Below are 72,089 nucleotides of genomic sequence, written 5' to 3' on the forward strand. Positions count from 1 at the left end.
GGGTCTAAGTATTATTATTTTCATTGGATTTTTGATTAAGAAAATAAAAGGAAAATTCAATGGGGTTTTGACCCCAAGGTTTATTATGAAAAATGTTTGAGTGAAGTTTGTTCAAGTTTTTTGGGAAAATGATTTTTCTAAGTATAAGGCCTAAACATACATCTAAACATACAATCCTAAACATACATCTAAACATGCATATTCTAACTATATAGTGATGTGTGTGCATGTGTCGGTGCTTGTGTCGGTGTACATTATTAGAGTCCATTGTCCTTATTACATCATGCCCTAATTACATTCTATGGCCTCTTTGCCAAGAAATTAAAAGTGGCATAAAAGTAAAATATTACAAGAACTCCTAATTATTACATTCTAATTTTTGCATGAAATTGAAACTTAAAGTGCAAGAAATAAAAGTGGAGAAAGAGATGAGATATGGAATGAAATGGGAATGCTTATGGAGAATATGAGACATGAAATGAAATGGTTAGTAACACATGACAATATCAAAGGAAATAAAGCAAGAGAAATACTAGGACATAAAGGATAGAAAATAAACCAAAATAAAGGCAAAACATACCCAAAACTTGGCCACAAAAGCAAAGCCAATTCATCACTCCTAACCCTCATATTTCAATCAATTTTTAAAGGTTCCATTTCAATTTTAACCATGAGGATTAGAGCGAAGTATTAAACTATGCAATTATGAAGCACTTTTAGGCCTATTTTCCACTTTAATTCCACATAGAGTTATTCCCATGACTTATAACACAAGGAACTAACAAATCACACTCCAAAACAGTAAGGAACAATTCTAAATCAGGGGTATACACATTGCAAACTCTCACACTAAGGATCAATATACCATTGCAAGATTTTGGGATCAAGAACATGCGAAATTTTCACAAGAAATTATCAAAAAGTAACATAAAATCACAAGAAAACTCCACATATATTTTTATCAATTTTAACATGCAACAATTATCACAAAAATACCACAAAACTATCAAGAAATATGTATGAATTTTTTTGGAATTTTTTAGAGAATTTTTTAGACACAAACACATGTAAAATTTCACAATTTTTAACAAAAAAATGGTAAACTTTTAACAAGAAAATACTACATACCTTTTAACTAAGATTCAACATATGACAATATCACACAAATATCAAGAAAATGATTAAGAACACATAGGAATTTTTTAAGAATTTTTAAAGGATTTTTTTTTAGGCTAAAAAGTGCAAGAAAATTGCTTATTCTAACAAAAAAAATAGTAGACAAATAGAAAGGAAAAAAATGCTACACATATATTTTTTATCAAGATTCACCACATAACAATATCACAAAAAGTCAAGAAAAAAAAGATCAAGAACACATAAATTTTTTGGATTTTAATAAAGTTCTTGAAGCAAACAGGGGTGTATTTAGCAATTTTACAGCAAACAAACGCAGGAAACAGGGGTGTGTATAGCAACAGGGTGTTCAGGCATAGGAAATGGGCCTAAAACGATGTAGATCATGCAAAGCTGGACCGGTTCAGGAACGGGTCGGTTCAACCGAACCGGTCCAGCAACACTAACCAAAACCAGTCCTGTGAATCTTCTTCTTCTTAAACAAAAACACGGTGCCTCTCTTTCTAACTATGAAACACAACTTCATGCTAATGAAAAACAATTCCAAACGCAAACACAGTTCCTTCTTTCTATTTTGCGAACGAATTTTCAAAGCAAACACAATTTCAAGCAAAATCACGCGAGAAGAACGAATTCAAGAGCAACAAGAATGGATAAGAACCTTACCTTTCCTCTGAGATCCAATTCGGTGCCATTTTCAGAGAAATACAACACAGGCGCTAGACTCATAATTTGAAAACGGAAATTGCTTCAAGGAAGAAGAAACTGCGAACGTTACCTCTTTTTCCTACTGGTTTGCGATCTGCTTCCTCCGTTCAGGTTTGGCTTCACGCGTCCTTTCGCCGGCTTCGATCCTGGAGAATCTCAACTCTGCTTCCGTTCATTCTTCTGAGTTGAATCAGCTTCGATTCATTCTTCCTATTCCACGAATTGTCTCTGCTTCGATTCCGTTGATATTCCCAATTCACCGTAAGGTTGACGCTTCACCGTCGTGTGCTTTCCGCTTCCGATCCTTTGCAATTTCGACTCAAAGCTACTCTGGTATGGTTGCTGTTACCGTGCTTCAGTTCTGTTTCGAATTCGGTTGAGAATTTGGAGGTTTGTGTTGTGGAATTTGGTAGTGAATTTGAATGATGAGGATGATGGAAGAATTGTGATGGATTGGTGATTGTTGAAGGAATGATGATCGATGATGATTTGTTTTGTGATGAATATTGGTGGTTATGGTGGTTTAGGAAGTTAGTTATGGAGGTTTTGGTGGTGATGGAAGGTTGTTAGAGTTAGTTAGGGTGGTTAGTTAGGGTGGAGAGAGTTGGTTATGGTGGAGGAAGTGGTGGTTAGAGGTGGTGGAAGTTGGTTAGAGGTGAGAAAAATGGTGGAGGAAAAGTTGTTACGTGAGAGAAGAAAAGAGGGAAAAGAAAGAAATTTTTGTGGCTTTTTTGTGGAATTGTTTGGAAAAAATGATTGAATCTGAAAAATTGACCAAGACTTTGACTTATATAGGTGATGTGGTAAGCCTTGGACCAATGAGGAAATGCCACATGGACTAAGTAGTAACAAACTCTTAAGGACCAATAGCATTTGGACACATGGCACTTGGACTCTAACAAACTAAAAAAGGGATTAAAATGCAAATAATAAAAGTGCGAGGACTAAAATGAAAATTAAAACTAAAATTGAATTGAAAAAGTAAACTGAAAATTAACGTAAAACGAGACGATTAAAAACAACAAAGCAGATTAAAACGAATCAGAAATATTATGTGAAATGACCAAAACGCCCCTAGGGACTTAAAACGACTAAAAACGACTCAAATGCAATTTTAAAATGATTTTTTTTAACAAGGGATTAAAGCAAGAGCTTATTCAAACAAATTAAAAGACTCAGAGACAATTTTTAGAATTTAAACAGGGTTTTAACACATGAAAAGACTAAAATGCCCCTAGGGGCAAAACTGACTCAAAATGACTTCAAATGCAATTTTTGGCAAGGGTTTTGACATAGAATGAAACAAAGACTTATTCAAACTACTTGAAAAGACTCAAACAAATTTTAAAAGACTGAAAGAACTTTTGACATAGGAAATGACTAAAATGCCCTTTTTCATGAATTTTGCAAATAACATTGAAATAAAATGCAGAGAAAGATGCAATTAATCAGAGACATATCAAATGACTTATAATGCAAGAAAAGAAGAATTGAACAAGTATTTTTAGGTCCAAAATTAGGGTATAACAGCTGCCCCTATTTAAGTTTCCTTGTCCGGAGGGTCAAGAGACGAAGTCTTTGAGTTGACGGGACGAAGATACTTAAATATTAACATTTGCACTGCTTTTGGACATAAAAATACGTTTTCAGATTTTCAAAAAAAACATGAATGCCATGCAACATTTCATTTATGAATGCAAGACAATCGAACCGGAATCTACGGGCTGTGTCACACCACCAAGGGATTTATAGACATCAAGGTAGAAAGAACGGGCAACAAATAGACAGGTACAAGCTGTTCTTTGGATCGAACTTGCCACTTGACCGAGAATATACAAACAAGAAACGGGTACAAGCTGTTCTTTGGATCGAACTTGCCACTTGACCGAGGAAATACAAACAAGAAACGGGTACAAGCTGTTCTTTGGATCGAACTTGCCACTTGACCGGGAATATAGACAAAAGGTAGATACAAGCTGTTCTTTGGATCGAACTTGCCACTTGATCAATACCACAACATGTAAGTTGGTGCAAACTGTTCTTTGGATCGAACTTGCCGTTTGACCGATAACAAAACATAAGCAAAGGGTACAAACTGTTCTTTGGATCGAACTTGCCGTCTTTAATTTCTACGCGCGCGCTCTATTTTTAAATGCTATTTTGAAAGTGTTTATTTTAACCTAAGAGTTTCTAAGTGAAGAATTGGAGGGAGAAGAATGTTTTTGGATTTTTATTTTAGTTGAATTGAAGGAATTTTGTTCCTTGCCTACGTACCCGTTTAAGGGATCAAATCCACCGTAGTTCTCTCTCAAAAAATGTTTTTTTGTTTTTGTTGGTTGATTTTAAGTTTGAAAATGGAATTTGAAGAATAGAAAGAGGCCTCAAGGGCATGAGATTTAGAAAAGGTGAGGTGGGATTAATCATTTGCAAAATGGGGTCTAAGTATTATTATTTTCATTGGATTTTTGATTAAGAAAATAAAAGGAAAATTCAATGGGGTTTTGACCCCAAGGTTTATTATGAAAAATGTTTGAGTGAAGTTTGTTCAAGTTTTTTGGGAAAATGATTTTTCTAAGTATAAGGCCTAAACATACATCTAAACATACAATCCTAAACATACATCTAAACATGCATATTCTAACTATATAGTGATGTGTGTGCATGTGTCGGTGCTTGTGTCGGTGTACATTATTAGAGTCCATTGTCCTTATTACATCATGCCCTAATTACATTCTATGGCCTCTTTGCCAAGAAATTAAAAGTGGCATAAAAGTAAAATATTACAAGAACTCCTAATTATTACATTCTAATTTTTGCATGAAATTGAAACTTAAAGTGCAAGAAATAAAAGTGGAGAAAGAGATGAGATATGGAATGAAATGGGAATGCTTATGGAGAATATGAGACATGAAATGAAATGGTTAGTAACACATGACAATATCAAAGGAAATAAAGCAAGAGAAATACTAGGACATAAAGGATAGAAAATAAACCAAAATAAAGGCAAAACATACCCAAAACTTGGCCACAAAAGCAAAGCCAATTCATCACTCCTAACCCTCATATTTCAATCAATTTTTAAAGGTTCCATTTCAATTTTAACCATGAGGATTAGAGCGAAGTATTAAACTATGCAATTATGAAGCACTTTTAGGCCTATTTTCCACTTTAATTCCACATAGAGTTATTCCCATGACTTATAACACAAGGAACTAACAAATCACACTCCAAAACAGTAAGGAACAATTCTAAATCAGGGGTATACACATTGCAAACTCTCACACTAAGGATCAATATACCATTGCAAGATTTTGGGATCAAGAACATGCGAAATTTTCACAAGAAATTATCAAAAAGTAACATAAAATCACAAGAAAACTCCACATATATTTTTATCAATTTTAACATGCAACAATTATCACAAAAATACCACAAAACTATCAAGAAATATGTATGAATTTTTTTGGAATTTTTTAGAGAATTTTTTAGACACAAACACATGTAAAATTTCACAATTTTTAACAAAAAAATGGTAAACTTTTAACAAGAAAATACTACATACCTTTTAACTAAGATTCAACATATGACAATATCACACAAATATCAAGAAAATGATTAAGAACACATAGGAATTTTTTAAGAATTTTTAAAGGATTTTTTTTTTAGGCTAAAAAGTGCAAGAAAATTGCTTATTCTAACAAAAAAAATAGTAGACAAATAGAAAGGAAAAAAATGCTACACATATATTTTTTATCAAGATTCACCACATAACAATATCACAAAAAGTCAAGAAAAAAAAGATCAAGAACACATAAATTTTTTGGATTTTAATAAAGTTCTTGAAGCAAACAGGGGTGTATTTAGCAATTTTACAGCAAACAAACGCAGGAAACAGGGGTGTGTATAGCAACAGGGTGTTCAGGCATAGGAAATGGGCCTAAAACGATGTAGATCATGCAAAGCTGGACCGGTTCAGGAACGGGTCGGTTCAACCGAACCGGTCCAGCAACACTAACCAAAACCAGTCCTGTGAATCTTCTTCTTCTTAAACAAAAACACGGTGCCTCTCTTTCTAACTATGAAACACAACTTCATGCTAATGAAAAACAATTCCAAACGCAAACACAGTTCCTTCTTTCTATTTTGCGAACGAATTTTCAAAGCAAACACAATTTCAAGCAAAATCACGCGAGAAGAACGAATTCAAGAGCAACAAGAATGGATAAGAACCTTACCTTTCCTCTGAGATCCAATTCGGTGCCATTTTCAGAGAAATACAACACAGGCGCTAGACTCATAATTTGAAAACGGAAATTGCTTCAAGGAAGAAGAAACTGCGAACGTTACCTCTTTTTCCTACTGGTTTGCGATCTGCTTCCTCCGTTCAGGTTTGGCTTCACGCGTCCTTTCGCCGGCTTCGATCCTGGAGAATCTCAACTCTGCTTCCGTTCATTCTTCTGAGTTGAATCAGCTTCGATTCATTCTTCCTATTCCACGAATTGTCTCTGCTTCGATTCCGTTGATATTCCCAATTCACCGTAAGGTTGACGCTTCACCGTCGTGTGCTTTCCGCTTCCGATCCTTTGCAATTTCGACTCAAAGCTACTCTGGTATGGTTGCTGTTACCGTGCTTCAGTTCTGTTTCGAATTCGGTTGAGAATTTGGAGGTTTGTGTTGTGGAATTTGGTAGTGAATTTGAATGATGAGGATGATGGAAGAATTGTGATGGATTGGTGATTGTTGAAGGAATGATGATCGATGATGATTTGTTTTGTGATGAATATTGGTGGTTATGGTGGTTTAGGAAGTTAGTTATGGAGGTTTTGGTGGTGATGGAAGGTTGTTAGAGTTAGTTAGGGTGGTTAGTTAGGGTGGAGAGAGTTGGTTATGGTGGAGGAAGTGGTGGTTAGAGGTGGTGGAAGTTGGTTAGAGGTGAGAAAAATGGTGGAGGAAAAGTTGTTACGTGAGAGAAGAAAAGAGGGAAAAGAAAGAAATTTTTGTGGCTTTTTTGTGGAATTGTTTGGAAAAAATGATTGAATCTGAAAAATTGACCAAGACTTTGACTTATATAGGTGATGTGGTAAGCCTTGGACCAATGAGGAAATGCCACATGGACTAAGTAGTAACAAACTCTTAAGGACCAATAGCATTTGGACACATGGCACTTGGACTCTAACAAACTAAAAAAGGGATTAAAATGCAAATAATAAAAGTGCGAGGACTAAAATGAAAATTAAAACTAAAATTGAATTGAAAAAGTAAACTGAAAATTAACGTAAAACGAGACGATTAAAAACAACAAAGCAGATTAAAACGAATCAGAAATATTATGTGAAATGACCAAAACGCCCCTAGGGACTTAAAACGACTAAAAACGACTCAAATGCAATTTTAAAATGATTTTTTTTAACAAGGGATTAAAGCAAGAGCTTATTCAAACAAATTAAAAGACTCAGAGACAATTTTTAGAATTTAAACAGGGTTTTAACACATGAAAAGACTAAAATGCCCCTAGGGGCAAAACTGACTCAAAATGACTTCAAATGCAATTTTTGGCAAGGGTTTTGACATAGAATGAAACAAAGACTTATTCAAACTACTTGAAAAGACTCAAACAAATTTTAAAAGACTGAAAGAACTTTTGACATAGGAAATGACTAAAATGCCCTTTTTCATGAATTTTGCAAATAACATTGAAATAAAATGCAGAGAAAGATGCAATTAATCAGAGACATATCAAATGACTTATAATGCAAGAAAAGAAGAATTGAACAAGTATTTTTAGGTCCAAAATTAGGGTATAACAGCTGCCCCTATTTAAGTTTCCTTGTCCGGAGGGTCAAGAGACGAAGTCTTTGAGTTGACGGGACGAAGATACTTAAATATTAACATTTGCACTGCTTTTGGACATAAAAATACGTTTTCAGATTTTCAAAAAAAACATGAATGCCATGCAACATTTCATTTATGAATGCAAGACAATCGAACCGGAATCTACGGGCTGTGTCACACCACCAAGGGATTTATAGACATCAAGGTAGAAAGAACGGGCAACAAATAGACAGGTACAAGCTGTTCTTTGGATCGAACTTGCCACTTGACCGAGAATATACAAACAAGAAACGGGTACAAGCTGTTCTTTGGATCGAACTTGCCACTTGACCGAGGAAATACAAACAAGAAACGGGTACAAGCTGTTCTTTGGATCGAACTTGCCACTTGACCGGGAATATAGACAAAAGGTAGATACAAGCTGTTCTTTGGATCGAACTTGCCACTTGATCAATACCACAACATGTAAGTTGGTGCAAACTGTTCTTTGGATCGAACTTGCCGTTTGACCGATAACAAAACATAAGCAAAGGGTACAAACTGTTCTTTGGATCGAACTTGCCGTCTTTAATTTCTACGCGCGCGCTCTATTTTTAAATGCTATTTTGAAAGTGTTTATTTTAACCTAAGAGTTTCTAAGTGAAGAATTGGAGGGAGAAGAATGTTTTTGGATTTTTATTTTAGTTGAATTGAAGGAATTTTGTTCCTTGCCTACGTACCCGTTTAAGGGATCAAATCCACCGTAGTTCTCTCTCAAAAAATGTTTTTTTGTTTTTGTTGGTTGATTTTAAGTTTGAAAATGGAATTTGAAGAATAGAAAGAGGCCTCAAGGGCATGAGATTTAGAAAAGGTGAGGTGGGATTAATCATTTGCAAAATGGGGTCTAAGTATTATTATTTTCATTGGATTTTTGATTAAGAAAATAAAAGGAAAATTCAATGGGGTTTTGACCCCAAGGTTTATTATGAAAAATGTTTGAGTGAAGTTTGTTCAAGTTATTTGGGAAAATGATTTTTCTAAGTATAAGGCCTAAACATACATCTAAACATACAATCCTAAACATACATCTAAACATGCATATTCTAACTATATAGTGATGTGTGTGCATGTGTCGGTGCTTGTGTCGGTGTACATTATTAGAGTCCATTGTCCTTATTACATCATGCCCTAATTACATTCTATGGCCTCTTTGCCAAGAAATTAAAAGTGGCATAAAAGTAAAATATTACAAGAACTCCTAATTATTACATTCTAATTTTTGCATGAAATTGAAACTTAAAGTGCAAGAAATAAAAGTGGAGAAAGAGATGAGATATGGAATGAAATGGGAATGCTTATGGAGAATATGAGACATGAAATGAAATGGTTAGTAACACATGACAATATCAAAGGAAATAAAGCAAGAGAAATACTAGGACATAAAGGATAGAAAATAAACCAAAATAAAGGCAAAACATACCCAAAACTTGGCCACAAAAGCAAAGCCAATTCATCACTCCTAACCCTCATATTTCAATCAATTTTTAAAGGTTCCATTTCAATTTTAACCATGAGGATTAGAGCGAAGTATTAAACTATGCAATTATGAAGCACTTTTAGGCCTATTTTCCACTTTAATTCCACATAGAGTTATTCCCATGACTTATAACACAAGGAACTAACAAATCACACTCCAAAACAGTAAGGAACAATTCTAAATCAGGGGTATACACATTGCAAACTCTCACACTAAGGATCAATATACCATTGCAAGATTTTGGGATCAAGAACATGCGAAATTTTCACAAGAAATTATCAAAAAGTAACATAAAATCACAAGAAAACTCCACATATATTTTTATCAATTTTAACATGCAACAATTATCACAAAAATACCACAAAACTATCAAGAAATATGTATGAATTTTTTTGGAATTTTTTAGAGAATTTTTTAGACACAAACACATGTAAAATTTCACAATTTTTAACAAAAAAATGGTAAACTTTTAACAAGAAAATACTACATACCTTTTAACTAAGATTCAACATATGACAATATCACACAAATATCAAGAAAATGATTAAGAACACATAGGAATTTTTTAGGAATTTTTAAAGGATTTTTTTTTTAGGCTAAAAAGTGCAAGAAAATTGCTTATTCTAACAAAAAAAATAGTAGACAAATAGAAAGGAAAAAAATGCTACACATATATTTTTTATCAAGATTCACCACATAACAATATCACAAAAAGTCAAGAAAAAAAAGATCAAGAACACATAAATTTTTTGGATTTTAATAAAGTTCTTGAAGCAAACAGGGGTGTATTTAGCAATTTTACAGCAAACAAACGCAGGAAACAGGGGTGTGTATAGCAACAGGGTGTTCAGGCATAGGAAATGGGCCTAAAACGATGTAGATCATGCAAAGCTGGACCGGTTCAGGAACGGGTCGGTTCAACCGAACCGGTCCAGCAACACTAACCAAAACCAGTCCTGTGAATCTTCTTCTTCTTAAACAAAAACACGGTGCCTCTCTTTCTAACTATGAAACACAACTTCATGCTAATGAAAAACAATTCCAAACGCAAACACAGTTCCTTCTTTCTATTTTGCGAACGAATTTTCAAAGCAAACACAATTTCAAGCAAAATCACGCGAGAAGAACGAATTCAAGAGCAACAAGAATGGATAAGAACCTTACCTTTCCTCTGAGATCCAATTCGGTGCCATTTTCAGAGAAATACAACACAGGCGCTAGACTCATAATTTGAAAACGGAAATTGCTTCAAGGAAGAAGAAACTGCGAACGTTACCTCTTTTTCCTACTGGTTTGCGATCTGCTTCCTCCGTTCAGGTTTGGCTTCACGCGTCCTTTCGCCGGCTTCGATCCTGGAGAATCTCAACTCTGCTTCCGTTCATTCTTCTGAGTTGAATCAGCTTCGATTCATTCTTCCTATTCCACGAATTGTCTCTGCTTCGATTCCGTTGATATTCCCAATTCACCGTAAGGTTGACGCTTCACCGTCGTGTGCTTTCCGCTTCCGATCCTTTGCAATTTTGACTCAAAGCTACTCTGGTATGGTTGCTGTTACCGTGCTTCAGTTCTGTTTCGAATTCGGTTGAGAATTTGGAGGTTTGTGTTGTGGAATTTGGTAGTGAATTTGAATGATGAGGATGATGGAAGAATTGTGATGGATTGGTGATTGTTGAAGGAATGATGATCGATGATGATTTGTTTTGTGATGAATATTGGTGGTTATGGTGGTTTAGGAAGTTAGTTATGGAGGTTTTGGTGGTGATGGAAGGTTGTTAGAGTTAGTTAGGGTGGTTAGTTAGGGTGGAGAGAGTTGGTTATGGTGGAGGAAGTGGTGGTTAGAGGTGGTGGAAGTTGGTTAGAGGTGAGAAAAATGGTGGAGGAAAAGTTGTTACGTGAGAGAAGAAAAGAGGGAAAAGAAAGAAATTTTTGTGGCTTTTTTGTGGAATTGTTTGGAAAAAATGATTGAATCTGAAAAATTGACCAAGACTTTGACTTATATAGGTGATGTGGTAAGCCTTGGACCAATGAGGAAATGCCACATGGACTAAGTAGTAACAAACTCTTAAGGACCAATAGCATTTGGACACATGGCACTTGGACTCTAACAAACTAAAAAAGGGATTAAAATGCAAATAATAAAAGTGCGAGGACTAAAATGAAAATTAAAACTAAAATTGAATTGAAAAAGTAAACTGAAAATTAACGTAAAACGAGACGATTAAAAACAACAAAGCAGATTAAAACGAATCAGAAATATTATGTGAAATGACCAAAACGCCCCTAGGGACTTAAAACGACTAAAAACGACTCAAATGCAATTTTAAAATGATTTTTTTTAACAAGGGATTAAAGCAAGAGCTTATTCAAACAAATTAAAAGACTCAGAGACAATTTTTAGAATTTAAACAGGGTTTTAACACATGAAAAGACTAAAATGCCCCTAGGGGCAAAACTGACTCAAAATGACTTCAAATGCAATTTTTGGCAAGGGTTTTGACATAGAATGAAACAAAGACTTATTCAAACTACTTGAAAAGACTCAAACAAATTTTAAAAGACTGAAAGAACTTTTGACATAGGAAATGACTAAAATGCCCTTTTTCATGAATTTTGCAAATAACATTGAAATAAAATGCAGAGAAAGATGCAATTAATCAGAGACATATCAAATGACTTATAATGCAAGAAAAGAAGAATTGAACAAGTATTTTTAGGTCCAAAATTAGGGTATAACAGCTGCCCCTATTTAAGTTTCCTTGTCCGGAGGGTCAAGAGACGAAGTCTTTGAGTTGACGGGACGAAGATACTTAAATATTAACATTTGCACTGCTTTTGGACATAAAAATACGTTTTCAGATTTTCAAAAAAAACATGAATGCCATGCAACATTTCATTTATGAATGCAAGACAATCGAACCGGAATCTACGGGCTGTGTCACACCACCAAGGGATTTATAGACATCAAGGTAGAAAGAACGGGCAACAAATAGACAGGTACAAGCTGTTCTTTGGATCGAAATTGCCACTTGACCGAGAATATACAAACAAGAAACGGGTACAAGCTGTTCTTTGGATCGAACTTGCCACTTGACCGAGGAAATACAAACAAGAAACGGGTACAAGCTGTTCTTTGGATCGAACTTGCCACTTGACCGGGAATATAGACAAAAGGTAGATACAAGCTGTTCTTTGGATCGAACTTGCCACTTGATCAATACCACAACATGTAAGTTGGTGCAAACTGTTCTTTGGATCGAACTTGCCGTTTGACCGATAACAAAACATAAGCAAAGGGTACAAACTGTTCTTTGGATCGAACTTGCCGTTTGACCGGAGACATAGACATATAAGCAGGTACAAGTGGTTCTTTTTGAATTGAACCTGGCACTTGACCAGTAACAAGATACAAATTGAAAGTCTGGTTTAACAAGATACCGATTGAGGGTAAATTGTCATTGACTTGATTTGAAAATAGACATGACCATTTTTGTTGGCCCAAAAGTAAATTGACATTGATTTGAACTGAATTGACAGTTGAAATTGACATTAGCATTGACATTGACATTGACATTGGCATTGACATTGACATTGACATTGACATTGGCATTGACATTGGCATTGGATATTGACATTGACATTGACATTGACATTGGCATTTGACATTAACATTGACATTGGCATTTGACATTAACATTGACATTGACATTGACATTGACATTGACATTGGCATTGACATTGACATTGGCATTTGACATTGACATTGACATTGGCATTTGACATTAACATTGACATTGACATCGGCATTTGACATTAACATTGACATTGACATTGACATTGGCATTTGACGTTAACATTGACATTGACATTGACATTGACATTGGCATTTGACATTAACATTGACATTGACATTGACATTGGCATTTGTCATTAACATTGACATTGGCATTTGACATTAACATTGACATTTGATATTAACATTTGACATTGACATTGACATTTGACATTTGACATTGACATTTGATATTGACATTTGGCATTGACATTGACATTTGATATTGACATTTGATATTTTGACTTTGACATTTGATATTGGCATTTGACATTTGACATTGACATTGACAGTTGGATATGCAACATGTATGTATGGTATAGCAAGATTATTGGATGTATGAGCACATAAAATGCATGATTATGCATGTATGAATGCTTGAAATGCATGATTGGTTGACAATTTGGCAGAGAAATTTCACAAAGGCAGACAAGACATTGGAAGATTGGGCACGTAGCGGCTCGTGCTGCGACATATTCACAGGGGAAAAAACCTCTTTGGAGAGACCGTCGTTGAGAGACGTATCAAAACCATGGCTGAGGGCAATAAAACTTGTAAAGGAGGACCCTTGGAAGGTTCTTGGATACAGGTCGCCGTTGCTAGGCGTGTCAGTGCTGGGTAATCATTGGATGTTCGCATCTGTGGTCATTGCTTTTCAATATTCCATTCTTTCCTTTTTCATTTTCAAACCCCACTTTTGCCTGAACCGCCCTTTCGGGTTTTCGATTCGCCGGGGAGTAAAGATTCTTTTCATTGCCCCATTTTTGCCTGAATTGCCTTCATAGGTTGTCAATCAGCGGGGTGCTCATTTTTGCCTAAGCCGCCCTTTCGGGTTTTCAACTTAGCGAGCTTTTTATTTTCATTTTTTCATTTTTTTTTTTTCACTTTCATTCTGTTTTTTCATTCTTGCCATTGACCACAGATCATCCTGGGGAGTAACCTGCTTGTAACATGTATTGAAATAGACATTGACATTCATTCATTCATGCATGTTTCACTGAAATGTACCCTGTTGCTCAGGTTTGCTTTCAAAATAGACAGGAAAAGATTTTTCAATTTTCAAAGATGTTTGTTTCAGCCATTGATATCATCAAATAGAAAGAAAATATTTTGTATAAGGCATTGAAAGTAGAAAGAAAATAGAATTTCAAACAATAGAAAGGCTCAAATTGATGTAGAAGAGTGAGGGTCAGCCAAAGGCATGACTTCACGGATTTACAAAGCTTGGAAAATGGTAATTTTATTGGTTGGTGGTGCATTGAACACGATGACCGCTACATTTCATAGAAATTTTGAATCCACAAGTACAGAAGCCTCTGATGAAGAAGATCATTGACAGTTGCAGATGCCCCAAGGGGTGATGGTGATTTGCCAGATATAGTTACTTGTCTTTTATTGTTAACCTCATTTTTGCATGAACCGCCCTTTCGGGTTTTCGGCTCATCGAGGCGCTCATTCTTGCCTGAGTTGCGTACAATCTCAGCGAGCTTTTTCATATTCATTTTTTTGTCCCTAACTTTTGCCTGGATCGCCCTTTCGGGTTTTCGATCCACCAGGAAGCGCATTTTTGCCTAGGCCGCCCTTTCGGGTTTTCGACCTACCACGCTGTTCTTTTCTTTTTAGACAAAGTATTTCTTGATTATATCGGCATTAACAGGATTTGGAAGCTCAACACCATCCATGTGTGTAAGAATCAAAGCACCACCAGAGAAGGCCTTCTTGACAACATAAGGACCTTCATAGTTAGGTGTCCACTTGCCCCTTGGGTCGGGTTGCTGACTTATCCTTCTTTTCAATACAAGTTCGCCTTCCTTGAATTCTCGAGGTCGGACTTTCTTGTCAAAGGCATTCTTCATTCGCACTTGATACAACTGTCCATGAGTCATAGCATTCATACGTTTCTCGTCAATCAGATTCAATTGGTCATACCGACTTTGACACCATTCAGCCTCAGTTAATTTCGCTTCCATGATCACTCGAAGAGATGGAATCTCCACTTCCAGAGGGAGAACTGCTTCCATGCCATATACCAGAGAGAAAGGGGTTGCCCCGGTTGAACTGCGCACTGTAGTACGGTAACCATGCAAGGCAAAAGGTAGCATTTCATGCCAGTCTTTGTAAGTAGTGACCATCTTCTGAACAATTTTCTTGATGTTCTTGTTAGCGGCCTCAACTGCACCATTCATCTGAGGTCTATAAGGAGAAGAGTTGTGATGTTCAATTTTGAATTCTTCACATAAAGCTTGCATCATGCTATTGTTCAGATTGGAACCGTTGTCAGTGATGATCTTGTTGGGAACACCATATCGACAGATGATGTTATTCTTGATAAACTTGACAACCACTTGCTTGGTCACATTGGCATAGGAGGCAGCTTCGACCCACTTGGTGAAATAATCGATTGCCACTAGAATGAAACGATGTCCATTGGAAGCCTTCGGTTCAATTCTTCCGATCATGTCAATGCCCCACATAGAGAAAGGCCATGGGGAAGATATAACATTGAGAGCGTGTGGAGGCACATGGACTTTGTCAGCATAAATTTGACATTTGTGGCATCTCTTAGCATGTTTGTGGCAGTCACGCTCCATAGTTATCCAGTAATAGCCGGCTCTTAACAGTTTTCTTGACATGGTGTGACCCGAAGCATGGGTCCCAAAAGTACCGTCATGTACATCATGCATCAACTTCTCAGCTTCTTGCTTGTCAACACATCTTAACAAAACCAGGTCATAGTTCCTCTTGTATAGGATTTCTCCGTCCAGAAAGAATCTACTAGCCCATCGTCTCAAAGTCTTTTTATCCCTGTTGGAAGCACCAGGTGGATATTCACGATTCTGCAAGAATTGTTTGATGTTGTAATACCAAGGCTTTTTATCATTCACATCTCTATCAGCTTGATCTGGCATATTTTCAATAGTAAACACATGGGCGGGTCTATCAAGACGCTGCACCTTGATCACAGGCACATCATTCCAGTGATTCACACGAAACATGGAAGACAAAGTAGCGAGAGCATCAGCCATCTGGTTTTCATCCCGAGGGATGTGGTGCAGCTCAACCTTTGCAAAGTATGTCAACAGGCGTCTTGCATAGTCACGGTATGGGATTAGCTTCTCATGATGAGTCTCCCATTCACCCTTTATCTGATTAATAACAAGTGCAGAATCTCCATAGATGTCAAGGTGTTTGATTCTCAGGTCAAGGGCTTCTTCAATGCCCAAGATGCATGCTTCGTATTCAGCTATATTGTTCGTGCATTCAAAAGTTATTCGAGCGGTGAAAGGAATGTGGTGCCCCTGCGGAGTTACAATGATGGCTCCAATTCCTTTACCATAAACATTAACAGCTCCATCAAACACCAATCCCCATTTGCTATTGGGATCTGGCCCTTCATTGATCAGTGGCTCTTCACAGTCTTTTGCCTTCAGATACATAACTTCTTCATCAGGGAAATCAAATTTAATTGGCTGGTAATCATCAAGAGGTTGACAAGCAAGATGCTCAGCAAGGACACTTCCTTTGATTGCTTTCTGAGCTTTGTACACAATATCATATTCAGACAACAACATTTGCCAACGCGCAATCTTTCCAGTAACAGCAGGCTTTTCAAAGATGTACTTGATTGGATCCATTCGGGATATTAACCAAGTTGTATGATTCACCATGTAATGACGCAGGCGTTTGGCAGCCCAAGCTAAAGCACAACAAGTCTTTTCAAGCATTGTATACCGAGTCTCACAGTCGGTGAACTTCTTGCTCAGATAGTAGATAGCATGCTCTTTCTTACCAGTCTCATCTTGTTGACCGAGAACACAACCCACTGAATCATCCAACACTGACAGATACATAATCAAAGGCCTTCCTTCCACTGGTGGGACAAGGATAGGTGGCTCTAACAGGTATTCTTTAATGCTATCAAAAGCTTCCTGGCATTCATCATTCCATACAACAGGCTGATTCTTTCTGAGCAATTTGAAAATGGGACCACAAGTAGTAGTCATGTGAGATATGAATCTTGAAATATAATTCAGACGTCCGAGGAAACCTCTGACTTGCTTCTCAGTTTGAGGGGCCGGCATCTCTCTGATGGCTCGGACTTTGTCAGGATCAACTTCAATGCCTCTCTGGCTGACAATGAAGCCTAGCAACTTTCCGGATCTTACACCAAATGTGCACTTGTTAGGATTCAGCCGCAGCTTGTACTTTCTCAATCTTTCAAACATCTTTTTCAAATACACAACATGCTGCTCTTCATCACTTGACTTCACAATCATATCATCGACATATACCTCAATCTCTTTATGAATCATATCATGAAACAGAGTTGTCATACCTCTTTGATAGGTAGCACCAGCATTTATCAAGCCGAACGGCATCACTTTATAACAGAACGTTCCCCATGGAGTGATGAAGGACGTCTTTTCTCTATCTTCCGGAGACATTCGTATCTGATTATACCCAGAGAAACCATCCATAAAGGAGAACACTTTGGATTGAGCAGTACTGTCAACAAGCACATCAATATGAGGCAATGGGAAGTTATCTTTTGGACTGGCTTTGTTCAGATCTCTGTAATCAACACACATTCGAACTTTCCCATCTTTCTTTGGTACTGGTACGACGTTGGCAATCCACTCAGGGTATTCAGCTGTCATGAGGAAACCCGCATCAATTTGCTTTTGCACCTCAGCTTTGATCTTAAGAGCCATGTCTGGACGAGACCTTCTCAATTTCTGTTTGACAGGAGGACATTCAGGTCTTGTCGGTATCCGATGTTCCACAATCTTGGGATCTAGTCCCGGCATATCTTCATAGGACCATGCAAAGACATCTGGATAATCATGTAGGAGCTGAATGATCTTTTTTTTCACTTCTGGCTCAAGTGCAGCACCAATCTTGATCTCTCGCTTGTTTTCTTCAGTACCCAGGTTGATGAGTTCAATCTCTTCCTGGTGAGGCTGAATGGTTCTTCTTTCTTGCTCAAGTAGCCGAGTGATCTCATATGGTATCTCTTCATCATTATCATCATCTTCAGCTTCATATACAGGGAATTCAAAATTTGGAGGAACCATAGGGTCACGGTGTTCAACGGGTTTATTATGGTTCAATCTGCATAATATGATTGGGATGATTTTAGAAAAAGTTTTTCATGCAGATTTTTGAAATTAATAAGAAAAATACAGATGCTTTGGTTTTTTCTGGCATTACCATTATTTCCAAGAAAAAGGCACTAAAAAGTAAAAAACAAAGAGTCGTGAGAAAGACGACAACTTTTTATTGATTAACGGCAATGCCGAAACAAACACGCCCTTACAATGATGTCACTTTTGCCTTGGGCAGAGCGAAAGGATTGTTATTTTGAAAACAAAGAAAACATGAGCAACAAAGCACATTACATGGAAGCATGCATGACTAAGGGAACATCAATGGCTTCCCAATTTCTCACAGTGCCTCCTGGTATAACAAATGTAGGCACGTGACTTCCTTCAGCAGCATCTTCAGTAATAGCGTTGATGAACCCAGCACTGTAGAAAGTTCCCTTTGAAACAGCAGATGTTGGAGAGAATCCAAGGCCCTCTTTACGCTTGTTTTCCAAGATCTGAATCACTTTGCCCCAGCCAGCAGCTTGCCCTGCTTGGACAGCCTTCTGGGCGTCTTTCAGTGAAGCCATGCTAGCACCAGCCCTCCGGGGCTCTGCACCCTCGATAGTCAAGCCTTGAAACGACGTCCCTTCAGCGGACCCTGCTTCAACACAAGAGAACGATGATACCTGGCTAACTAGATATGCTTCTTCACCATGCACAGTGACAATCTTACCATTCCTCATGAACTTGAGCTTCTGATGCAAAGTGGAAGTTACTGCTCCAGCGTCATGGATCCATGGTCTTCCGAGGAGACAACTGTAGGAAGCATTGATGTCCATAACTTGGAAAGTAATCTGAAACGTCTCAGGACCAATGGTAATTGGCAAGTCCACTTCCCCGAGAACATCTTTGCGGGATCCATCGAAAGCCTTAACCAGATAGCTGCTACCCCTCAGGGAGATCCCATGACGACTTAATTGCCTTAGTGTGGACTCAGGCATTACATTCAATGATGATCCAGTGTCTACCAACACATTGGATATCATGTCAGATCCACAATGTACTGAGATATGTAGAGCCAAGTTGTGGTGCTTCCCTGCTTCGGGGAGTTCATCATCACCGAATCCCAAGTTGTTGCAGGCAGTAATATTACTCACTATCCCATCGAACTGATCCACAGAGACCTCGTGGTCAACATAAGCTTGCTCTAGTATCTTCATTAACACTTTCCTATGGGCCTCTGAGCTCATGAGCAGAGACAGGATGGATATCTTTGAAGGAGTTTGTAGCAGCTGGTCAACGATCTTGTAGTCACTTTTCTTGATAAGCCTCAGAATTTCGTCCAGATTGGACTCTTCAATAGATTGGCCTGCTGGGCCGGTGTTCTTGTCAACAGGAGGAACAACTGGTGGAGTTACCGTGGCAATGGGTGTAACTACCTTCTTTTGAAACAAGGGTGGACGGACCTTTCCGCTTCTCAGAGTTGTAATTTCACCGGCAACATTGTCAACTGCAGCTGGGGATACCAGAGGTACTTCTACTCCATTCTCAATCATGGTTGCACTGTACTTGTAAGGAATTGCTTTGGTAGAGGTATAAGATACCGGACCAGGTAACCTGATCACCAAAGGCTCAACATTTCTCATCTGAGATACACTTTCAACAGGGGAGTCGTGGAACACTGGCACAATCACACATACATCACTGGCAATCAAGTGCTTGTCATCCATCAGGCTCTGGATATCACCTTGCACCACACAACAGCCCATGGGATTTTGCAGACATTCTGAACAAGAATCATGATCATGTTTGAACAAAGAGGCATGGCAGAGCTTGACATGTAATGGCACCAAGGGAGTAACGACATTGCGGACATCCAACATGGGATCCTCTTGAGGAGCGGGAATCCTTTCAAAAGCCTCAATCATATTGACAGCAGCATGGTTTGGAAGTGGATTGCCGAGGACCTGAGGAGCATTATTCTCAAAAGTCAACCGTCCCTTCTCTATTAGGTCTTTCACAATATACTTCAGAGCAAGGCAACCCTCAACATCATGGCCTTGAGCACCCTGATGAAATTCACACGTTAGATCCTGTCGGAACCTGGGAGGCAATGGATTAGGCGGAGGCCTGCCTGGTCTAGTGACACAGTGTCCTTTGGCCAGTAGAGTTGGGAGCAGCTCACCATACCGCATTGGTATTGGTGGAAAGGAAGGTTTGGGTCGGGGACCCTGTTGTTGCTGCTGTTGAGCAGGAGGCTGTTGTTGCACTTGCTGAGCGATGGCATTGACCTGGTGGTTGGCCCGGTGGCAGAGGATATTGCTGGTAGAATGGCGGGAAGAAAGGATGCTGAGAGTACTGCATGTAATGATAAGGCATAGGTAATTGTGTGGCAGCTGCAGATGGGTTACCAGACACCATCCCCACATCAGATTCTTTCTTCTTATGATGACCATTACCATACTTCTTTGATGTACTGTTTGAAGATTCCCCTTTCTCTAGGACAATAATACCATCTCGGACGGCCTCCTCTAGACGCGTTCCCATCGTAACCATATCAGAGAAGTTGTTTGGGGCAGAGACTATCATTCTCTCCTTATATTCCTTCTTCAGAGTCTTCAGGAATGTCTGTGTTAACTCTTCCTCATCAAGTCGAGGAGAAACACGGGCAGCTGCCCCTCTCCATCTCTGAGCATATTCTCGGAAGGTTTCATCTGATTTCTGAGACAAGGCTTTAAGAGAGTCCCTATTTGGCTTCAGACGAGTGTTGAATTCATATTGACCTTCAAAAGCAGCAGCCAGATCCTCAAAAGTATGGATGTTGTCTTTGCTCAAACTAGTGTACCAATCTGCTGCATCATCTGTCAAGCTACTCTGGAAGCAATGGATCATTAGTGCATCATTGTCTGCGTAGTCAGCCGTCTTTCGGACATACCGGATAACATGGTTGTGCGGACAAGAAGTTCCATTGTATTTGTCAAATTCTGGCTCTTTGAATTTCTTAGGAACCTCAAATCGGGACACCAAGCATAGATCACGAGCTTTAGCAGGAGCACCATTGTTTCCTCGGCTAGCCTTGACCTCACGGAGTTCTCCAGCCAACTCCATCAACTGTCTTCTCATAGCTTCCATTGCGGGATCTTGTCCACGCGGAGTATCGACATCAATTACCTGTTGCACAGTGTGTACAACAGGGTCGGTAACAACAGTAGTCACCTGAGGCATAGCAGTGGACACAGGAATCTGTCCTTGACCAGCGAAACCAGAGACACCAGCAGCAGTATTAGGAGAATAGTAAGCTGAGAGACCATAAGGACGCCCATTGGGCATAACAAAACGAGCATCAGTAGCCACAGTAGATAGTGGGATAGACGGAATTGCTTCAGTAGAAACTGGGACAGATGTGGCTGGTTGTTCTTGTGCAGCCAGCAAAGTAGACATAGTGTCATGAGCCTTAGCCAAGTCTTCTTTCATAGCAGCCAATTCGGCATGGAGCCGAGCATTTTCTTCTTCAAAGTTAGCCATGATCCTTCTCTTGTGAAATCTTGTTTGGTGAATTCTATCTGGTTGATACACTTTGCGAGCACGAGCCACTTTTCGGACTGCGGTGGACAAAACCAGGAGGCAGTAAGCACGAGAGAAGCTTTTTGTGACCAATGAATGCATATGATGCATGAAATGTGTAAATGCATATGCAAAAAGATTCTTTTTATGTGTTATCGAAGGGTTTTTAGACAAATTAGAAACTTGTAAACATTACTAAACAACGATTAACATGAACGGGAAACAAATAACCAACATATAGTTTTTACAAGACGATTCCCTTTGAAATGCTAAGCCAAGGGATAGACTTTAAAATGTAAATCAACACAAAATGGAAATAACAACAGGAAATGGAGATCCTCAAGCATAGGAAGTGGAAGCATCATCCTCAGACTCAGACTCATAGCTGCAGTATCGTGCATAGAAGTCACGGGCACCCCTAGCCCTCTTGGAGTCTCTCATAAGCAACCTGTCTTTCTCTTCAATCTCCCTCTTAGCCTTGGCTAACTCTTTCTTCAGTGTCAAGACCTCATGAGTCTTCTGCTCATCCTTTCCATCCAAAGTCATGATCAAGTTCTCAGCCTCATAATATCTAGCTCTCCACTGATGTTTCTCCCGACTCTCCATAGCTAGATGCTCCTGATACATCTCCTGGGTAGGTGGGAGTAGAGGCAAAGGCATGGTAGGAACTGATGCAGACACATATCTCATAGGGGGGTAAGGCATACCAATCTCCACAGCTTGGTTTATCACCCACTGTGTATAGGCTTCATGAGCAACACCGGACCTTACACCCATGTGCTTCACCTCTTTCTTCCGAAGCTTAGTCCAAGCTTCCATGAAATCCTCTTTTATGCCGGTGGGAGCATTGGAGTAGTGAAAGAAGTAAGGAGCTGTAGCAAGATTGATGGGCTTATCTTTCATCGGAAAACCAAATTGTCGCAAAGCAAGCTCCGGGTTGTAGTTGATTCCACCCCGGGTACCAAGAAGAGGTACATTAAGAAACTTCCCACCACCAAAGATAATTTCCTTGACTCTAGAAGCTGGAGTGAGCCAAACCACTTCATTAGGAGTGAGAGCCATAATCCTCTGTGAAATAGACCAATTCTCCGGATTGGCGTGGAAAGACTCCGGAAGGTGCGAAATAAACCACCTATAGAGGAGAGGTACACAACAAAGAATGTAGCCACGACCCTTGCCAGTACGATCATGAATAACATGGTATGTGTCAGCTAGCAAAGTAGGAACCGGATTCTTGGAGTGGAGGATCATAATAGCATTCATGTCCACGAAGCCATCAAGATTCGGAAAGAGAATAAGCCCATAGATGAGAAGTGCAAGAATAGCCTCGAGAGTGTCCTGACAAGTAGTATTGAGGTTGGCTTTCCCAAGAAGATACTCTGAAGTGAAACCTCGGATGCGTGCCTTAGTGACAAGATTCTTGGAGACATCGGTGGTCTTGAGATAGAGATCCTTAGCAATAACCAATGGAGTAGGAGAATCTTCAGGTCCTGAGAAAGGTATACCCTTAGCAATAGATAAACCCATCAAGGAAGAATAAGCCTCTAGAGTAGGCACCAACTGAAAATCTGGAAAAGTAAAGCACCGATACTTCGGATCATAGAATTGCACTAGAGTGTGCACAAGCTTCTCATCCACATTAGTATGGAGAATAGGAAGTAAAGCCCCGTAACGACGTCGGAAACCAGTCGGATCCTTAACCTTGAGTGCCAAATCTCTCAAACTAGCCAAATCCACTTCCTTGAACTTGTAGGAATTAGTCCTCTTCATTCCTACAATGTTTACAAATTCAACTTGTCTAAGCCCTTCGATAACAATGCATGGAAAAAGTTTATGCATGTATGCATGTATGCATGAATGCATGATTATGTTCAAGTTCGGAGAAAACATAGTGGGTTGAGATTCAAAGTCGAGGAGTCATGGGTGGACACGGCGTCCGGTGAAACTAGGGCTTTAGGATATAGTAACCGGGTTCTAAAAAGGTTCCCAAGTTGCAACCTCTCCGACGCATATCACGGTGTCACGAGACAACACTCGCTCCATGATTATCCGCGGAAGGTCTAACTTGAGTGTAGTATCGCGTGACGACTAAAACTCGAGACAACACTCGGTTTAGCCTCCGCACTACATCCTAAAAAAAAGGCCATGGATGGGTTTGGTTATCTACGGTTCATAGCGTCATAGAACAATTGGAAGTAAAGTGCCTAAACGCGACAACACGCACCGACAACATCACCCCCAAAATGCCTCAGCTATGTGGGATTGATCGCATAATCCAAAACACGAGGAAACCCCCGGAATGGATTGTCGATTATATCCCTCCTAAATCCTAAGTTCACTCAGCCCGGGTGCAGGACTTTTGATATTCTCACCCCACACGTTTGCAAGAAATTAAACATTTATTCACATGGGAAAGCAAGTAAAAGAAACAAGTAAAAATACAAGCGCAAGCGTGGAAATAAAGACTAGGCGTAACTCTCGAATCTCCCCAGTGAAGTCGCCAGCTGTTTTATCTTGGTTTTCGGGTGTCAAACATTGATTACGTTTGAACCTTTTTAACCGGTGATATCTTATTTTTTCTTGGGAAGGGAAAAAGTAAGCAAAACCCTTGAGAATCGAGGTCCGGGAGTTGTTTTCGCTACGGGAAGGTGTTAGGCACCCATAACGACTATAGTATCCTATAGGAACCGTCTTTAATTTCTACGCGCGCGCTCTATTTTTAAATGCTATTTTGAAAGTGTTTATTTTAACCTAAGAGTTTCTAAGTGAAGAATTGGAGGGAGAAGAATGTTTTTGGATTTTTATTTTAGTTGAATTGAAGGAATTTTGTTCCTTGCCTACGTACCCGTTTAAGGGATCAAATCCACCGTAGTTCTCTCTCAAAAAATGTTTTTTTGTTTTTGTTGGTTGATTTTAAGTTTGAAAATGGAATTTGAAGAATAGAAAGAGGCCTCAAGGGCATGAGATTTAGAAAAGGTGAGGTGGGATTAATCATTTGCAAAATGGGGTCTAAGTATTATTATTTTCATTGGATTTTTGATTAAGAAAATAAAAGGAAAATTCAATGGGGTTTTGACCCCAAGGTTTATTATGAAAAATGTTTGAGTGAAGTTTGTTCAAGTTTTTTGGGAAAATGATTTTTCTAAGTATAAGGCCTAAACATACATCTAAACATACAATCCTAAACATACATCTAAACATGCATATTCTAACTATATAGTGATGTGTGTGCATGTGTCGGTGCTTGTGTCGGTGTACATTATTAGAGTCCATTGTCCTTATTACATCATGCCCTAATTACATTCTATGGCCTCTTTGCCAAGAAATTAAAAGTGGCATAAAAGTAAAATATTACAAGAACTCCTAATTATTACATTCTAATTTTTGCATGAAATTGAAACTTAAAGTGCAAGAAATAAAAGTGGAGAAAGAGATGAGATATGGAATGAAATGGGAATGCTTATGGAGAATATGAGACATGAAATGAAATGGTTAGTAACACATGACAATATCAAAGGAAATAAAGCAAGAGAAATACTAGGACATAAAGGATAGAAAATAAACCAAAATAAAGGCAAAACATACCCAAAACTTGGCCACAAAAGCAAAGCCAATTCATCACTCCTAACCCTCATATTTCAATCAATTTTTAAAGGTTCCATTTCAATTTTAACCATGAGGATTAGAGCGAAGTATTAAACTATGCAATTATGAAGCACTTTTAGGCCTATTTTCCACTTTAATTCCACATAGAGTTATTCCCATGACTTATAACACAAGGAACTAACAAATCACACTCCAAAACAGTAAGGAACAATTCTAAATCAGGGGTATACACATTGCAAACTCTCACACTAAGGATCAATATACCATTGCAAGATTTTGGGATCAAGAACATGCGAAATTTTCACAAGAAATTATCAAAAAGTAACATAAAATCACAAGAAAACTCCACATATATTTTTATCAATTTTAACATGCAACAATTATCACAAAAATACCACAAAACTATCAAGAAATATGTATGAATTTTTTTGGAATTTTTTAGAGAATTTTTTAGACACAAACACATGTAAAATTTCACAATTTTTAACAAAAAAATGGTAAACTTTTAACAAGAAAATACTACATACCTTTTAACTAAGATTCAACATATGACAATATCACACAAATATCAAGAAAATGATTAAGAACACATAGGAATTTTTTAGGAATTTTTAAAGGATTTTTTTTTTAGGCTAAAAAGTGCAAGAAAATTGCTTATTCTAACAAAAAAAATAGTAGACAAATAGAAAGGAAAAAAATGCTACACATATATTTTTTATCAAGATTCACCACATAACAATATCACAAAAAGTCAAGAAAAAAAAGATCAAGAACACATAAATTTTTTGGATTTTAATAAAGTTCTTGAAGCAAACAGGGGTGTATTTAGCAATTTTACAGCAAACAAACGCAGGAAACAGGGGTGTGTATAGCAACAGGGTGTTCAGGCATAGGAAATGGGCCTAAAACGATGTAGATCATGCAAAGCTGGACCGGTTCAGGAACGGGTCGGTTCAACCGAACCGGTCCAGCAACACTAACCAAAACCAGTCCTGTGAATCTTCTTCTTCTTAAACAAAAACACGGTGCCTCTCTTTCTAACTATGAAACACAACTTCATGCTAATGAAAAACAATTCCAAACGCAAACACAGTTCCTTCTTTCTATTTTGCGAACGAATTTTCAAAGCAAACACAATTTCAAGCAAAATCACGCGAGAAGAACGAATTCAAGAGCAACAAGAATGGATAAGAACCTTACCTTTCCTCTGAGATCCAATTCGGTGCCATTTTCAGAGAAATACAACACAGGCGCTAGACTCATAATTTGAAAACGGAAATTGCTTCAAGGAAGAAGAAACTGCGAACGTTACCTCTTTTTCCTACTGGTTTGCGATCTGCTTCCTCCGTTCAGGTTTGGCTTCACGCGTCCTTTCGCCGGCTTCGATCCTGGAGAATCTCAACTCTGCTTCCGTTCATTCTTCTGAGTTGAATCAGCTTCGATTCATTCTTCCTATTCCACGAATTGTCTCTGCTTCGATTCCGTTGATATTCCCAATTCACCGTAAGGTTGACGCTTCACCGTCGTGTGCTTTCCGCTTCCGATCCTTTGCAATTTCGACTCAAAGCTACTCTGGTATGGTTGCTGTTACCGTGCTTCAGTTCTGTTTCGAATTCGGTTGAGAATTTGGAGGTTTGTGTTGTGGAATTTGGTAGTGAATTTGAATGATGAGGATGATGGAAGAATTGTGATGGATTGGTGATTGTTGAAGGAATGATGATCGATGATGATTTGTTTTGTGATGAATATTGGTGGTTATGGTGGTTTAGGAAGTTAGTTATGGAGGTTTTGGTGGTGATGGAAGGTTGTTAGAGTTAGTTAGGGTGGTTAGTTAGGGTGGAGAGAGTTGGTTATGGTGGAGGAAGTGGTGGTTAGAGGTGGTGGAAGTTGGTTAGAGGTGAGAAAAATGGTGGAGGAAAAGTTGTTACGTGAGAGAAGAAAAGAGGGAAAAGAAAGAAATTTTTGTGGCTTTTTTGTGGAATTGTTTGGAAAAAATGATTGAATCTGAAAAATTGACCAAGACTTTGACTTATATAGGTGATGTGGTAAGCCTTGGACCAATGAGGAAATGCCACATGGACTAAGTAGTAACAAACTCTTAAGGACCAATAGCATTTGGACACATGGCACTTGGACTCTAACAAACTAAAAAAGGGATTAAAATGCAAATAATAAAAGTGCGAGGACTAAAATGAAAATTAAAACTAAAATTGAATTGAAAAAGTAAACTGAAAATTAACGTAAAACGAGACGATTAAAAACAACAAAGCAGATTAAAACGAATCAGAAATATTATGTGAAATGACCAAAACGCCCCTAGGGACTTAAAACGACTAAAAACGACTCAAATGCAATTTTAAAATGATTTTTTTTAACAAGGGATTAAAGCAAGAGCTTATTCAAACAAATTAAAAGACTCAGAGACAATTTTTAGAATTTAAACAGGGTTTTAACACATGAAAAGACTAAAATGCCCCTAGGGGCAAAACTGACTCAAAATGACTTCAAATGCAATTTTTGGCAAGGGTTTTGACATAGAATGAAACAAAGACTTATTCAAACTACTTGAAAAGACTCAAACAAATTTTAAAAGACTGAAAGAACTTTTGACATAGGAAATGACTAAAATGCCCTTTTTCATGAATTTTGCAAATAACATTGAAATAAAATGCAGAGAAAGATGCAATTAATCAGAGACATATCAAATGACTTATAATGCAAGAAAAGAAGAATTGAACAAGTATTTTTAGGTCCAAAATTAGGGTATAACAACTACCACTTATAATGATAATACAAGGTCACTATAGCCGTACACGTGTTTCACAAAGAATTGATCTACGCGTCTTCTGTTAGGGGGTCCAGCCTAGCAACATGTCCATGTGACCTTTCAGATTCACATTAACTTAATTAAATTAATTAATTATCTGGCAAGATTCAATTATAATTCAAATCAAAACTAAATTGAATTGAATTGGTCAGTTCCAAACATCTTTCTGAAACAGTTCTTTACTTTACTTTTTCTGTAGGAAGGATCCAAAGAGAATAGCTGACATCTTTAATTCAACAGAGAATGAAGAATCTTGCACAACTTACAATATGTTGAAGGTACAATCAATCACTCATCATTCTTTTAGTTCTTCATGTAATCTTAGGTAAGTTAAAAATGCGCATCTGCTAAATTTATTATCATATGGTAGTTCATTGGACTTGAAAAAAAGGTAGTTTATTGGTATTATGTTTATGATTTATTGTTGAATATGTGTTCCTATGTCAGTGTGATACATTATTGATATTCAGAGATGATTCTTAGTTTATTCTGTTGAAGTATTTATGTTGCAAGATAATGATTTCAGGTTTCGCGGCACCTGTTTAGATGGACAAAAGAAGTCTCATACGCAGATTATTATGAACGTGCCTTAACGAATGGTGTACTCAGTTTACAAAGAGGAACAAATCCTGGGGTGATGATTTATATGCTTCCTTTAGGTATTGGGGTTTCCAAAGCTAAAACTGGACATAGTTGGGGAAATCCAATAATGATTCTGTTGTGGATATTTTTTTTTTTTGAAATTTCTGCCTAAAATTGTTTTATTGGATTATTTCTAGCTATATTGTATGCTTATGCCTCTTTTATAGATTGGAATATTGAGGATTGATTATGTAATATCCAATTAGATAATATAACTTTTTTTTTTTGCATTAAAATGATCCATAATTTGTTTTCATTTTATTACTATTAAAAAAAAGCAGGGGTCAAGCTTATTTGATAAGCCATTTAAAAAATTATTTAGAAAAAAAAAATTATTTCACTTCAGTGATTTTGAAAACTGATGTGAAATATACATATTTAACTTCAGTCCCCATCGTATAACTGATGTGAAAACTGCAGGGTTAAATTTCAAAGTGCGTCTATTACATCAGTGCAAGCAGACCTGATGTAGAAATTCAAGATTTCACATCAGTCGCAACCTGATGTGAAAGGATGTGGACTTACCACATCATATCACTTTACATCGGTTACAAACTGATGTAAAAAGTCATTTCCAACTGATGTAAAAAATCATTTCTGTAGTAGTGACCCAACTCATAGAAGGAAGATGTGTATCCAAAATGTTTTCCTAAAAACCATTTTCAATAGGTGATTTTAGCCATATCTACCAACTAGAGCACATACATCTCCTGGCCCAAAAAGATGTGAGCACACAAGAGTTTGCTAGATTAATAAGAAATCTAACCTCTCCTTTTTCCCCCCACCTATATTTAACCAAATACTAACAATACTCGCTAAATTTGAAGGTAAAACAAACTCACCCCAACCATCTAAGCACATAATCAGGCACGGGCACACATTGGGTGCATTGGGGTCAATTGACCCCACTCTTTGCTAGATTAATAAGAAATCTAACCTCTCCTTTTTCTCCCCACCTATATTTAACCAAATACTAACAATACTAGCTAAATTTGAAGGTATAACAGACTCACCCCAACCATCTAAGCACATAATCAGGCACGGACACACATTGGGTGCATTGGGGTCAATTGACCCCACTCTTTGCTTTCCTTGTCTATCAATAATATGATGATAGTTTACCAATTTTTTCTAATTGTAATGAGATAATTTAACATGTTGACCCCGCTTATTTTATGTTGACCTCACGTAACCCAACTAATACACTAGACAAAAACCAATGACATGTATGTAAATTAATATTATATATTGCTAAATCAGTGAAAAAGTATATCAAGACTATGTTATCATCGTTTATGGGTACTTTCTTTAATTTAGGCTATCATTAATTTTCAAGAAGACATTATTTTTGTATTTATAAGTTATAACAAATATAAAATGCTCCAAAAACATAAAAAGAAAATTAAAGTAGGGTGGTTAATGAAAAATGAGAAAAGAGTCTAAAAAATTAGGTTCAATGGAAAGAGGCAAATAGTTTTAAATTGCACCCTAATCTTTCGAGCGAAGATAAGTATTAGAATTTTTCTTACATTATCCCTTGATGAATTAAGGGTAATCTACCTTCATACCGACTGACACCACACGACTTCAATTTTCTACATTACCTCCGTACCTGTTGTGATTTTTGTGAAGAATCAAATGAGCAACTGTATGAAAAAAAAAAAAATTATAACACCATCAAAGTAGAAAGACGCAGAGTAATTATAATTCTTCCATATTATGGCGTCTTACATTTTTTGATATACAATGATATAATTTTTTGTAATCTCAAAAAAAAAATGATAATCATTTCGTTATTTTATTCGTCATGAATTTATATATTTTTGTATAAATATTTATGATAAACGACATTGACCTCACTTATAAAAATTTATGGATCCGTCCCTGCACATGATACCAAACCTGACTTAAAAAATGACATCTAACAAAAAGGTGATTAGTTGATCTACATACTCATTACAGAAAACACAAGGAATAACCTCGCGGTTAACTATAATCCTTCTAGAAAAAATATTTGAACCGGTCCGAATCCTATCCTGAAGCATCTACCAAGAGAAAACTTAATTTAACCTTGAATGGAGACCAAGACTCCCAGTCTCCCACACCCTTTAGAGAAGCTGCATAATTCCAGCTGACCTCTCATCCACCTCACTCGTACTCCTGTGTAGGAACCTATAAGCTGACCTCACCAAAAAGTTTACACCTTCGTAGAAGATCAAGACTCTCAAACATCTGAATCAACTCTTCCAAAATTACTAACTCGCAGTCAAAATTCTCCTCATAAGATCCTAAGCCCACCCAGGCTGTTTGAATCATTTTTTATTACTCATGCATAGATGGATTATGGGAATAGGATCTTTCTTATTTCAAAGTTTCACACGCAAGTTGACAAAATTATGATCAAGACCTTAAAAATGAATAGTCGTCGGTCAAGTGATAAGATATACGTACTTGTCAAGAAAAATGAGAGATGTATATTTTGACTGAACTTGTCAATGCATTTATATGAAAAATGTTGAAAAATTATGCAAATGTCGATTCAGTAGGTATTATCAGTTTCGAATTTGACTATAAATTATTTTACACACTTTTATTCGTATAATTTTAAAAGTAATTACCTCAATAGTCAAACTTTTCTAATAATCTCCCCATTAAGATTAATTGACAATAAAAAGTTCTTTACAGCAACAATTTATACGATTTAAATCTTTAAAAATTTAGAAAGTCAAAAATAGAGATTTTTTTATGACGTAAGATAGCATTTTGCTTTGATGAGTGAGTTTTGATTAGAAAAAGGTTTAAAAGTATTTAATCAATTTGATTTCTCAATAATGTGAGTAGACCAAGAGAGAATTTGATGTAAAAACAACTTATAGATAGATATGGAGTTTGATGTAAATTCATTTCAACCGTATCAAATAGATCTCAATATAAAAGTGATATAAACTACCAAATATGGTCGTGAGAGAGTGGACAGACTCTCTTCTAGTAAAGCAACTCGTATTCAATTCATGGAGTTGTCTATCTGAGATGTAGCCCAAACCTAATAACAAAAGAAAAATTAGATATTTCAATTGTTCACTCTAAAATTACTCTCATAGCAGTCTTAAATGACCTAAGTCGTAGAGATATCTTGAAGAACCTTTTTATTTTATTTTTTTAAGGAATCTTGAAGCGCCTATTGGAGAGTCAAAGATGCTAACTACGGCTTGTTAGAAAAAAAAAATGATATGAAGTTATTTAAAGATTAGTCTCGTAAGGACTAAAAAGACCTATGCGGTGGTGATATATTGGACATCCAAGAGTCAAATATCAAGTATGATAGATGGAAAAAAAAAATTAAAGTTTTTGTGTAACCACTTTTACTTAAAATTTTATAAATAATGATATTTGTACAACTATTTATTTATTGACAATTTTTATGACTTTTTTTTTTCTCTCTTCTTATCCGACAAAAAAAATATAGCGAGAAAAGGAAGAGAGTGAGTCATAACATAATGTGAGTATGAGAGAGTGTTGTTCAACAATTGTCACAATATGATTGTACAAATATCATTTTTCAAATTTTGTTTATAATTTGACACTTCTTTACAGAATCATATTATTTATTTTTTTAATAATTTCATAAATTTTTTTAATTTCTATTATTTTTAGTGAGAAAAGCTGGACATAAGAATATATATATATATATATATATATGAGATATTGGTTTAGAGAGAATCAACGATTACTTGGACATATTTGTTAAAGTTTTCTTTGCCCTTCAATCATGAACATCTTTACCGTTCTTTTATTACACTTTTCTTTGTTTGCCTTATCAACGTTTCATTTTGGTATATGCACTCAATGCATTTCAAGTGAACGTGAATCCCTTTTAACATTTAGACAACATCTCATTGATCCAACAAATAGGCTCTCATCTTGGAATGTTTCCAATACCAATTCACTACTACAATTTTGGCCTTTAATAGCACAATTTTAATAGCGTTTTATGTTAAGTGCTATTAAAAATGCAACAGATAGACCTTTCATAGCGTTTCTGAGAAGGCGCTAATATAGGCTACTCTTAGATAGCGTTTCTGAGAAGGCGCTAATATAGGCTACTCTTAGAGAAGGTTACATAGCGCTTTTGTGAGAATGTTATTAATTTTATACACCTTACTTAGCGCTTTGCCAAAACGCTATTGATGGCCTTTTAAAAAATAAGCTGGAAAATTAAATGTTTATTTTCACTCTCTCACAAAACACTACCAACTCACAACACACTCTCTCCCTCATCCAACTCCACCGTCCTTCATCAATCCTCCACCAAGCATCAACCCTTTTGTCTCACTCCTCTCCTCCTCACAAAACACAAACATACACTCTGTCCACCCTCGTCAATTACTCTCTCTCTCCATCTCACTCGTTTTCACGCTCGAACTCACCACCGACTTACCACCGTCCACCTTCAGATCTCTTCGAACCCACCGAGTGAAACCAGAAACCAATTGAATCCTTAAGGTTCCATCTTGGTAAGTCTCAATTTCACCTTCTTATATTTTGAATCTCAGATTTGTTGGTTTTGATTTTGAATTTTGAATATATGTCTCAACGAAGACTTTTCATTCCAAATTTTGAATCTTTTTGAATTTTTCTTTCTGGGTTTTGTTCAATTTTTCTGGATTTTGTTTTTCAATTACTTAATTATGATTTATCTTATGCTTGAAAATTGGGTTGAAAAGGAAATTGAAAAGGGGGTTTTTTTTTTTTGATTTATGTTGCATGTCCTTCTTGAACATCCCGATCTCAATTTTCTATTTTGGGTTTTTGATTTTCATGATTTTTGAGTGAAAGAGAAAAATTGCAATTTTTGGGCTTATTGTGATTATTTGATTATGCTCATTAGATGGTTATGCTTATTATGAGTCTTTGATTTTGAATATGATGGCATGAGATTGAGATTTAGCACGTTGGAATTAGACACCAAGTGTGAATTTTATTCATAGTCTTGCTTGAAAATTTAGAATTGTCATTTTGGTAACAAGGTTAATTAATATATTGATTATGAGTGTGCATATAGTATGAAATAGTAGCCATAGGCTATTTGACACTTGTTTTTATATTAGTTAAAGCTTATTATGAAGAATGAATGAGTGGCAATTTTACTTGTTTTGTTGGATTGAGAATTTTGACAGAACTTAAATGGATTGATGGTTTATTTTGAGTCATTCATCATAATCCAATCCAAAATCCATATGATCCATGGCATAATTAATAGAGGGCCCTTATACAATTTGAATGTATGCTAATGATTGAGAATTGAGATTGACTTATGCTGTCTCTTTTAGTGGACTTTACCTGTGCTCTCTTAGCAACAATAACAGTTACTTTGCTCTGCTGCATTAAATGATTGATTAACTAGGTATACTAAACTAGCATACAAATATGTGTGCTGCATGGGCCCTTTGGCTTTTGTTCCTTTCTTTGATTTTGGAAATCTGAACTTGAGCTGGCCTTTCTTACTATCCCTTGCACTTGTGTTCAGGGAACTAGTGAACACTTAATAACAACCTGGTTACTTTGTCAATTAATTACAAACTTTATTGTATTATTATAATTCTGCATATTAGTTTTGTCCTAGATATTAGTTTTATTTCTTGTTATTTATATTATTATTGTATTGATTTTGTGAATTAAATATATGATGCATAATTGTTCATTAATTAATGATGATTAATCCAAAGAAGTTAAAAGACTATGGCCTGTTAAGTGTACTTAAATGAATAGAAATGAATTAGTGGGACTTATATTGCAGCAATCTCAACAACTTATTTATTTTGTCAGGTTTATCTTTTTACTCAAACTTGGTGGAAGAATGGTTTATTCAACGGGTCAATGAATCCTATTGAAAACAAAGATGTGGTTGCAGAGGTAATCTACTTTGAGGGCTCTATGCGAAGTCATGCTAGTTGTAGAGGAAATCTACTTTGAGGGCTCTTCGCCTTTGCCTGCTTCGAAATAAATCTCGGTCGAGGTATAGATGTGTTCTTTACTCATTGGTTTATGATAAGAGGTTTTGTGAAAGCTTCTACATTCACTATTATTGTCATTAATATCACAATTTTTTTTTATATAATTAATATCTTTTTAAAGTAGAAGCTGAGCTCTGTTGTGTAATGTTGTTGCTATGATTTAGAATTGAGGTTTATTGAATTCTTTAACAAAGAATTTATTCGAGAAATCATTCGTCTATCAAAGTTTGGCTTTTGGGTTATGGCTTTTGACAGTTATATATATTGCTGGCTATGGCTTTTGCTTATGGCTTCTGCTTATTGCTTATTGTTTATGGTTTTTGCTTAAAATAATTGTCGATTGTTTATGCTTATGGCTTATGACTTTTGCTTAAAATAATTTTAGATTGTTTTTGCTTATAGATTCTAATTTTTTATAGATGTTGCTTATAGATTCTGCTTATAGAGCATCAATTGATTGATCGATTGGAACTATAAAGACAAGGAGCATCCGTCGTGGCAGCCGTTGTTGTCCCTGTTTGTCCTTCAAGAACGGTAATAAATCGTTCGTATTTCATAGAGGTTTAAGGCTCTATATGTTTTACCAACTTGTCTATGTACATCTTTATGTATTCAATAGTTGGTTTCGTGTTCATTGTCTATGTATCTCACTTCTTTTAATAAAAAATTAAAAAAGAGGTAACCTGCAGACACGTGAAGCAATTTAGCATGTTCATCGAATTTCATTAGTAAGCCTTCACACCATTGAATATTTGTCTAAGTTAAATAGTTGTTTTTGTGTTTTATGGTTATAAGTAGTTTTAAATGTTGATTGTGGTTATAAGTACTTATATATTCTGGCCAAGATTGATACACATATTAGGGACCACCCACTAAATCTAGAATGAAGATGAGTATTAATAGGTAATATGCAATCTTTTAGTGAGACTGTTAGTGAAAACTTATAGAAATAGCTTATGACATGTACATAAGCTTTCCTTGATAGCTTACAAGAACAACTTATAGTCAATTATACCTTTATCCTATAAGAACAACTTGAGGTTTTGTTGATGGATTGCTGAATTCATTTTGTATACCATGCAATCTTATTTCAGGTTCGTTAGAATGCTCGAGGTCAACCAATTGGGGAAGAAAGTCAAGGTTTTGTTAGTTACATTGGAGTCATCGTTCGTCGGGAGGTTCCAATTTGTATGGAAAATTGCAAAAAAAATCCAAGGTTTTGTTAGTTACTTTAGGTCGTTCATAATACTTCACATATACGTATTGTGCACGGACTTTGCATTTTTATTTAAGTGTACATTAGATGTCATTTGTAATTAAGTTTCTTATCAACATATTATTGTTCATTTCTATTAATGGATGACCTTTTTTTTTTTGACAAGTATTAATGGATGACTACTGTTTCTAATAAGTATATATTTTTGTCTAGTCAGTATCTTATTATGATGCTTTTAGTTGTTGATGTAATTTTAAAAAAAAAAAATAGGGACTTTTATTAGCGCTTTTCTGAAAGTCCTATTAAAGGGGGTTAGATAAGATAGCGCTTCTTGAAAAACGCTAAGAATCATCTGTTTAAAATAGCACAAAAATAAGGCTATATTAGCGCTTTTCTGAAAGCGCTATTGAAACATTACAATTTAATAGCGTTTTAAAAGCGCTATTACAGGCTTCTGACCTTTTATAGCGGGGGCTTTCTTAGCGCTTGAGAAGCGCTATTAAGAGCCAAAATAAGTGCTATTAAAGGGGGTATTTTGTAGTAGTGATTGTTGCAATTGGGTTGGTGTTATTTGTAGTGATGTAACATCTCATGTACTTCAACTTCACCTTAACAATTCACTACCATATTTCCCAAACAAATATCCAATTTATGATTATAAAGAATCACATGAAGCTTATGAGAAATCAAAGTTTAGTGGTAAAATAAATGCTTCTTTGATTGAGTTGAAACATTTGAATCACTTGGACTTAAGTGGAAACAATTTTGGTGGTGTGGAAATTCCTAGTTTCATTTGGGTCATGAAATCCTTGAATTATCTCAATCTTTCTAATGCAGGATTTTATGGAAAAATTCCTAATCAAATTGGAAATCTCTCCAATTTGCTTTATCTTGATCTTAGCAATGTTTTTAATGGAAAAATTCCATATCAAATTGGTAACCTCACAAATTTGATCCATCTTGGTGTTCAAGGTTCTGACGATGATGATCACTATGTGTGTCAAGAAAGTCTTCAATGGCTTTCAAGTCTTTCCCACATTCAATATCTTGATTTTGGAAATGCAAACCTTTCTAAATCATTAGATTGGTTAGATACTTTCCAAGCTCTTCCTTCTTTGATGAAGTTAAGCTTGAGAGGATGTATCCTTCCAACTCAATATAATCAACCATCTTCACTTAACTTTTCATCTCTTGTTACTCTTGATTTTTCGAGAATTTCTTCTTTTTCTCCCAAGTGGATATTTGGGTTGAGAAAACTTGTTTCTCTTCAAATGGAATCTAATAACATCCAAGGATCGATTCCAAATGGAATTCAAAATCTTACACTCCTTGAAAATCTTGACTTGTCTAACAATGAATTCTCGTCTTCTATACCTGTTTGGTTATACAATCTTCAACATCTCAAGTTCTTGAACCTTGGAGAGAATAACTTGTTTGGAACCATTTCTGAAGCCATGGGAAATTTGACTTCCGTGGTTCAACTTGATTTGTCATTTAATCAACTAAAAGGAAGAATTCCAACTTCTATGGGAAATTTAGATTCTATACTCGAGCTAGATTTACAGGGAAACGCAATTCGTGGTGAACTTCCCAGATCATTTGGAAATCTTTCTTCATTACAATTTCTTGGTCTTTATAGAAATCGATTAAGTGGAAATTCATTTGAAATTCTTAGACCACTTACTAAATTGTCGGTTCTTGTACTTGAAAGAAATCTATTTCAAGGAATTGTCAAGGAAGATGATCTTGCAAATCTTACGAGTTTAAAATATTGTTATGCATCAGAGAACAATCTCACTTTAGAAGTTGGTTCCAATTGGCAGCCTAGTTTTCAGCTAAAGGAATTGGGATTGAGCTCGTGGCAACTCGGTCATAACTTTCCGTCGTGGCTTCAAACTCAGAAGGATCTTCATTCTTTGGACATATCTAATACAGGTATAACAAATTTCATCCCACTTTGGTTTTGGGAAACATTTTCTAATGCTTTTTATTTGAACTTCTCTCATAATCATATCCACGGTGAGATTGCGAGGGCATTAACAAAGTCAATATCTATCAAGACCATTGATCTAAGCTCGAATCACTTACATGGAAAATTACCCTATCTTTTTAATGATTCTATGTCTTGGTTAGATCTTTCAAACAATTCATTTTCAGGATCCCTGACTGAATTTCTATGTAATAGACAAAACAAGCCAATGCAAATTGCATTTCTCAATCTTGCATCAAACAGTTTATCAGGTGAAATACCTGATTGTTGGACAATGTGGCCAAATCTAGTTGATTTAAATTTACAAAACAATCATTTTGTTGGAAATTTACCCTTTTCCATGTCTTCTTTAACCGAGCTACAAACATTGCATATCCGTAAGAACTCACTCTCAGGAATATTTCCTAATTTTTTGAAGAAGGCTAAAAAGTTGATTTTCTTAGACCTTGGGGAAAATAGTTTCACAGGAAATGTTCCCACATGGATAGGAAAGGAGCTCTTAAACTTGAAAATTCTAAGTCTTCGATCAAACAAATTTTCGGGACATATTCCTAAAGAAATATGTGATATGATTTATCTTCAAGATTTGGACCTTGCAAACAACAATTTGTATGGAAATATACCAAATTGTCTCAACCATTTGAGTGCCATGTTGCTAAGGAAAAGAAGCAAAGATTCTTTTATATATTCAAATACATCGATTGTGGAGATTGGGCGAAGTATAGTTAGTTCGCTCATGTGGGTGAAAGGAATAGGTATAGAGTATAGAAATATTCTTGGCTTGGTGACAAATGTTGATCTATCTGATAATAATTTATCTGGAGAGATACCAAGAGAAATGACAAATCTAGATGGATTGATTTATCTAAATATTTCCACGAATCAATTGACAGGCAAAATCCCACCAAATATTGGTAATATGAGATCATTGGAATCAATTGATTTCTCTAGGAATCAAATTTCTGGAGAAATCCCTTCAACCATGTCAAACTTAAGCTTTCTCAGCAAGCTTGATTTGTCTTATAATCTTTTGGAAGGGAAAATTCCAACCGGCACACAACTTCAGACCTTTGAAGCATCGAATTTTGTTGGCAACAATTTGTGCGGCTCGCCACTGCCTATCAATTGCAGTTCCAATAGGGAAATTTCTAATGATGATCAAGACGACAAAGACGATGACGAGCATGGAGTGAATTGGTTCTTTGTGAGTATGACATTAGGATTTGTTGTGGGATTTTGGGTAGTAGTTGCTCCTTTGTTCATTTTTAGATCATGGAGGTTAACCTACTATCATTTCCTTGATGGCATGTGGTACAAATTAAATTCTTGTTGGTGAATGTAGATTTGTAATGTAGCAAATGTTTGTTTTTTTGAAGAATTGTATTGTAGCAAATGTTGTAATGTAGATTTGTTGAAAGAAATAACTCAAAGAAAGCTAGCCTGTTTAATAAAGTCTAAGATGCATGATGTGTTTTCCATAGTTTTACATTAAATCAATTTTATAATATAAGCCATTCTAACAAAAAAGAAGAAGAAAAATGCAAACCACATACATATTTTGTTGCATCATGACTCTTTAAATTTAAATTTGAAGAAACAATCATTTTGGTTCTTGGATGTGTCTCTCGTTATCCCGTTAACTCTTTAAAAAAGCTGAGTTGACTATTTATTGGAGAAAAGTATGACATATGACGTGGCACAGGGACCAAGATGAACGGTCGTTCATTTTGGTTTCATATCATATAACCACAAAAGCATGGAAATACACTAGCATAATTCATATAACCAATTTCACATTCCTTATTTCATATCATCATCAATCAAATGGAAATACACTAGCATGGAAAACACACAAGTAGTATACACTAATCACAAAAGTATGATATGTAGTGATGAAAATCGTTAACAGTAAGAAATTGTGAATGATATGTCTACTAAACTTTGGATGTATTATCATGTGTCTTTATAATTCATTTACATTACTTTCAGCATATTGGTTTTTCAGTTGTTATATTAAATTATATAAATAAAAATACTTAATTACATTGTCATGACTAATATAATTAACTACAAAATTGTCTCAACAAATGATTGGTTTGGTTTTGCGTTGATAATATGGATACCAGAATCATATGATACAGTTGGTAATTAACAAATTGATAGCCTCACAAATTAAGAGCTTGCGTAACTATGATTTGGTTTAGATTTCCGATCGGATAATTGGTAATTTCTTTAGTGTTTTTATAAAATAAGCAACTAAAGAAATGCAAACGAAAACCTTCGTTACACATATGAGCAATTCAGTTGCTCCACATGCTGATGGCAATCCCATTGATGTCCCGTTCATGAGCATGGGCCGTTCATGGCTCTATTTCAAGCTCCTCAGATGGAGATTCAACAACACAAGCCGCGATAGCAGGAGAAACATACGCACCAACACAGATGATACTCGAAGAAGTGCCACCAGATGCACCAACCGTGCTCAATCCCGACCACTCTTAACAACACTGCTCAGACATAACGCATGTTCACAACCTAGATGTAAAACAACGAAAGCATCTATAATTAGAAAATAGAAAATGGAAAAGAAAAGATATAAATGCCCAGTTAGGAACAAAGACCAAGAAAATACCTCATTCATAGGTCAACAAATTGTTGCTTCACCATAACTCATATCGATAAGATGGCATTTATGCTGAAAAAGAAACGCAGAATGGTCATGTCTATAAGTCTTACACCACACCTTAACAAAGTTCGGAAAACACACAAATATTGGAATATTAAGCACCTCCACATATACCTGTTTCGGTTTCATTGAACCTAAGCGGAAATCCCCAATTTTACAAGTGATTAAATGTGTGCAACTCCATCCAACAAAGGCTCCTAAAAACACAATCAAATATGCTCAGCTTCGAAAATTTTGATTGTTGTAGTGATAATGAATTATCTACTCAAAATACACAATCAATTCTATTAACATTCTCAGAAAAAATTTAAAACCTAAAATTTGAACTTAAACCCCTCACTTCTATCATAATAAGACTTTGTCTCAAATAGACTGGACTCAACTTTCTATTTTATTATAAGAATAATTCCCTTAATGACACGTGGTGAAATTTCACATCTCTAGTTTTCGCAATTTTCCCACACATCAGTGCAATTTTTGAAACAAATTTGCAATATAAAACAAAGTTGGTAAACTTCAGCAATCCAAACATGGTCTGAAGTAGGTAGTTGGCCTGGGACATGATCATCTCATCTACTATAGAGGCCACAATCTTCCAAATGTGGTTCAGCACGTTAGCATGGCCCGGAACCAGAAATGTGGCATACATTGTTATGAAACCATCACCACTCTGCTCCTCTTTCAAGTTCGACAACTTTTGCGAAACAATATTAGTATATGTTTCAAGGTAAAAGGTTTTAATTAAACATAACATAACATTGTCCATTTTGAATGCAACAATCACTTCCGCCTCCAATATTCATTGGCGGGTTGGGTTTATGCTCCATGAAACCCTACCATTTGATGTTGGTGGAGCCGCAACAAAGCATACAGAAATAATGCAGTTATTGGGTTACGTTATTGGGTTCCTATGAGTGGAAGAGTGTTGATTTCAATTTAGCAAGACCAACACATTTGCGGTATGTCATTTTAATTGTGGACATGAAGGCCTTGAGTCAGGCGTTGAAGCAGGATATATCAACAATAGAAGTAGAAAGAAAAGGAATAGGGTTGAAGCCATTGGTGCTGGAAGTATCGAAGGATGAGAAAGATTGCAGGTGTTGGTTGTGTAGGAAAGAAGCAAGAATGATAGAAAGAGAGAGACGAGAGAGGGATTTATAGTTCTCCGCTCCCAAATTCAGGCATCATTCTTCGCTCTCAACAAGATAAGATGGTTTATGTTAAGAGCGAGGATGGATGTCTGAATTTGGGAGTGAAGAACTATAAACCCCTCTCCCTTCTCTCTTTCTCACTCTCACCTCTTCCTTCACAATCAAGACATGTAATATTTCTCATCCTTCTAAACAACCAACACCAATGACTTCAAAAATATTCTTTTTCTTTCTTTATCTATTGTTTATATTTCCTACTTCAACGCCCGACTCAAGGCCTCCGTGTTCAAGAAAGAAAAAAAATCAGTTGTATTGATCTTCCTACATTGAACTCAACCCTTTTCTACTCATATTAACCCAAGAACTCCCCTCTTTCTATATGCTTTAGAGTATATGCGATGATCATTCGCCACGATTTAAATCAAGATAATGCTCTAAAGTAAATCGCGAGTTTTTAGTTTCTTTTTACTTTTTTTTTTTTTATAAATTTTATGTTATTGTGTTATTTTTTATGCTTTAAAATTTAGAGAGAAGGTAAATAAAGTATTAACATGTGATTATGTTGTTGAATGATTACAGATTTTTGCATTTATAAATACCCTGAGTTGAAATATATTACTTCTTAAAGCTATCATAATAAGGTACAGACAAATATTTTTAAAATTGGGTCAGACTGAAACCTAAAAAGTAAGCTTATGATAGTATTAATCAAATAAAATAAGCAACAATAGAAATGCAAACGAAATAGAAATCCAAACGAAAACTTTCATTACAATTATGAGCAATGCACTTCCTCCACGAGCTAATTGTGTGCCAGGTGCAGTGCAACTCCATCCAACAAAGGCTCATAAAAACACGATCAAATATGTTCAGCTTTGAAAATTTTGATTGTTGTAGTGAAAATGAATTATCTACTCAATACACATGTGGTGAAATTTAATATAAGGTGTGAAATTATCTACTCAATATTTAAAATTATTTTTCGCAATTTTCCCACACATAAGTGCAATTTTTTAAACAAATTCGCAATATAAAACAAAGTTAAACTTCAACAATCCAAATATGGTGTGAAGTAGTTGCTTAGGACATGCTTTGATTGGGAAATAAATAGCACAATATTCTCAAGGACAAGTATTATTATATTACAGTAATAAAAAGACAGAAATGTGTATAGTGTGACACAAAAGTGTAATCAAACTCAAACACATTAAAGATAAAAAAAAATAATAAACTAAAAATAAACAGAAGTCATGAAAAACAAAAACATTGCAACCTCTGCAACCATCATTAACCAATCAGAAACGATTCTTATTTAAAATTAAATAAAATCAAAGTTGCAATAACAACACAATAAAATCACGGTAACATTTGAATATTTAATGAATGTTTAAAAACAGAATTACCAAATCAAAATTGCGTTAGAAAAAGGAAGAAGAGAGATAGATTCAGATTTGTCCCTTGGTGCTATTGGAATCAAAATCTGATTTTCCCTTCATGATTAATTGTGAGATGGATGGTGAATGTAACAAGAATATATAGTAGTGTAGTGTACTATTTATTTTTTTATTTTCTTATAATAGTAGTGTAGTGTAGTGTATTCTTTTTTTTTTTTTTTTGGTACAAGTGTAGTGTATTCTAAGAGAAAGAACGAGTAAAAAGTAAATCTGTTGGGCAACGGAACCTTATTAGGTGGAAAAAAAAAAAACTAACAACTTAGCTATGGATGAGAAGGTCAAAGTAAAACGCTAATAATTGCATTTTAAACGAGTTTCTATGTATTTTGTGAATTGCTTAACAAAATATTAGTGTTTAGGGAGTTAGTAGAGTTTAAAGTATTAAAGTTAAATGTTAATTGTTTGTCTTTAATGTCTTTAGAGTTAGTAGAAGAAAAAAATATAAATTTTCAAGTTCGGTGGCATTTTGCACATAAGTGCAAAACTTCAGGGAGTATTTGAAAAACGTCATGCTGACTAACAGAAGAATTTGACGGAGGGGTAAATTTATTAACGTTGTGCAATTTCAGCGGGGTTAATTGAAGTTTTGTTAATGTCAGTGGGTAATTGACGAAACTTACAATTTCAGAAGGGTAATTGTCTATTTACTCATTTGTTTTTACAGTTTTATCCTTAATCCATTTTTATATCGCCATTTTACCCTTGAATGGTTAGTGTTTTTTTGCGTTTCGTCAAATCCCGTATCTAAATATTCCGTACCGCATAGCATTGCTCTTTTTATTTTTATAGGCTAACTTCATTTTGATAATAGGTATCCCATTAAAATAGGAATCACATCACTATAACACGAACCATATTATCAATAACAACGTATGAAAGAGAGATTTTGGGTCATATTTTTTATTCTTCCAATTATAATCTCAAACAATTTTTTTTAAACTAATGATATATTATTGGTGTCATTGAAAAAGATAAGAGTTTAAATTTCACAAAAAATTTTAATCAAAATCTAACTAATTTTAATTATAATGATATATTTTTATAACGATAAACAAACACGAAATAAATTCCGATTTTTCTAAAATCTTTAAAATTAATAATCTCAAAATTATTCAATATAAAAGTCGATTTTATTTTCTTATTTTTATTTTTTGGTACAAATGAGGAAAATCACTTTTTTTAAGAAGTTAAACAAACTAACTGAAATTGACATAGAGAGAATTAAATCTGAGACTTTAAGAGGATCACACTTACGGTCCGTTTGGTACACAAGATAGGATAGAGATATGATATAAAACTTGATAAGGATAGGAAAGGATATAGACAAGATAAACATTTATCATATCACGTGTTTGGTGCACACATCATAACAAACATAATATCATATATATCACAATTAAATGACAAAATTAACCCTGTAATTAATTATATGTTTTAACTTTTTTTAATTAAATACAATTAAATTAGTATTAATTGTCAATCATCTTCCTTTTTCTTAGGGGTGTCGTCTTCTTCAATTCCAGAAATCAATTAAAAAAAATCATGGCTTCTTGAATTAAAAGAAATAAAAAATTCGTTTGCAATCTTCTTCCTTTACAAAGTTTTATGAAAGCTCATTTGCATAACTCCAACCTGTTTCATCTCTTTTCAAATTCGACAAGAATAGAAAATAGATAATCAATAAAGAAACAAACAAAAAATTAAGCAAATGGAAAAAAAAAGTGATTGTAGGGTGAAATTGGGAATAGATTTGTGACAAATAGAAGAGATGGTGTTGAAGAGTTATGGAAGAAGGTAGATGTCGATGGATGGAGATCAGAGAGAACATGAGCGATGAATTGAGAGGGCAAAATAAGAATTTTAATGTTAATCATGATAGGATAACTCTAACCCACCAAAAACTAAGGATAAAAATAACAAAGGCTAAGTATGATAGGATTAGAAATATGTTTAAGTTATCATTTCCTATCGACACACCAAACAGATGATTGAAACAGGATATGATAGTATTATCATATACTGTCTTCTTATCATGTGCACCAAACGGGGCCTTAAAGGTCACTGATCAACTCCACATACCAACCAAGTGTGTTTAAAATCACTTTTATTTTAAGAAAAAATCAATTTAAAAAATTACTTTAAAAAAATTCTATCCGTATGAGCTTCTAAAGTCTATCTATATGCAGCCCCTTTTTTGGCATTTCATGGGCTATGGCTTAGACAAAGTGTGAGAAAATGACATCTTACATACATCATTTGACTTATACACTATGTTCAACACTATTTTCATTTTTTTTTTGAGTCTTTGCTAATATGTTTCTAATCATTTAGGATCTGTTTGATGGTCAGGATAGCATATAGGCAGGATATGATATAAAGCTGGATAGAGATAGGATATGATAAGGACATGATAAACATTAATCATATCATGTGTTTGATGCACACATGATAACAAACAGGATATCATTATAATTAAATGAAAAAATTGCTCTCATAATTAATTAATTATTGTAAAAATGACATGTTTTTAATTATAACAGAAAAACATGCTATCATTATTTTAAAAATGACAATATTTTAAAAACGGCAGAATATCAAGATAATAAATAAGGAATGATATTATAATCCCATCAGGATAATTTCTAACCCAGCTTATACTCAGGATAGAAATTACAAAGGAAAGTCAGGATAGGATAGGAAAATGGTTTATTATCAAACATGAGATTTAAGCAGGATATGATTAATATATCATATCCTGTCTCCCTATCCTGACCATCAAACGCACCCTTAATCCCCACATGTGCTAACAATATCAAGTTAAAATTAGAAGATTTAAACAATTTACAACACTTTGCTCAAAAAAAAAAAAACAATTTACAACACAAACAATTTACTTTGACATTATATTTGCAATAAACTAACCATTTTTTTCACCAAACTCACCATTGCTTAATTTTGTTGAATATTTCACAAATAAAAAATGCTTAAAATATTTGTCATAATCGTTAATAATATTCCTCAATTTAGGATTCATTTCTCAAATAGACCCTTTTTACCTAGGATATCATTTGATTTGTTAATAAAATTCTTCCAATATTTGTTTGTTTTGTTTTCGAAGTTTTCTTTTTTTGAATAGCCGCTACTCCTCCCTTTCTCCCTTCTCTCTCCTGTGAAACTTCTTCACCACCACAAACAACCACACAATTAGCCACTCCTTCCTTTCTCCTTCTCGAAATCTAAAAAGTACGATGTAGACACTGACAGTGGTGATGCAATGAGTTCTTTAATCTCCACATCACCATTCAACCTCAACGGGTTGTTCTCCAAACCACCGACGTTGTTGTATTCATTCTCTTTGTCTTGGTTCAGAGTTGTTCGATGTTTCATCAGCCCTCCTCATCATCGTGTGATCTCGCCGCCGCCACAAGGTATGGTTAGTAGATCTGCCGTATCTTGTGGTGATTAGGGTTTTTTCTCTGGTTTTGATCCTTCACGGTGACGCCGGTTTCTGGTGTTCGTGTGTGGTGTTTTTGTGTTCGTGACTGTTATGCTTGTGGATGCTTTGTTGCCGTTGTGTTATCGGTTGTATGTTGTTGCTCGCCGGTTCAGTTCTGTTTTTGACGGTTTCAAAAGTCCGAAAGGTCTGGTTCCGTTAAACAGGTTTGTTTGTTATTGTCGTTGTGAATCGATATTTGGTGTTTTTGTTGTGAAGGTGGATTTTTTTGTTGCGATGGTCGTTGTTGTTGTTGCGAAGGTTGATTTCATTAGGGTGACATCGATTGTTGTTGTTGTTGTGGCGAAGGTGGTTGTTGTTTTTTCAATCTAGGTTCGTTTGTCGTTCATTTTCTTAAACGACGGTGTTGCAGCTTTCCAATAGCAATATCGTGCGTGGTGATGGTTTTGTTTGGTTTGTCTTTGATTTTTGATTCTGGGTTTTGGTGGTTTCGTTGCTCTCGGTTGCCGTTCAATGACTTCTATTGATTGTTTTGTGGTGGTTGATGTTAGTTTTAGTTTATCGATTGTTTGATCTTAGGTGTAAGACATCTCAACTAGGTTGTTTTTTGATTGGTTTCAGAGTCGTTTGGTTGGATTCAGGTGTTGGAAGTGTAACACATGTGTTGTTATAACGGTTTTCATATACATGTAGGTATGCTTTGGTGGAGGTGTTTGGGTATATTGGGCATGTGTGTCGTTTCGGCCATAAGGCGTTTTGTGAGTGTAATTTTGAGGAGCAATTTTCTTGTTGTATGATTTTATTGGGGTTTTGGTCGGTTTTTGCTGTTCTTTGGGAGGTGTGATTTTGGATTAAGGTGCTTGGGAGAGCTAATGGTGTTGTTTGGGGTTTTATTACCGACTGTTTTTCAAAGGTTGTTGTTGTGCTGGTTTTAGATGTTACTGTTTGGGGGTTGTGTGCGAGCAACAGAATATAAAGGTGGAAGTTGTTTTTGTGGCAGCTTATGATGATGTTTGAGGAATTTGGTACAACTTTTGTTTATGTTGTTGTGCGGAGGTTTTTCTTTGATTTTGATGTTAGTTTGTTTTTGGTTGTTAGGTGGTGTTTCATGTAGGTTTTTTTGATTTTGTTTTGATGCACGTATGTATGGGTTTAGAATTGGGTGCTCCCCATCTATCCTTTGTATGTTGCTATTTTACGATTCCTAGCCTAACACTCCTTGTGCTGGTCAGGACTCATTGTGATTTTAATAAATTCCATTTTAACTTCTTCAAAAAAAAATAAATTCCATTGTGATTTTAATAAATTCCATTTTAACTTCTTCAAAAAATAAAATCCTTCCAATTTCTTGGACCGTAAATATCAAAATGAGGAATTCATAATCGTTACTACATTTTTCTACACTAGATGCACTTAATGCACTTAGCTAGCATGTAGACTTATGTTAGACAGGTGTGAATATAGTTTTTTTTTTTTTTTTACAAAAGACAGGTGTGAATATAGGGAATTGGATCACCTCCTGCTGCTTTTCTACTGCCATCTCTCCTGCGCAGTTATGAGACGTTGGATTTAATCCAACGATGGAGACAAAAAGAGAGGAAAAAGGGGGCAATGAGAGAGAATGTCCACTGCCTTTGGGAGCAATTTCCAATCCGTTTTCTTTTATCTCTCTCTAGGTTGAACAATCTTCATACCTGGATTTAAAATTGTCTGCCTCCACACCAGCTGTGTGATTTAAGTTCAGTTTAAAAGAAGATTTGACAGGAAAGAGCAATACGTAATTAAATCACAACTATCTTTAACAATGGTAAAGAAAAAGAAAAACTAATTGGGGATAAACAAATTACAAACACAAAATTGAAGCATATTTTGAGAATTTTTTAAGCAAAAATAATCAGAATTTGAGAAATAGATGCAACTTTTTTCTTTTAGCTGGTTGAATTATACTGTAACAAAGATAAGCACTTCATGCATTCGATGCACAGTGGCAGAGTTTTAACAGTCCAGAACAACAATGGTATTTTGAAGCAACAACCTTCCATCACAGATACGTTTGCTTCTCACATCCAGTGTCGTTGTAAAATGGGATTTCGGCAATTATCGGTGTTGTCGTTGGCAACAGGTTTGGTGATGATTGAGGCGGCGGAGAAGCAGGACCGTTTGGGGAAGAAAGCATGAACAGTTATTATTTTATTTTATTTTTTACCATTTTCCTCTAGATTAAATCAAAGGCTGTGATTGGCGCAGGATAGAAACAGGAGACAACCCCGCAGGAGAGGATCCGGATCCGTGAATATAGTTAACATCGGGATTAAAATTGATAAAAAAAATTATGTTAAACCATTAGTTAATTTTCTTAAGAAGATTATCGTTTGAGTTCCGGTTGCCCAAAAAAACATGATTTTTTTTTGTGGCCGGATTCGAACCCCAAACCTTGCATATTTTTATGCATTGTCCATACCAACTGAGCTAAGCTCACAAGGATAAAAAAAAAAAAACATGATTTATTTTGGCGTAATTTGTCTAAAAATTTATTGAATACAAAACGTACGACTATGCACAAACCAAGTGATTCCTTTCAAAAAATAATGCACAGACCAAGTGATATAAGAAAAATTGACTAGCCAAAGTAAATATAATGAAACAATAACTAACTACGTGCACAAATGAAATAAAAGTCTATCTATATATCACCTTTTAAATAAAAATTTGAGGAATCGTAAATTATTTTTTATTAAAATGACCATTTTATAATAATTGTGGGGTAGAATTTGAACTTCATCATATTAAAGTAAATATTTGTTAGAAAGTTTTTCAACGACGACTGGATCCAGAAGTTCTCCTTGATGATCTTGATTGTGATCTATGTGATTGCCTCAGGTTAATTCTAATGCTGAAAATAACAAAAAATGAAGCAAATGTTATAATTTTTTTTGGGTAGGGGGGAATTAGTATAAATTAACATGATACCAGAAGTTTAATAGGAATTTACTCACTTCTTTTGAACGTGAACATATTCATCAGTTTCATCCAATATGTCTCCCTTTTAAAGAGAAAAAAAGCAAGGATATAGAAATCAGTATGCATGTTGATAACAAAATATTATTGCTAAAAAAAGTTGAATTGTTGATAGAAATTTGAGACGAACAAAAATAAAATCAGTCTCATATAGAATTAGAGATGAATTTTATGTTTTTCTGTCAATAATTTTGTGATGCTAATTAAACTTTCTTTAGTAGTGAATTTGAGACTCCATTTAACACATATTGTCGTGTTTTCTCTCACCGTTTTTACCGTGTCTGGATGGATAAATTCGGTTAAAACGATGTTTTACTTTTTCCCATTTGGATGGAAGTGATTTCTAAGAATCACAAGGGTGGGAAAGAAACTTTCAAAGAACAATATTTTAACTTGTGTTTGCTTTCACAACCGAAAGACACAGACACGCGATCAACATGAAGCTACAAAAAGTAGCTTCTATGTGGACGTGGTTTTGAAACACAGAAACAAACAAACATTTATTCATCATAAACATAACATTGTACGCTATCTTCAAAGAAAAAAGTGTATCTATTCCGAAAATAAGGATTTAGGAATATGAAATTTTATCTTATTTTTATAACAAGAAATTTATAGCTTATAGCAAAAACTACTATGCTAACCTGTAATAATTCCTCCATGACATCCTCCATTGTAATGATACCAATAGCCTCCTCATGTGTAACAGCTGAAAGAGAAACTATTTGTTCATGTGACATACATCCTATTTCTTGCTCCCATGTCTTTGATTCTTGTCCTACTTCATGGTCTAATACCATCACATTTTCTAATGTTGGACTAAGAAATTCCACATCACTAGAACACTTAGTTGATTCTTGAATTGAACTTCTTTGACTCATTTCCAGAACATAGGAAAAATTAGATTCTGCATATTCCACATTCACAAACATAGGTTATACATTTAGTATCATCTAATGAGCAACATTTTCAACTTCTGGCTTTACAATCCATCTTAAATTATACTAACTAATTTCTTATACATGCAATCTTAATTGAAAAAAGTAAATTTTTTTTTTTAAGAAGTTAAAATAGGCCACCGAAATTGACACCGAGGAGAATCGAACTTGAGAATTTTAGAGGAGCACACTCAAGGTTGCAAGTCAACGCCACCAGACCAACCCAAGTGGGTTGAAAAAAATAAATAGGCTTAATAGCAGTATTCGCCCCCTAAGAAAAAAAACTACAAAACCGTCCCCTAAGTTTTGCAACTGTAGCAGTTTCGACCCCCAAGGCCAAAAAAAAATAAAAAAAATAACCCGTGGCACCTCACTTAGGGTGCCACGTCAGTGTAGACCGAGTCAAAATTGGTCTTGGGGGCCAAAACTGCCACATGTGCAAAACTTAGGGGGCGGTTTTGTAGTTGTTTTTCTTAGGGGGCCAAAATCACAACTTTGGAAAAATTAGGGGACTAAAACTGCTATTAAGCCAAATAAATAAATATATGTCATTTCATATTATAAGCTTATACAACCGCTAATTTTACCAGATACAATAAATTTAACCAACTAACTTATCTGCTATCCTTACAAGGTGGTTGCTATAAGATCATATGTTATAAGCTAAACTTATCGGTTATCCGTTATATTTTCCTGAGTTTGTGTGAAATAATCAGATGTAACACTCATAATCATATTGAACTTAGAAAGTATATGTTGTTTGATTAGATATGATAGCATATGGCTAAATTGTACAAAATGTTACCTCCAGTAATTTGAACTTGGTTTGATTCTTTGTTAGTGATTATATTCAAAAACACAGGTGAATCCACAGCATGAGCAGGTGCAGTGCTTTCTGTCTCCATGTTTCCCTTCAAGACAACAGCCATATGACTATGACCCTTCTTGAATTGATTCAATATTTCATATAGTGGCCAACTTTCATATACCCTGTTGCAAATGTAGACAGAAAATGTTACGGTTATTATTCGTGGAATCAGGGTGCGCAATACGGAATATGCAGAAGCTTAAATTATCTCATTTTTGTGGAATCTCAACAATCAAATTTACCAGCACAGCCAACAACAACAATAAAACAATAAATGGAGTAAAAACCATAAATGAGAACACCATAAATTTTCCAATTTTTTGACAAGTTTTCCAATTAATTTTATATATATAATAGTAGCTTAGTCTGAAATTATTTAATAGAGTAGATTAGTAACAATGTGAGTGGTTGGTGAGTGTGTAATTTTTATATATTGAGCCTAAGATAACATTTGGCATAACAAATTTTAGTCATACTGGTTATCTTACTTTGGAATTTTCCTGATAATCAAATTCTTGATTGGAGTCTCATCTTCTGGACGGCAGAATATTAAATTCTTAACCTATGCAAAATAATTAATAGTTTAGTAACACTATATGAATGTGAAAACATGATATAATTTTAAACAATGTTGTTAATTTGAAAACCATCTTATTACGGCTCTATTTGGTAAAACATAGCGGACCGAGAATAAGTTAGTTGATAACCAATGAGAAAAAAGACCGTTACCAAACCGCTCTACATTGATCATACGAACTTATGTTGCTTATGTTGCTAGTAAAGCTCACATTTATGGCCTTGTACGGTTGCGGTAGCTATCACACAAAAATAGCTACCGCAACTGAAATCATGCGGCCACATCATGTAATGCAATATACAGCTTCAAACCCTTTCAAGATTTATAGGAGAAATGACATGAATTCATTATATTTCTCATATCTAATTCTTCAATTACTTACCAAAATGAGGCCAATAATATTTCTTGGGTTTCCAGTATGTATAGGTACTCTACTGTGACCTTTACTCATTATTTGTGTCATTGTATGCCTGATAACAAAAATAAATTTCTTTACTCATAAGAGATTGGATGAAAAATTTGATATAAATGACATTAAATTAAGAGTGTTATGACATATTACATGTCTAGTTTGGAATTTATATCAAGAGAAAAAGTTTCAGATATGTGTGTCATTGCATCTTTAGCTGTCTTTTGAGTCAAATCCATAGCACCTGTGATTATAGAAGTTTCATGATGAGACAATTCTCCACCTTTTCCTGCCTGCATATCAATATTTTAGCTACTAGCTAATAAACATTGATGATAAATTTAGGGTTGTTTGAATTCACTTATTTTAGTTTATCTACTAGAATAAATATTTGTAGAGACTATTCCGGAGAGCTTATAAAAAAAAAGCTTCTAATTTATAAGAAAGTGATTTGAATTATTATTATTTTTTTTTATAGAAATAAGTCAAATAACATATTCATTAGCACTTATATGCTATAAGTGGTTCATTTAGTTGTTTATCCAAACAAGGCCTTAGCCGAAATAGGATATATTAGGGGGAAAACCTCATCTGCATGCAAGTCCACAAATGTCTTCAACTCTGATCTTCTCAAAAGAACTGAATGTTCTTTACCTAGAGCCCAATCCAGCAGCTGCCAAAATAGAAAGAGAGTTAGAGATTTTTTTGTATAACTATATAATGGGTACAAAGTATCCACGATCATTTAACGTGATTAATCTCCGTCGAAAAATCTGTTAAACATGCAAAGTGGATGCTTCACTCCTAATCTAGTTTTCTCCATATACACAAGATTTAGGGATTGAACAAACTACATGCTTAAGAAGCTTGAATCCCTTATCATTCAGACGGACCAACCACATGTTGGTCCTTAGAGATATTAATTAAATAACTGAATTCAATCCCTAACACAATTGTGTACTTTTTCTTTTGATTATGGTGCAATGGATCATCAATTACTTTTTTCCACACTTTATATTGAAGATGTGTCTATCTAATGTTTGACGTGTTTGTGTCTATATTTATCTATGTGTACGTGCTTCATTAGTCAATTACAAAAGAAATTGCTTTAACTCTCCGATTTTCAAACAAAGTGGTTGTGATAATCTATGGTTCGTCTAAGACATATGTAGCCTAACCAAAGATTGTTTTAACCAAAGTTTGAATTCGAGTACTCTCGATCAAATTGAAGTTTATTAAATACTTGAGTCCGACCCTTTGGTTATTCAAGTAAAAATTTAATAGATAACACTAACATAGAATAGATATAATAAATATATAGACAAACAAAAATCTCACATTATATTTACCTTACTAGCTGGGTATGTTATTGGGAAGAATATAAGAAGAAGCAGATGAGTAAAGGGAGCCAAGTTTGCTCCAAAAGTAAGTCCATATCGAGAGCATACAGCTTGAGGTAAAATCTGAGATTAAGTATTTATATAAATTAATTCAAGAAATAGTTGATTAATAATTTTTTAAAATGCATGCAAAAATTCATTTATTGAAACAAACATTACCTCTGCAAATACAGTCACCAAGGGTGCTGACATGAGAATAGTATACCATGATGGAATGATCAAGTCCATAAATATTGGAAGTGCCTTCAACAGAAATATTTAGGATCAGTTTTGTTGTAGTGTAAATAAAAAATCAATTATGACCCTTTAGCTTATAGTTAAAACACTTTTCAATCATATTAGATTTTTTTTTGAGAGATTCAATCATCTTAGATATAGATAGGAAAATCCATTTTAAGGCCTACTCATATCACAATTGCAATTTATTATAGCCTCAATTTAAATTCTATATGACATTATTAACTACAATATTAAATGTGTTAATTTTATATATACTTTGTAAATGATTGGTATGTACATGATGTGTCAGCATAATGGTTAAAACGGAGTTCATATCTCACATAAACAGATGTAAAATAACTATTAATGTTTTTAATAAATAAATTTTTTGAATAAGCTAATCGGCACTAGAGATAATCGAACTTGAGATCTTGAGAGGAACAAACTCCAAGATCTCAAGCTAACACCACCTGCCCAATCCGAGTGGATTTTTTTTTTTTTTTAATAATGATTTCCCTTTTCATTGTTCTAAAAAATAAAAATGTGGGTTTGTACCCAAAGAAAAAGTGTTATATGCATATACCTCCATAGCCAATGATTTTCCTAGAAGAAGAGTACACAAGACAAAATGTCCATTCTTTACAAAAGGTTGAATCCTTTCAGCATTCCTTTTATCTTTTGGTCTGCCTCCTTTAATGAGAACCTCAAGATCAACTTGGCTATATGACAATATTCCTAAAGCTAGGCCTGATGTGATGCCTGCCAATAATACAATAACTAGACATATAATTAGAAATAACCAGAAATCTAACCCACAACAAGGGAATTCATATTCATGCATTGTGTTATTTCATGTGATGGATGCAAATATTGTCACATTGTATGTTGAGTTGAGCTCAAGAGGTTGGCTTTTTAAGAGAAGTGATTGTGACTATTTGTTGCATGGTTAGATATTGACAATGAGAAAGAGGATGATAGATAGGTACAAAAATAAATACAGCTCAAGCGGCCAATACTCATTTGCTTTTCAAGTGGAATAAAGTACAAGAATGTCGTTGTTGAAATATAAGAATATACATTTTTTATAACAAAAAATTGACAGCTAAGCTAGGGGTGCTCGTGTTTTAGAGGCTTTTGGTTTGATCCCCCCTCTTTGTATATATATATTTCATTTTTTTTAATAATATATATTGATTAGGTGGTATAGGATGGAGGTGTCAGTGAGGTGCCAACCTAGTTGGGACGTCCTTGAATCCCCTTGATGCCCTCCCTTGTAGTTCATCTTCTCTTTATCAGAATTGTCAACCATGATTCTTCCATCTCTTTGTTAGAAATTTAAAATGAATACAAAGTTTTTAAAAAATTTGAAAAACTAAAAATAGTTTTTAAAAAGTTAACCACACTTAAACTCTCAGACATATGCACATTTTATTGGGCTTTAGGGGGATTTAATCCTAAATTTCTGGTGCCAACAAGTCTCGATGACACAAAATAATATTATGTATGTACTGTAATAAATTAAACTACTAATGATTAATATTTCGAGTGCAAAAATGGTTTTATTACTTAAACTGTGGTTAACTAAAATTAATTTAATTGACATAATATTTTTTTATTGGTGAAGTCAAATGGGGTAAAAATAAGTTTACTTGCTAATAAGTTGAATCTTGGTGGAGATTACTAAGTAAAGACTTCCATATTAAGTGAGAGTAATACAAGAGTTAGGGGTTAACAAAGACTTCCCACAACAATGTAAATCTTGAATAATTATATTAAACATAAATGGAATTCCCATTTTGTTGGTCAATGTGACAAAGCCTGCCTCAACTTTGTAGTTTCTTCAATTAGTCATGAAGACGACACTTTAATTACTAAATTGCCAAGTTCTGTCTTGTTATGGAAAATAAAGGTTCCATCAACAATTAGGAAAAGGGTTAATTATGTTTTTGGTCCCTACAAAATTGCGACCTTGTAAGTTTAGTCCTTACATAATTTTAATAGCATTTTTAATCCCTACAAAAAATTGCTGCACTCAATATTAGTCCTTACTCAATCCAAATTTGTTTAATTTATGCTTAAACTCTTAAACTTTTCAACAATTTTTTACACGCATGTTAAGAACGTTATTAAAAGGTCCTCCGAAAAAAATATCGCAAAAATTTGATTTCTACGTTCATATTTTTGTTACTTATATCTTAAACTTTTGTCGTTTTAAAAAATTCATATTTAATTTATTTCATGTTAAAAAATTATAGATTTTAGTAAATGAACCTTTCATAGTGTTCTAAACTTGTATAAAAAGAATCGTTAAAAAATTTAAGAGTTTAAGGATAATTAAACAAAATTTATTTTAGCAGGGACTAAAATTATAAGTAAATTTTTTTTTTATAGGGATTAAAAAAGCTATTAAAATTAAGTAAGGACTAAACTTAGAAGGTCGCAATTTTATAGGGACCAAAAACATATTTAACCCTTAGGAAAATTGCATAGAATTAATTTAGAGCTACATGAATTTTGATCTTTACTAAGTATATTTGAAATTTGTCCTCATAAAAAATGTGGAGATTTATTTGACTTCTGACACATAAACAAATATTCTCGTCTCAATTATAAGTTGAAGTTTATTTTTTAAATATATCAAATAACTAATGTATATGAACTGTTGTATTTATATTTATAAAAGGAGAAATGCTAGGACAATTTTTTTTTCTCGGTCTCCTAGGGTTTCCACCTCCTAGGGTTTCCTAGCGCCACCCTCCTTTGGGCTGTGCCGCACCTAGGCCGGATCTTCCTCGTGAGAAGCTGCTCCACATCTGATCCGCGACCTAGATGTTTCTAAGTCTGGTTATAAACTTCTGCTTCACAGACGTCTGTATGCATCACAAACCCTAGTCTGTCTGTTTCCAGTTTATGCGATTCAAATTGTGTCTTCTCTGTTTCCTTGTTTCCTCAATCATTTCCACGTTTGTCATCTCTCTGTCAACCGATTCAATGGATCCCACCAACCTGAACATTGACGGTCTCACCTTGTCTGAGGAAGGTCTCGTCCTCAACCTAGAGTCTGAACCCGAAACCGCTGCTGTCCTTGAACACTGTCTCATAGGTCGAGTCCTGGCTGATCGCGAGATCCAATTTGCCTATTTCAGCGAGCGTATGTCTCGTGCATGGAAGCCAGGCAAAAAGGTCACGATCACCAAATCTGTGGCTGATCGCTACTTGTTCCAATTCCACCATAAGGTCGATGCTGCCCGTGTTCTTGATGAAGGTCCGTGGCTTTATGATAACTTTCATATTGTTATGGATCGTATCTCCCCAGGTGTTGTCCCGAGTTTTGTCCCGTTGAATCATATCGAGTTCTGGATTCAGGTTCACGGTTTACCATTTGGTTTCATTCAACCTAAGGTAGGTAAAAGTTATAGGGAGTTTTCTAGGTAACCTCAAAGTCTATGATGGTCGCAACACTATCCATAGCTCTTATATGAGACTCAAAGTTGCTATCGATGTCACTGTTCCATTGAAACAAGCATGGCGCGTTCGTGCTACCAATGGAGATTTTGTTAATGTTACTTTTAAGTATGAAAAACTCGGTGTTTTTTGTCACAGGTGTGGATTGTTGGGACATACTGACAAGGTGTGCCCGGACTTGTTTGAGCTTGAATCTGATGATGGAGTCCGTAACTGGGGACCGCACCTAAAGCCTACCTCACAAAGAATTGGCACAGCTGCTACTAACCGTTGGTTACAGGACCCTATTCCTGCCACCATGTCGCAACAAACTCCTCACACAGCTGCTGCTCCTACTGGCCGTACCACTACTGCTGAAGGCACCGGAAATAATGCAAATTTTAATGACCATATGCTTGCTTTTCAGTCTCAACTCACTGCTATGAAACAAGATGTACTCGCTGCCCAAAATGCAGTTTTGGCTAAAAAAGGTAATGGTGTGAATTCTGTTTGCAAGGTGCATCTGCTGGCCTCTTCCTCCACAGGTACAACAGATTCTAGTCTGCTTCCAGACCGTCCGTTGGTGCTCGGTTTACCTGCTGTCCCATTCTCCAGTGAATCCGCTGCTGAGGTACAAGAGGAAAGTGGCTCGGACTTGAAGAAAAGGAAGCGTATGTTGAACCGTCAGAATGAAGTACCATTTGCTGCTGATGGGGTTGTGGGAAATGATGTAATAGGATCAAATGTTAGTCATGGGGGGGATGATGATATGTATGTAACTGCTGGTCCTATAGATGATGAACAAGTTGTTATGGCAGGCCCTGATGATCAGGCCTGCCTAGGTAAATGAGTCTAGTAGCATGGAATTGCCGGGGTGTAGGTAGCCCGAGTGCAATTCCCGACCTTAAGTACCTAGTCCGGCACTTCAATCCGGATCTTTTATTCCTAAGTGAGACTCTAGCTCACCGAAATAAAATTGAAGAACTTCGTTTTTTGCTTGGTTACGATTCTTGTTTTCATGTAGACCGCACCGGTAGATCCGGGGGTTTAGCTTTATTTTGGAAAAATTCTTTGCAATGTCAGCTTGTAAATTTTTCTAACAATCACATCACTGTTGAAATTGTTAACAACACTCTTGGTAATTGGCGAGTCATCGGCTATTATGGCTATCCTAACGGAGGTCGTAGAACAGCCGCTTGGAATTTTCTTCGACAACTTTCTTCTGAATTTTCAGGTCCATGGTGCATTTTCGGAGACTTTAATGACATTTTAGATGCCAGTGAGAAAAGGGGACGTAACTTCAGACCCCATTGGCTTATAAATGGCTTCCGTCAAGCGGTTATTGATTCAGGTTTATCCGATGTCCCGATTGAAGGCTATCCGTACACTTGGTTTAAAAGTCTTGGTACTCCACGAGCGGTGGAAGAAAGGTTAGACCGTGCCCTTGCTAATGATTTACGGTTTCATATTTTCCCGAATGCTACTGTTGAGACTCTTGTGGCACCTTCCTCCGATCACTACCCTATTCTTGTAAATGTTTCACCTTCACCTCGGTTACAGATTCCTAAACGACATTTTCGTTATGAAAATGCGTGGCAATTAGAACCGGGGTTTAAGGAACTTGTTACTAACTCTTGGCAGGTTTACTCGACTAATACTCTTCTTCCAAAATTATCTTCATGTGCGGAGGACATGTGCGAATGGAAAAAATCTCATTGTCACAAATTAAAAAAAGATATTGAAATTTGTCGCAGACAATTACAAGAAACACGACTAGGAGCTATTGGTGAGGATCAGGTCCGTATGCTTGAGTTAAGAAAACGTATGCAGCGTTTATTATCCCAAGATGACGCATATTGGAGACAACGTGCGAAGACTCATTGGTACAAGGATGGTGATCGTAACACAAAATTTTTTCATGCATCCGCCACATCTCGGAAAAAGGTAAATCGCATAATCTCTCTTGAAGATGATGTAGGTAATAACGTCACTAGTGAACAAGGTATGCAAGAAGTAGCGCGGCATTATTTTGTGAATATTTTCCAACAACAAAACAGTGAATTCTCTTCTGTAATTGATGTTATTAATACCTCCATTTCTGCTATCGATAATGATACACTCACGGCACCTTTTACAAAGGCCGAGTTTCGAGCTGCTATTTTTTCTATGCATCCGGACAAATGCTCCGGCCCCGACGGATATAGTCCGGGTTTCTACCAACACTTTTGGACTCTATGTGGTGATGATATTTTCAAGGAATGTTGTGGCTGGTTAGATACAGGACAGTTTCCACCTGATTTAAATATTACTAACATTGCACTTATTCCTAAAGGTTCTACGCAGGTTAGCATGAAAGATTGGCGACCAATAGCACTATGTAACGTGCTATATAAAATTATATCTAAGGTTTTAGAAAACAGGTTGAAGAACGTGTTGTCTCAATGCATTTCTGATAACCAGTCTGCGTTTGTTCCTGGTCGCTCCATTCTAGATAATGCTATGGTAGCCATTGAAGTTCTACACTTCATGAAAGCTAAGACACGCGGGGAAGATAGGTATGTTGCTCTCAAACTTGACATTAGCAAAGCCTATGATCGAATGGATTGGAATTACTTGATGGCTGTCTTAAATAAAATGGGTTTTAATTTCATCAGCGTTGGATTCAATGGATGCGTATGTGTGTAGAGTCAGTCGATTATTCTGTGCTTGTTAACGGTGAACAGGTTGGCCCTATTATTCCAGGGCGTGGTCTTCGTCAAGGGGACCCTCTTTCCCCCTATTTGTTTAGTATTTGCGCAGAAGGCTTATCAGCGCTCATCCTAGATGTTGAGAGGAGAGGAGTCCTTACAGGAACAAAGGTTTGTCGTCAAGCACCTTCTGTTTCTCATCTTTTGTTCGTTGATGACTGTTTTCTATTTTTTAAAGCTACTGAGGCGCATGCACACATTATGAAAAATATACTATCCACTTATGAGGTCGCCTCAGGTCAAGCGATCAGTTTGCCAAAATCAGAGATCTATTGTAGTCGTAATGTCCCTAACGAGCTTAAAATCACTATCACTGACATTCTTGGAGTTCAGGTTGTTCTGGGCACAGGTAAATATCTGGGCCTACCTTCTATGATAGGTCGTGACCGAAAAGCCACCTTTGCATATATTAAGGATCGAGTTTGGCAGAAAATCAATTCTTGGAGTGGTAAGTGCCTCTTGAAAGCAGGTCGTGAGGTAATGATAAAGTCAGTTTTGCAATCTATTCCCACTTATGTGATGAGTATTTTTCAGCTACCTAGTACTTTGATCGACTCCATTGAAAAGATGATGAATTCTTTTTGGTGGGGCAATGGTAAAACGACGCACAGAGGGATTCATTGGATGAATTGGGAGAAGCTGTCGGCACCAAAAGTTCATGGAGGTATGGGTTTCAAAGATCTCTCTGCTTTTAATTTAGCTATGTTGGGGAAACAAGGTTGGAAATTTATTACGGAACCAGATTCTCTTGTTGCTCGCATTTTTAAAGCTCGTTATTTCCCGACTGGCTCCTATCTCACGGCTACTGTTGGACATAATCCGAGCTATGTTTGGCGTAGCATCATGCGCGCTAGATTTATAGTACGTGGGGGAGCACGTTGGAGCATAGGTTCAGGTGCTACCATTCCCATTCTTAATGAACCTTGGTTGACGAATGGGGAGTGCATTAGCAGTGATATTACAGGTGCTCACTTCGTTCATAATTTCACTATTAATAGTTTGATGAATCTACAGGATAAAAGCTGGAATGAGCAGGCAGTTAGACAGGTCTTTAGTGTGGATATTGCGGATAAAATACTTCATACGCCACTTATTTCTCAGGTCGAGGAAGATAGACTTATTTGGAAGGCAGAAAGGCACGGACGTTACTCTGTACGTAGTGCCTACAGGTTATGTGTAACAGATTTAATTAATTCTTCCCATTTATGGCGTCCGGGGTATTGGACTGGAATTTGGAACCTTAAAGTTCCACAGAAGGTTAAGAACTTAATTTGGCGCATGTGTCGAGGATGCTTACCGACGCGTGTTCATCTGTTAGACAAAGGTGTCGCATGCCCCACTAATTGTCCTAGTTGTGACTCTCTTCATGAGGATCTTTTGCATGTTTTCTTATGTTGTCCTTTTGCTATACAGGTATGGAACAGGACCGACCTTTGGAGCTCGGTGCAATATGCTCTCACTCATACTACTTCAGCTACGGATGCTATTTTCTATCTTTTAGAGAATTTGTCTGCTGAGTTATCCCAACGTCTGTCAACTGTTATGTGGAGTTTGTGGAAACACCGCAATCTTAAAGTTTGGGATGATGCTACAGAAACAAGTGCGGAGGTTGTAGAGCGTGCTAGGAACATGGTTACAGATTGGCATCTAGCGAATGAGCTGGAAATTCCTACATCCCACTCGTCTTCTCAGCAGCCTTTGGCCGTGAATATGGGGACCTCCAACTCACGCCAACGAAATAGAACACTGTGGCAGCCCCCTATGTCAGGTAGATACAAATGTAACATTGACGCAGCCTTTTCTTCTCATCTTAACCGCACAGGTATTGGCGTCTGTGTTCGCGACTCGGAAGGTACGTTTGTTCTGGCTAAGACTTTTACATATTCCTGTACTGTTTCAGTAGATGTGGGTGAAGCTTTAGGGCTGCACGCTGCACTACAATGGTTGAGTGACATGGTGCTCGATAATGTGGACTTTGAAACAGACTCTAAGTTAACAGTTGATGCCTTCCAGTCTACTCGCAACGACTTGTCTGAATTTGGTTGTATCATATCTTCCTGTCGTTCTTTGTTTCGTAATTTATTTTCTAACTCTAGGGTGGAGTTTGTTAGGCGACAAGCCAACGCGGTGGCTCATACTCTTGCACGAGAGGCCACGTGTTCCGCTAGTTCCGCAGTGTATTATGAAATACCCAATTGTATTGAGACTCTTATTATCAATGAAATGCTATAAGCATGTTTCCTTCAAAAAAAAAAGGAGAAATGCTAGGGTCACACCCACTAACACTCTCTTTTAACACACCAAATAAGAATTGGACATGTGTCACACTTTTTTATTTCAATTAACTTGTAACCTGTTAAACCTGTTTCCAAACATTTTAATTTTTTTTAATAATTTAATCTAAAAGAAGAAAAAGAAGAGAGAGAAGAGGTAGTGAGATACAGCCTTCTTCAATTTCCACAATGGGTTCTTTCTCTCCACGACCACGACGGTGTTCTTTCTCTCCACGACGGTGTTCGCCGGTAGTGAGATACACGGTCTTCAATTTTCACGACGCTGTTCTTTCTCTCCACGACGTTCGCCGCTCTCTTCACGATGACGTTCTTTCTCTCCACGACGGTGTTCGCCGCTCTCTTCGCCGTCAGCTTCAATCACGACGACGTTCTTTTTTGGCGTTTGAGTTGTGGCTGTCCAGAAAATAATTTTTTTTGTTGTTAAATTGAAAAAGAAAGCTTAAATTTAAATTCTCCTGCACGTTCTCAGCTCCGGTTGAACCGAAATGAAGAAGAAATGGCATCAGAAATTGTTGTTGTGTTTAAGGGTCTTTCTTTTTCCTGTTTTGGTTGTCCCTGTATTGCCTTAGCGCTGGGGGTTTGTAATTGTGGTGTTTTTGCAGCACCAATGATATAATTGATGCTGAAATAATTGATGTTGAGTTAAATAATAAGTCAGAACAGGCACTGTACATACCTTTAGAGAAGATAGGTTTAGTCAATTTTGTGAAATCAACCAGTTTCTTTTTACAGAGGAGAACATGAAGGGAACGTGTTTTGGGGGACATTGAGCAAAGGAGATGAAAAGTTAAAACCTAATTTAATAATTAAAAACCTAATTTGATAATTAAAAATAAAATAAATGATTTTCAACACTAAATGGTTTAACAGGTTATAAGTTAATTGAAATAAAAAAGTTTAACACATGTCCAATTCTTATTTGGTGTGTTAAAAGAGAGTGTTAGTGGGTGTGACCCTAGCATTTCTCTTATAAAAGTGTTTTGGTCAGGAATTGGTATATGCAATTTATATGATAAAACAAGAGTGGAAAGATTATATTGTCCGGACTAAGCTTTGTAAATTATTCGTCTAATATCTTTCCTTAATAGATTGTATATATATATATATATATATATATATATATATATATATATATATATATATATATATATATATATATATATATATATATATATTTAATGCCTCGGATTTAACTCCACCCTTTCCTGAACGTAAGTCTTCGGCTAAGGTTAACGACGTGAGATAACAACTGACTTCTGATGCACGACGGCAAAATATTTGATTGTAACTTTATGGCATATGACCAAAAAGTTATACATTAATATACACATACCCGCGATCTCTCAGGCGATAGCACCTATACATAATCTAAATTGTGTCCCTTAGATAGTAAGCCTTACTAGGGTTTGACTAAATCAAAAAATCAATTGCGATACATTACATCGGAGGCAAAACTTTAAGAAAACATTTAGACTAAAATTATATTGAAAAAATAAATCGTATACATCAAGCTATATTAAGTATCTACATTAGATTCCTAGTCACTATACTAAATCACAACAATGAAGAGGATTAGTTATACATAATATAACTTACAATAATAAACAAGAGGAAGTAGAAAGATTCGACGTCGAAGCCACTCCTGCAATCTTCTCCGTTGTTATATAACTTGAATGTTTGGAAGAGGCTGTTGCACTTGAAATCTGAAAAGTTTAATGGCTATGCACGTAAAACTCAAAGTGTATGGGGTTGCCACACTAGCCTTTAGGTTCGATTCTCCCCACCAATAAATGTATATTGGATGCAGTAGGAATGACCAACGAATTCCCTTCATGATACTATGAGTTCCTTGATGTGTATTGCACAATCACACCAAGCATATCTCTTAACAGTATTTTACAGATTTGTGGTTCCAACAATCACTCATACATTAGAGAATTGATGGATGATTTAGAGTAAGAGAATGAGGGAGAATTATGTTGTTAATGTAACAAAATTCGTGTCCCTACTGATGCCCAAATGTCAAACATTTATAGTGCATTATATGACCTTTCACATTAGAGAAAGCACCCCTTTGCAAAATGTTAGAATCATACATCAGATTTTTGACTTGAATCAATGTTATGGTTCATTATCTATCAGTAAATAATAATGTTCCAATGTATATGAATAATTTCCATGAAGAGTTACAACTTTTGGTGAAAAGTTACAACTTTTGGTTCTAAAGTGATTCTATTATTTTGGAAATCACCAACAATCTTCCACCATTTTCAAAAGGGTTAATTATGTTTCTAGTCCCTATAAAATAGCGACCTTGTAAGTTTAGTCCTTACTTAATTTTAATAGCATTTTTAGTCCCTAATTTTGTTTTTTTGCCCTGAGTATTAGTCCCTACTCAATTCAAATTTGTTTAATTTATGCTTAAACTCTTAAATTTTTGAACAATTTTTTGCAGACATGTTTAGAACATTACTAAAAGTTCCTCCGCAAAAAATTATCGCAAAATTTGATTTCTACATCCAGATTTTATTACTTTTTATCTTTAACTTTTGTCGTTTTAAAAAATTCATATTTAATTCATTTCATGTCTGAAAATTCTAAATTTTAGTAAACGAACCTTTCATAGTGTTCTAATCTTGTCTCAAAAAAATCGTTCAAAAATTTAAGAGTTTAAGGATAATTAATCAAACTTTGTTTTAGCAGGGACTAAAATTATAAGTAAATTTTTTTTATAGGGACTAAAAATGCTATTAAAATTAAGTAAGGACTAAACTTACAAGGTCGCTATTTTATAGGGACTAGAAACATAATTAACCCTTTTCAAAATACTAAATCTCACAAATCTGGAAATTACATGCATTTAGATAATGGTATCTCACGATTTGAACCGTTACTTAGTAAGTTAAGTTTTCGCTCATTCTCAAATAGTATGGTAGGCAAGTTTTGAACCAACTATTCAATAGATCAAGTGTGCATAACTTACACATAGAGTCTCGGTACCGTTTAAATAAACAGAATTGTAAAATGACACGTTAAGAAGGCTTGTGTCATATATCCCTTTTCATGAGAGCTTAAGAGTCAAACCCTTAAACTCTGTGAAGTGGCTAAACTTCATTCTCACATAGGTAGACTATATCGGGAATGCCCCATAAGTATGCATTCCAACAAATATATGGTATATGTCCATTAAGAGAAAAATCACATCCTACTCTATTTAATCTTATGGTACAAGTACTTTTAACCTTGGGATGTATCTATTGTCAAGTAATACAATTAATATAATAGTGTACTTTCACCCATTGAACCCAAGACTTGATGCTACTCAAGTGGGGGTTGAGTTTCCACTATTGGTAATCAATTAGATATGGGCTTGAGTCCCATCGCCAATGATGTCTTCAACACCATATCCCTTGTCAGACCTTTCGTCAAAGGATCTGCAATATTCTTCTTTGTCCTTACGAACATGACGAATATAACTCTATTAGAAATCAAGTCTCTTACATAGCTATGTCTTAAACCAATATGACTTGATTTTCCATTATAAACTTGGCTATAAGCTTTTGATAGTGTGGATTGACTATCACAATGTATGGATACGGACACCATTGGCTTTTGCGAAACTGGTATCTCATACAATAAATTTCTTAGTCATTCTGCCTCTTTACTTCCCACAGCCAATGCAATAAATTCTGCAGTTATGGTGGAGTCGGCAATGCTTGTCTTTTTCTTTGAACCCCAAGAAACTGCACCTCCACCAAGGTTGAAGATCCATCCACTTGTGGCAGTATGATCTTCAACATATGTTACCCAACTAGCATCTGTGTATCCTTCCAAAACAGAAGGGTCTCCACTATATGATTTTTTTCCCATTTCTCCATCGGTGTTAATTACATTTGAGGTGTATAAAACAATAAATGTAGATAACTCTTCTAGGTATTATTTAAATATTGGTTTCTCGCATTGTTAGAGCCTAGTCAATTTCGTTAAATTTTATTCATGTTGGTGAATTGATTTGTACATTTAATTATGCTAACTAACTATAAGTTATATGGAGTAAAAACTATACTCTTAAAGTAGCTAATATTTAGAAAAGGGAAGTACTCAAGAAATGTATATGGAAAATGGATTCTCTTTTCTTTTTTCTTTTTTTTCTCTCAGAGTTTTCTCAGGTGTTCACATTTATACTCTTAAATCTTGTTTTTCATAAATTCTATTTCTATCTTTTATGATGGATGGTGAGGATAGAATGGATTCTCATGTCACATAAATGAATCCATTCCCGTGGAAAACCATGAATTAGTGTTTGTGTTGAGTTTTTATTTAAAAAAAAATTATTTTTGGTTAATTAATAAAAGATTAGCCATATACACTATAAAAGGTTTATGATGATTATCTCAAAAGAAAAAGGTTTAAAATAATTTGCATAGAATAGCTGGACATTTCAACCATATTCAGTTATATTGAAATGGTATTCTAGAATATAGAAAACTGGATGGACAGGCTAAAACCGGTCAACTTTTTGTTTCCCATGATGGGGAAAAAAAACTTCCAATACCCGTCATAGTTATCATCCTAAAAACAATATGCCGTCAATATTACACACTGGGTAACCTTAACTTTACAGAGGAAAAATAGAGAAACAGAAAGAGTATGTTATCATTTTCTTACAACAATGCCATCCATGAAAATTGGGTGTTCAATAACAAAATATTAAAAATAACACACGGGGTGTCCTCAACATTACAGATAAAAATATGAAAACATAGTATATTATAAAAATTTGTTTTAAGGTATTTTTAGAAAGAAGCTTTAACAAGTTTTTCCTTTTTAAATTTTGAAAAATTAAAAAACAGTTTTTAACAGCTAAATCAAACAGACCTAGTTTCTCAACATTTTGCTTCAAGAAACAAACTAGTCTATTAATGTCTTTATATAACCCCCTTCACCCTACCAATGGATATAGTTCCAATGAAGGCATATCAAATGAAGATGAAGATTTCATTGTTTCTTGTGTTGTTACTACCAATCATTTCATGTTCTAAAGCCATATCAAAGGAAGATGAGGTCAGAAGCTTGATGCAGAGCAATGTACAACCTCGTGAGTATAATGGTAAAATTTCTTTAATTACCTTTTGAAGCAAGCACACCCTTTATTAATGATTCACACATTTGTAAATCATAAGTTAGCGTTTTTTTTTCTTTTCATTTTTTCGTTTACAACTTTTGTTATTCAAATTATAGGAAAATTAGATGGAAATGGAAACATTGAATCTTCAACGAAGTTGAATCACAAAGATGTGCTTGAGAAACGTCAAAATGAACACAAACATGATCTATCTATAACTATAAGAAAGGGACGAGGAGGAGGTGGAAAGGGAAAGGGATTCGGAAGTGGTGGAAGCAGTGGCAATCGTAATACTACAAATACTACGAAAACATCGTCGGCAGGGACTCATTTTTGTGTCTCAACATTTATTTTATGTTTGAGCTATTGTCTTTTAATCATTCTGTTTGTTTAGGTTTTTCTGTTTAAGTCTATATTGATCCTCTCTTAAGATTTAACTACTACTAAATGTATATTTTGGCATCAAGCAATATATGTTTTCTTGTTGATTAGTTTGTTTCATTTGTAAATGTCATCCGTAATATCATTTGGAAATATAATATGAATAGAAACAAGCAATTATTATTATTATTATTATTATTATTATTATTATTATTATTATTATTATTATTATTATTATTATTATTATTATTATTATTATTATTATTATTATTATTATTATTATTATTATTATTATTATTATTATTATTATTATTATTATTATTATTATTATTATTATTATTATTATTATTATTATTATTATTATTATTATTATTATTATTATTATGTTATCAATGTTAAATTATTGTTAATGTCCTCGTGAGTTTAGCTCAGTTGATATGGACAATACATAAAATATACAAGGTCTGGGGTTCAATCCCCGACCACCACCAAAAAAAAATTATTGTTAATGTATATTATAATTATAAAAAAATGAAGTATTTCCTTCCTTCTATATTCTATATTCCATGGGATTGTTAAAAGAAACCACTCCTCCCTCCGAGTTCAGATCTACTCCATTTTTTACTCTGTCCAGTTACCAACTTACTGTAACAGATGCATGGCACGTGGCACTTACCATTTTCAGTGGCCCAAATTAAATGTTTTAAAAATCAATATTTTTAAGAAGGAGAAGTGCTTGACGAGAAGGGGGAGTAAAAATTTTGCTATGGTCAACACATCAGCAAGTTGAGCAGAAGAAGGAATAGGAAGGAGATGAATAAGCCCACTTTGGATTTTTTCACGAACCACGTGACAATCAATCTCAATGTGTTTAGTTCTCTCATGAAATGCTGGGTTGTGAGCGAGATAAATAGCAGATTCATTGTCACAGTAGACGGAGGCAGGTTGTGAAAAAGTAACATGTAGATCATGAAACAAATATTGCAGCCACTGCAATTCACAAGAAAGGCTAGCAAGAGCGCGGTATTTGGCTTCAGAACTTGACCGGGAAACCGTAGATTGCTTCTTGGACTTCCAAGAGATGAGAGAAGAACCAATAAAGACACATTATCCAGAAACAGAGCGACGGGTAGCAGGGCAAGATGCCCAATCCGAGTCAGCAAACCCAGACAACTTCAAAGGAGAATTGGCAGAGAAGAAAAGTCCCTTTGCTGGGCAACTCTTCAAATATTTCAAGACACGAGTAGCAGCCTGGAAATAAATGTCTTGGGGGGAGAGAAACAAATTGACTTAGTTGCTGGACAGCAAATGCAATATCTGGGCGAGTTGTAGTGAGATACAAAAGGCAGCCAATTAAGCGTCTGAAAGAAGATTCATCATGATACAAGGGAGAATCTGAATCATGTAGTTTCAAGGAAGAGTCATAGGGAGTAGAACAAGGCTTCACAGCAAGATGGCCATTCTCAGAGAGCAAATCCAAAGTATACTTGCGTTGATTGAGCAAGAAACCACTCGGAGATTGAGCTATCTCAAGACCAAGAAAGAAGCGAAGTTTGCCAAGATCTTTAATATTGAACTGTTGATCCAAGAAAGATTTGACATGTTGAATTTCAGTGAGATCATCACCCGCGAGGACAATATCATCCACGTAAACTAGAAGTGCTGTTATTTTTGTACCATAAGTCTTTGTAAATAAAGAGTAGTCAGCAGAGGAATGTTGGTAACCAATGGAAACAAGAGCTGCTGAAAGTTTGGCATACCACTGTCGGCTTGCTTGTTTAAGACCATAGAGAGATTCGTGAAGCTTACATACTTTGGTTGTCTCTTGGGAAGAGTTGGGAACCACAAGGCCAGGCGGGAGTTTCATGTATACCTCTTCATGAAGGTCACCGTGAAGAAAAGCATTATTGAAGTCAAGTTTCTCAAGAAACCAGCCTTTTATAGAAGCTAAGCTGAGAAAAGCTCTAACAGTGGTCAATTTTGCCACAGGAGAGAAAGTATCGAAATAGTCCACACCTTCCATTTGAGTGTAACCCTTGGCGACAAGATGAGCTTTATGACGCACAATGGTCCCATCAGCATTGAATTTTACCTTATAAACCCACTTGCACCAAATTGGAATTTTGCCCGGTGGGAGGTCCACAATTGACCAAGTTTCAGTGGCAGCAAGAGCTGTTAATTCAGATTTCATAGCTTCTATCCAACATTCAGATTTACAAGCTTGGGTGGAAGATATAGTAAGACAATAGTTTTTATAAGGGATATCACATTTATCATAAGATAAAAAGGAAGAAATGGGGTAAGCAGAATTACCTGATTGGTGCAGAGAAGAGGTTAGAAGACTGCAGTGATAATCTTCAAGATAACTTGGTTTAGTATTAGGTCTTGTATCAATGCATCGGTGATAGGAGGAGGAGGAGGAGGAGGAGGAGGAGGAGGAGGAGGTGCAGGAGGAGGAGGAGTAGAAGTCAGAGGGGTAGGCTCAGATGAAGGAGTAGAAGATGGTGTAGGTAAAGTATTAGCTTGAGTTGGTTGATGAAGGATGGAATCATACTTGGCAAGGGGGGTGAGATCATAGGAATCAAAGGAAGTTTGGTGACTAGATGAAGTGGAAGAAGATATGAGAGGGGAAGAAAAAGGAAACTGACTTTCATAGAAAATAACATTTCTTGACAAGAAAAAGGCATTGGAATGGATATCATAGAGAAGATATCCTTTGGTTCCTTCTCTATATCCAAGAAAGACAGATTTTCTAGCACGAGGATGGAATTTAGAACGATTTTGTTGGATAGTGGAAGCAAAAGCTAAGCAACCAAATACCCGTAGGTGGAGAAGAGTAGGTGGTTGTTTATGGAGTAATTCGTATGGGCTTTTATTGTGCAAGAGAGGAGAATGAATGTGATTTATAATATGCACTGCATGCTGCACAGAAAAATGCCAAAAAGAAATAGGAATTTTTGATTGAAAGGAAAGGGCGCGGGTAACATTAAGGATGTGTTGATGTTTCCGCTCAACAATGCCATTTTGTTGAGGAGTTTCAACACAAGATCGATGATGAATAATGCCTTTAGCTTGATAAAAGTCAGACATCAAGAATTCTGGTCCATTATCACTTCTTAAACACTTGAGTTTATGGTTGAATTGAGTTTCAATGAAAGAAATAAAATTGGTGAGATGTTGTCTAGCCTCACTTTTGGTTTTCATGAGAATGATCCAAATAAAACGACTAAAATCATCAACTAGTGTAAGGAAATATTTATGGCCAGAAATGGATAGAGTGGCATATGGTCCCCAAATATCAGCATGTAATAGATCAAAAATATTAGAAGTGCGAGTGAGACTATGGGGAAAAGATAACTTTATTTGTTTTGCAAAATGACATATATCACAAGGAGATCGAGATTCTTTAAAATTCATAAAGGGAAATTGTGATGAAATACATTTATGTATTGAATCCGATATATGTCCTAGTCTAGTGTGCCAAATGGAAGAGGTTTGTGCGGTGTCACTGAGTGCTTGAGAGACAGAGTTACAAGAAAGACCAGAACTAGAACCATTAATACATTTATGTATTGAAAGAGTGTTTGTGTTGAAACCTTTTTCAACACAAACAGTCCTCCAAATCTCTCAGCTGCACCAATCATTGTCCGGGTTGAAATCTGCAAAATAAAACAACCATTAATGGTGAAGAAGACATCATAAATTGTGGTGTCTAAAAGCTGGGTGACAGAGATCAAATTAACATGGAAATTAGGGATGTAATAAACATCATGTAGAATAAGGGATGGAGAAAGTTGCACGGTACCAGAAATTGTGGCAATGGTTTTATGGCCATTAGGTAAGGACATAAACACAGGAGAAATTGTGTGATAAGAGACAAAGTTATGTAAGGAATGTGTGATTTGGTCAGTGGCACCAGAATCTACAACCCAGTGGTCAGAGATCTTACCAAAAGTGGG

The 72,089-nt window shown here is 35.6% G+C and overlaps 4 protein-coding genes, 3 long non-coding RNA genes and 1 pseudogene across 7 annotated transcripts; 5 read left to right on the plus strand and 3 right to left on the minus strand.

The window, feature by feature from the left end:
* The first annotated feature begins 28,249 nt into the window (after positions 1–28,249).
* Positions 28,250–28,981, plus strand: LOC146915336 (uncharacterized). Its single transcript, XR_015014564.1, has 2 exons — positions 28,250–28,381; positions 28,630–28,981. It is a non-coding gene; the product is annotated as an uncharacterized LOC146915336 (long non-coding RNA).
* Positions 28,982–32,957: 3,976 nt separating this feature from the next.
* On the plus strand, positions 32,958–36,205 carry LOC146915337 (uncharacterized). The gene is made up of 4 exons (XR_015014563.1): positions 32,958–33,259; positions 34,572–34,761; positions 35,192–35,293; positions 35,854–36,205. It is a non-coding gene; the product is annotated as an uncharacterized LOC146915337 (long non-coding RNA).
* LOC146915338 (receptor-like protein EIX2) lies at positions 36,205–39,417 on the plus strand. The gene is made up of 2 exons (XM_085721322.1): positions 36,205–36,222; positions 36,503–39,417. The coding sequence occupies exons 1-2, from the start codon at positions 36,205–36,207 to the stop codon at positions 39,299–39,301; spliced, it is 2,817 nt and encodes a 938-aa protein (XP_085577448.1). The 3' UTR covers positions 39,302–39,417.
* A 611-nt stretch (positions 39,418–40,028) lies between these two features.
* On the minus strand, positions 40,029–43,339 carry LOC146915339 (uncharacterized). The gene is made up of 4 exons (XR_015013316.1): positions 43,206–43,339; positions 40,766–40,848; positions 40,598–40,660; positions 40,029–40,500 (listed from the first exon to the last, which is right to left on the minus strand). It is a non-coding gene; the product is annotated as an uncharacterized LOC146915339 (long non-coding RNA).
* A 6,185-nt stretch (positions 43,340–49,524) lies between these two features.
* Positions 49,525–54,980, minus strand: LOC146915340 (DUF21 domain-containing protein At2g14520-like). Its single transcript, XM_085721323.1, has 11 exons — positions 54,723–54,980; positions 54,080–54,163; positions 53,870–53,983; positions 53,107–53,193; positions 52,674–52,813; positions 52,494–52,581; positions 52,023–52,096; positions 51,472–51,656; positions 50,373–50,635; positions 49,707–49,753; positions 49,525–49,603 (listed from the first exon to the last, which is right to left on the minus strand). The coding sequence occupies exons 1-11, from the start codon at positions 54,978–54,980 to the stop codon at positions 49,525–49,527; spliced, it is 1,419 nt and encodes a 472-aa protein (XP_085577449.1).
* A 2,150-nt stretch (positions 54,981–57,130) lies between these two features.
* Positions 57,131–57,574, plus strand: LOC146915341 (uncharacterized). The gene has a single exon (XM_085721324.1). The coding sequence runs from the start codon at positions 57,131–57,133 to the stop codon at positions 57,572–57,574; it is 444 nt and encodes a 147-aa protein (XP_085577450.1).
* Positions 57,575–57,617: 43 nt separating this feature from the next.
* On the plus strand, positions 57,618–62,562 carry LOC146915342 (uncharacterized). The gene is made up of 3 exons (XM_085721325.1): positions 57,618–58,425; positions 58,608–60,256; positions 60,307–62,562. The coding sequence occupies exons 1-3, from the start codon at positions 57,618–57,620 to the stop codon at positions 62,560–62,562; spliced, it is 4,713 nt and encodes a 1,570-aa protein (XP_085577451.1).
* A 9,035-nt stretch (positions 62,563–71,597) lies between these two features.
* LOC146915343 (uncharacterized) overlaps positions 71,598–72,089 on the minus strand; it is a 7,468-nt pseudogene continuing 6,976 nt past the window's right edge.

The sequence above is a fragment of the Medicago sativa genome, chromosome 6 (genome assembly GCF_051527215.1).
Source record: "Medicago sativa cultivar Bolivia chromosome 6, Bolivia_mono, whole genome shotgun sequence".
Lineage (NCBI taxonomy): Eukaryota > Viridiplantae > Streptophyta > Magnoliopsida > Fabales > Fabaceae > Medicago > Medicago sativa.

Bases quoted from the DNA above. Each gene is read 5' to 3' on its own strand.
- LOC146915340 (XM_085721323.1), bottom strand. From the start codon at position 54,980: ATGCATGAATATGAATTCCCTTGTTGTGGGTTAGATTTCTGGTTATTT. The intron at 50,636-51,471 runs GTAACATTTTGT...TGGAATATGCAG, and splicing joins CCAAGTTCAAATTACTGGAG to AATCTAATTTTTCCTATGTT. The intron at 49,754-50,372 runs GTTAGCATAGTA...TCTCTTTAAAAG, and splicing joins TCATGGAGGAATTATTACAG to GGAGACATATTGGATGAAAC.
- LOC146915341 (XM_085721324.1), top strand. From the start codon at position 57,131: ATGGATCCCACCAACCTGAACATTGACGGTCTCACCTTGTCTGAGGAA.
- LOC146915342 (XM_085721325.1), top strand. From the start codon at position 57,618: ATGAGACTCAAAGTTGCTATCGATGTCACTGTTCCATTGAAACAAGCA. The intron at 58,426-58,607 runs GTAAATGAGTCT...GTTTTCATGTAG, and splicing joins TGATGATCAGGCCTGCCTAG to ACCGCACCGGTAGATCCGGG. The intron at 60,257-60,306 runs GTATGTGTGTAG...AACGGTGAACAG, and splicing joins GCGTTGGATTCAATGGATGC to GTTGGCCCTATTATTCCAGG.